At 44.1% G+C, this 63,049-nt stretch overlaps 1 protein-coding gene across 1 annotated transcript; it reads right to left on the bottom strand.

Annotated features, from left to right (window-relative positions):
* Positions 1–3,360: 3,360 nt before the first annotated feature.
* Positions 3,361–12,815, bottom strand: LOC119336596 (protein HESO1-like). The gene is made up of 10 exons (XM_037608645.1): positions 12,648–12,815; positions 12,241–12,272; positions 11,431–11,616; positions 10,531–10,710; positions 5,902–6,086; positions 5,695–5,790; positions 5,460–5,505; positions 5,226–5,332; positions 4,516–4,617; positions 3,361–4,429 (listed from the first exon to the last, which is right to left on the bottom strand). The coding sequence occupies exons 1-10, from the start codon at positions 12,719–12,721 to the stop codon at positions 3,746–3,748; spliced, it is 1,692 nt and encodes a 563-aa protein (XP_037464542.1). The 5' UTR covers positions 12,722–12,815; the 3' UTR covers positions 3,361–3,745.
* Positions 12,816–63,049: the final 50,234 nt, after the last annotated feature.

The following is a 63,049-nucleotide window of genomic DNA, read 5'->3' as shown; positions in this document are numbered from 1 at the left end:
ACCTCCCCCCCCCCTCCCCTCCTCTCCACCTATATATATGTGAGGAGGGATAGGGGCAACAGACATCACGATTCCCAAGCCGTGTGCGGCGCGCCTCTCCCTCTAGTTCGTCCTGGGTCATTATTTTCGTAGTGCTCGGCGAAGCCCTGCAGAGATAGCTGCACCACCACCATCACTACGTCGTCGTGATGCCGGAACTCATCTACTAATTCGCCCGTCTTGCTAGATCAAGAAGGCGAGGACGTCATCGAGCTGAACATGTGCCGAACACGGAGGTGCATACGTTCGATACTTGATTGGTTGGATCCTAAAGGTGTACGACTACATCAATTGTGTTGATAAATGCTTCCGCTAAACGGTCTACGAGGGTACGTAGACATACTCACCCCTCTCGTAGCTATGCATCTCCATGGATAGATCTTGCTTGTGCATAGAAAATTTTTGTTTTCCCTGCAACGTTCCCCAACACTTTTCTCCGCCACACGACGACAGATGCACAGGCCTTCCGGTCTACGGTGTCACCGACACGCAAGGTATATCCTGAACCATGAATCGGTCGTGCTATACTTTTTCCGATTTGGGAAACTTGGATTCACAAATCTACGCTATTGTTGTTTGGTGGCTTGCTTGCAATACGCGTGGGTACCTTTAGACAGGAACATATGCAGTTTCTTTGGTATCACATGAGGAAATTTAAAAACGCCTGATTCACTAATATGTGTGTGTTCCCAATGAGTATACTCTTGATGGAAAGTTATGTCTTTTAACCCTTTATTCGTCCTGCAGCTTTATCAATGCCAGGCCTTGAATTGGATTTTTTAGAACATGTTTCATTTGGCTTAAAAATATATCTGCAATGACATGCTATTGTTACTTTGTTAGCAATCATCTAAATGCTCCACATTTCCTGTGATAAATATATTAGTCTATAAAACATGCACTGCTTTATGTGTTGCCTGCCCCTCTTCGATTATGCCTTCTGTTGTACTGAATAAGTTTTCTCCTGTTCCAATGGTGTGTTTGAATATCACTTCCTAAGGTTAACTCATGTTAGTCTGCTTCGATTGATAGGAATATTATTTGACCAGCAATAACCAAGCAATGGTGTTTTTTAGCAGGTCGTATGACATTGTTTGATCGCTCAGGAAAAGGATCTCCAACCAGGATATGCATCAAGGCATATTCTAGCGTCGTGGGGAAGCAAATTGCGAAGCTTGGTGAACTGGCCACGGAGGAGGTCGCCCGGCAGTGGACGTTCAAAGACGATGTTGATGCCATGGTGGACGTTCAAAATATGGTATCCACGTCTAAAACCTATCTTAAATTTCATATCTTATTGGTTTGGTCATTTACTATGGTAAAAAAAGTGTTAATGATGGAGAAATGTGCTGAGTCTAAAATAATGCAAACCAGCAAACAGAAATTTTGGTGGTTTTCATACACAAAAAGAGGCTGTTTTTATAAATAAGATCCGGTCCTCTTCCCCCCTCCCCTCCCCGCGTCGCTCACGTGTGGCGACCGGGGGGAACCCTAGCCGCCGGCTTCGGGCCTCCCCTCGTCCCTTCCCTCCCTCGCCGCCGCCGGACCACGCTGCCGGGCAAAGCCCGCCGGCGCCGGTGGCGACGGGGCTCTTCTTCATCCCGCTCGAAGGCTGTTGGCGCAGGGCGGCGGCGGACGACGGTGCTTCGCGCTGGTGCGAGGCGCGGAGGCGCGGCGGCATGCCCTGGCGGCGGGGTAGAGAGGGCTTGGTGGCGGCGCGGTGGGCTGCACGGGGTGGCTCGCGCTCGTGGCTGCGGTGGCGGCCAGATCTGGCGGTCCGGCGGGCGCGGGCGATGCGCGGCGCCTTGCCGGCAGGTGCGGGCGCTTCTGCTGCTGCGTGCAGTGCGGTGGTTGGGCTCGCGGCGGGAGCGCATGCTGGTGGTGCGTGCTGGCCGAGCTCCATTCGGGCCTCCCCTGTTTCGGCCCCTGGACAACGGCGAGCGGCGCGAGATGGCTCTCCGGTGAGTGCTCTTGGCTGAGGGTGAGGGGTGGCTTCATGCTCCTTGTCGATGGCTGGGCAGGCTGTCTTTGGTGGCCTCACGTCGGCCGCCACGGTGAGGCGACACGGGGTGTGTCCGGTGGGGAGTTTTTAGGAGGGATGGGAGGCCCCGATGTCGGGCCACTCGTCGCCGGTGCGGGGGTGCACCGGTCCGGACGTGTCCGCTCCTCCTCCCCCTTTCCTCGGTCGTGTGCCCTCTGGCGATGTTCAAGGCAGGGCGGTTGTTGGCTGCTCCATTGGCGGATGCTGCGAGTCAGGCCAAAGCCAAGGCCTTTGGGCGTTCTCATAGTTGCTTGGATGCAGGGCGGCGGCCCTGGCGGCGGGAGACGCGGTGTTCATGGGCGGAGCGCGTGTCTTGGGTGCGGTCGGGCAGCCATGGTCATGCGGGTGGCATGGTTGGTGATGTTTGACGTAGCATGGTGGTTTGGCGGAGGGTTAACACCACAGTGCATAACTTGCCCGGTCTTCTCCGGCCGACGGTGGCGGCGGCCACGGGCGTCGTTTCTTTCATGAAAGCTCCGTCGTGGTGTTCTCTTCTCTCCACGTTGCTCCGGGTGAAAACTTGATCCTCAGGGTCGGGCGGTGGCGGCTACCGGTGTCGTGCCCTTCTTGAAGGCACCGCCTTGGACTCCATGCTTCGTCACTGTCCCGCTTCACTTCTCGGTGGCTAGGTCTCGGGAGGTCCTCGTCAGCCCCAAGTAGTTCCTTTTGGCCCATCTGTAGTATGCTTGGTGGTCGATTGGATAGTGTTGCGGTGCATCCGCACCCTTGTATATTGTCTTGGATGTGTGTGTTGTGTGGGGTGGTAGCGTGTTGTATCCGGATTTGTATCTCTGGTCGTGGCTTTATATATAAAGCGGAGCGAAAGCCTTTTTCGGTCATACACAAAAAAGACGCTTTGCATTAAACTTTTGCTTTGTGTATCTCCGGTGCTTGGATAGTTATGTGTGCATATAATTGATGTTTGTATATCGTGATGATCATCACTTCCAAGTGAAAATTGTCTATCACCAGTCAAATATACCTATCTCTTCGCTTTGCATTTTCACCCGCCTTTATATAATGTTTGCTACCGGGTTAGCTAAAACGGGGATGTATGGGGTGCGGCTGGATGCACTTCTTATCTGGCTGGGCGCACTTCCTATCTGGTCAGTTCATGGATAATGATTTTGTGTATGGCATTGTACTGAACCAATATCATTGTAATTTTTTGTACTTGCGATGGTCCAGTGACTATTACTGGGTTGGATACGACTGTACCCGGCAGAAGCCGCACTTCCTACCTAGTAGTAAGGATGATGACAGCAGAGAACCAATCAAGCTGATACAACTGCATTACAACAGTTGCTTCATACGAACTCATAGGTTCACTCATTCATTACAAAACAGACATGGGCAAACAGTTAGCAGCAGCTACTCTAGTTTGTTCTTTGCTGCAGCGCTATCTACCTGGCCATCTCAAATCTTCACCCAGGCTCCTAACCAAAAATATTTCAACGCTGAGCAATTACCAAGTGTAGAATAAACTTACAATCTGCTCACCGCAGACCAACATAGAAAAGCTTTCGGTTTCCCTTTCGCCGTCACTTTGGACAAAACAACAACTTGTTACATGAATGCTAATTCACATTTCATTCTACAACACATCAACATCACAATTCCCCACCAATTAGCTGGCTACACCGCCCCATCAAGCTGCTGCACCTGTCATACCCTCCTGTAATTCGGATTGATTCCGTAAGGTAACCAGCTATTGTCATCATACAGGACCTCATGTGCCCCGTTGAAACCATGGGGGTGGAACGACCTATTAATCGCTGGCTGGTGGACTGGCAAAGGAACAAACATATGCCGGGCTTGCTGCTGCAGTTGAATCCCAGGATCCGTCGAGTAGATGAAACTACCATGAGGTTGTCCTATCATATGAGGACCTGGATGAAAGTGTGCTTGTGGCAACCCATAGGAAAGCCGAGGAGGAATCGGAAGCTGAGATGGATGCACAATCTGATTAAATGGTTGGGTAGAACCTACTTGATGCACATGAGGCATAAATACAGTGGGAGTTGGTAAAATAGAATCAGTCCTGTTAGCAGCGCGGCCACGTTGTGCAGCGTGCTTCACTTTCTTTTGCTGCTTCTCACTGTTTCCGGGGTCATGTCGCAACTCCCTCTTCCTCTTGCTCTTAACATGTTTTGGACTGGGGTGACTGACTGGCACATCCTGATTTAACGCCCCAAAAATGAGGATCTTCAGTGTCGGTGCATCAATTTTACCCCTAAAGAAATCAGTCAATTTGGAAACAGTATCCTTTAGGCATTCACAGATGTTCTGCATCTCCACCTTCCCTACTGATCTGGCAAAATTCTGAGATCTGTCCAAGAAGTCTTCCACCTGCAAAAATGAACGTATCAAATCAAATAAACAATGCTCTGCAGGATTTATTGAGAAGTCACAATCCGAATTCACACAAAACTTACACTCAAGTTACCAATTCCTCTGTTCCAGGTCTTTGAGATCCAGAATCCATCAAAATTGCTGGCACAAAGCCCTTGCTCCCATAAATCCTTTACTGCTAGTAGCTGCACAAGAGAAGACAAGAGTATATTTGAGCATGTTGACCATTGAAAAGTCAAGATGAGGCCACGATGAAACTAGGATGCGAGCTATGTGGCATGAATGAACAATTGCATTTATTTTATTTATTTTTGCAAGGTGCCCATACGTAGCCACATGCACATAGCCAGAAAAAAGGAGCTAAAAACAGCTGTGCGTTAAACGAGGACAAGCTATACACTGCACAATGGAATCAGGTGGTTTAATCATGTTCTCTGAGGAAACAGGGTCACTATATTGAATAATCAGGTTACTTGATCACCATATTTCACAGGAAAATGTTCTGAAGGGCAAATGACAACAATGTCATAGCTCAACTGAACAATGTCATCCCATTCCCGCCCAAAAAAAAAATGTCATCCCATTCCAGCAGGGTCAGGTAGGCTGAACATGTGCTGAAGTTAAGATCAAGTGGAGATGTTTGCAGCAGGAGGCTAAGGCTACATTAACTGGAAGTGTAATAGGAACATTGTCAAAAGTACATTCATCGACAAAAAAACAAGGGTGCACCAAATTGTGCTTTTGCACCTGATATCTTCCTATCAAAAATTGAAGCAAACTATAAAGAACTCACTTTACTCATTAGTGATACAAAAAGTTCAGCAACGGATTCTTTATTAGTGCTCCCAAACCCCTTGAATAGCACAACGTTTCTCTGGACACTTGCAAAGTCTGCACCATCTATAAATGGGTATAAAATATCTTACTGTTAGTTTTTAATCAGTAATCAGATGATAAAAATATGACAACAGCAAATGTAGTTGCAAAGAGCCAAAAAGAATGACATGTACATCAATAGAGGAGGTACCTTTCAGTAAGCCGGAAAATGCAGGTAATATTGGAGGATGCCGGGTCTGCCCTCCACATTTACAATTCATAAGTGCACTCATTTATTTTTGTTCAAAAAGAAAAATAATTAAGCCTCAAGTCTCAGCCTGGGCCCCTCTAATGGAAAATTCTATACAACAGCTAAGCTATATCCAATGTACTCCGATCGTGAAGTTTGAACAGAAAATCAAATAAAGGTAACAATCTCAATTTACCTGTAAATGGAAAGCAACTAAGGAGATAATTGCCATCGAGCTCATCGTTCGATCTTTGGGACAATTAACATCATGTGTCTTAGCCCAGAACTTCATCTGCAGAATAAACAGAAAATAATTGTCATATCTTTTAGGTAGATAACTTCAAGGGGAGTATAATGCTAGTTATACTTTCCAAAAATAAACAACAAGACAGGATTGAAATACCAGATAACAAAGTATCTGAAATCTTTCATCAATTGAAGAAACAAGTTTAAATATCATCGATCTTGACATGCCATCTTTGTTTTCGACTGAAATATCACATTCAACCCCAGTTCCCTTATCAGTAACCTTCAGTACAGGAACTATAGCACTTAAAACAGGTAAAACCCCATAACAACGACCACGGCCTGAAATTGACAATACAAGAAAGATAAGAAGTAAGGAAGACATCGACAGTAGCAACAAAAGGCTTCTACTAAGCAGTTGGTTATATGCCCAACACGAAATGGACTACACAGTTTGCGGACATCTATCCAAGCAATGCTGATGCTATTGAATTGTAAATGACAGGCAGCCTTGCCTCGAATGAAACTTGTTCAATATAGCCAATTATAATTCTTCCGATTTTACATGTTTGGTACATGTCATATCTTGCAGTTTATACAAAGAGACAACACAAGAAATGGATAAAATTTTAAATCTTTGTTTTTTTACATAAACTGGACATTATAAAATAACTAGCACACATGTCCGTGCATTGCAACGGTAGAAAAAAATGATATATACTTATATTTAGTGAGACATGTATGTGTAAACACAACGCCTTATGCCACACTACAAAGAAAACGGTAGTTGCAACGGGAGAAAAAAATTGATGTATAACGGTAGTTGCAACGGGAGAAAAAAATGATGTATACTTGTATATACTTATATTTAGTGAGACACGTATGTGCAAACACAACGCCTTATGCCACACTACGAAGAAAACGGTAGTTGCGCAGTCCACCAAAACGGCCAACAACGCCACAGAACAACAACCAGATGGTGCCACTCGGTGGCAAGGAGGTTCACCTACCGAGGTTTATCAACCACTCATCATTCGTGAAATAGCGCCGACAGCAAAAATAAGATGCAATCCATTATAGAGGCTATATCTATATAAATATTTAACACATACTACCTCCGTCCGGAAATACTTGTCGCTCAACGGATGTATCTAGACGTGCTAGATACATCCGTTTGAGCGACAAGTGTTTCCAGACAGAGGGAGTATGATATAACCTAAGATGTAATGCACTGGGGAGCACTCTTAGGTCTACTCAAATTTAGTGATAATTGTATGTGAAAGCGCAACGCCAAAGGGACCCTCAATACAACCCTCAAGCTGTTTAATTCGCCAACATCATCATGCATGTGCATCGATCTCCTTTAATTATGTCGTTAATTAGTTAGCCATATCAGCCTAGTCACTCATACGAACCAATGTGATCCTTTAATTATGCATGTCTCCTGTTTATTTAGCACACAACCAGCACACATCATGCACGTGCATTGTGCTCAATTAATTGCATGTCTCATAGAATTCCGTTTAATTAGCCCACGAGCGCCGATGCATGACCGATTTATAGGTTCTCAGCACGACTCGTCGCCTAGCATGCACACGGCAAGCCACATCCTATCCATCGTCACAAGGTTGTGACTCTTTTTCTTTTGCTCATTCACGGTGGCCGCTATGATTGGCGCTGCTGGTTGTAACGCCTCATTATCTTTATCTCTCTCCCATTGGCCCATGCAAAGCCCATTATCCTTGTATTGCAGCGACTGCTTGTTGATGATTACGAATTAAGACGTATATAAATTGGTAGGAAAGGATGCAAGGAAGCGAGGTGGTATTTTTAATAAGCAAAAGAACCATTACTTGTACACATAGTATGGGGTAGCTCAGTTGGATGTACCCTTTGGGCTCCACACCCACGCCAATTTTTTTTGACTGGGCCGGCCGCCACCTCAAGCAAGAAAACAGGGCACCTCATGTGAGAGGATCGGGAGAACAACCCACGAAACGTTTTTTCACTTACAATGAACGTGGCCCAATAACGGCACTGATCAATTTATAAATCAAAAATAATAATATGGGTGAACGGATCAAAAATTCGGAGAAACGCACCTTGCTTTATTAGTAGAGAAGATATAGAGGTATAGATATAGATATAGATAGATAAATTATGACCCCAGGTATTGGTGGAACTAGATGATACCCGCCACATTGTTGGGGGAATTATTTGCTATATATTTGATCAAGTTGGAACAATATTTGATTATTGTATACATTTAAGATAGTTATGGAATATAATTAGTGTAATAATATTCACATGCATGGGTGCATGTTGTGGTGGATCATTCCTCATGGATGTTAGCATGTTGAGGTGGCCTTTTTTGCATGCACGGTTGGATGTTGAGGTGGCATAGTTGCATCTTGAGATAAATAGAAGAAATGGGGATCACTCTCTCAGGTATATAGGATTCTATGAAAAAAATGCCCCTCGAATTAGCAAAACTGTAGGCTTACTGCATATAACGATTTCGCATTTAGAACATTTTGGCTTTCAACGGGATGAATCCAGATTAACATTCTGCAGGGCTAAATATGAAACTCGCGTAGACACCAAACTAAGGTTGTCAATAATATGCATTACATGATACAGTTCTTGTTAAGAGTACGTAATGGGCCTAATGGGCCTGGGCTGGCAGTATAGCCCGTTAGTCTTAGGGTTTATTAGAGATAAGTATCGCTTGCTTAGGGGTCAAGTAAGCCTTGCTTGGGAGTCAAGTAAACCTCTCTATATAAAGAGAGGAGATGTATCAATCTAATCAAGCAAGAATTAAGAAGGAAATCCCTTCCCTCTTGCCCGGCCGTGGGCAAAAAGGCCCCCGGCCGGCCCTCTCGCGCCCTCCTTCTAGCAGCGCCATAACAGTTTGGTATCAGCTAGCTTCGGTTCGATCATGTCTTCACCGCCGCCCAAACCCGTCTCTTCCGCTGCCGGTCACCTCGCGCCCGCTCCCGCCGTCCTCACCCCGGAGGAGGTGTCCGGGGCGCTGCAGGACCTAACCCTGGCGGTCCAGGAGATCCGCATGTTCTTGGCCGGGTCCTACGGGCCGCACCCGGCTGCACCGCCGTGGCTGCCGTGGCAGCCGCCACACCCAGCGGCATCCGCCGCGCTCGCCAGGCCGCTGCAGCTGCCATCCACCGCCACCACCGCCCCGCCCTGGCTGCAGTGGCAGCCGCCGCTCCTAGCGGCCTCCGTCGCGCCCGGCGCTCTGCCGCTGCAGTTGCAGCAGCCACCGCCGGTCAGCTCCGTCCCCGCATCGACCGCGACCACGGCGCCGGTCATCTCGTACCAGTATGGGATGCCCTACGACGGGACTGCGACAACCTCGTTCCCATCAGCGCCGCCGCCGTCCCAGGGCGTCCCCATCCAACAGATCAAGTTCCCACCATCGCTGTCACCGCTTCCGTCTTGGATCGCTACCCACCACGTGTCGGCGGCGATGAGGCTGCAGGCTGCTGCGCGTGGCCTCCTAGCGCGTCGGCGTGTGCGGGAGATGCGTGGTCTGCAGCTGCCGCTCCTCCAAGTTGCCCTTCGCTGCGCAAAGGACCTCGATCTCGTCCACTGCGTCGGGGATCTTGGGCATGCGGTTTCCCCCATGGGCGGTGGGCATGCTGTTTTTCCGGCGGGGAGAAGCCAGGGTATCACCGACAGGAGCGCACCACGTAGCACCACTGCATTCCGCCGGCCGCCGCGAGGGCGCCTCTGCTGGTCGCTCTTGCGACCACTTCCAGGTGGCCATACACATGCACTCCTTTTGTCCAGATGGTGTCCATGGGATCCAGGTGGCTGTACGCGTGCACGTCCGACGTGCGGATGGTGTCCACTTTTTGTTAAGGGCTCCAAAATAAAGCATCCCTGTCCATTTCAGGTTGAGAGTAATAAAACAAGCCGAGATGTAAAAGGCTTGTTTTTAGGTGTTAGGTTTGTGTTGCGTCGAGTCATGGTTATAAGTTGGTTAGGCTGCAGCTCGAGGACAAGCTGCATGTCCAGGTGGGGTGTAGTGTTAGAGTACGTAATGGGCGTAATGGGTCTGGGCTGGCGGTATAGCCCGTTAGTCTTAGGGTTTATTAGAGATAAGGATCGCTTGCTTAGGGGTCAAGTAAGCCTTGCTTGGGAGTCAAGTAAACCTCTCTATATAAAGAGAGGAGATGTATCCCTTGCTTGGGAGTCAAGTAAACCTCTCTATATAAAGAGAGGAGATGTATCAATCTAATCAAGCAAGAATTAAGAAGGAAATCCCTTCCCTCTTGCCCGGCCGTGGGCAAAAAGGCCCCCGGCCAGCCCTCTCGCGCCCTCCTTCTAGCAGCGCCATAACAGTTCTGAACTTTTCTTTCAAAACGATTTTGGCATGCACCTAATAGTGTTTATGTGTCGGTGTTTTCAGCAAATGTTATATTGCAGTGCCATAACGCATCATAAAACTGTTGCCTACACATGCGGTGCAAGCTAAGTAGAAGATGAGCATCATTTTATTGCATGAGCAGTTTCTCTTACGGTTACTTCTGTAGCTATGTACTTTTAGAAAAAATTATGGTAACCTCAAGATCTTCACACATGATGTATGCAATCGCTATGCCAGTCTACGTCCCTTCTTTAAATCTATCAGGTCCAATATATAATTTTGTAAATAAGATGGAATGACAATTTATGAATGTGTGTTTAATGAACTTGAATCTCCAATGAAAGATGAGTGGACATACAAATGCTAGGAGAGATATGAAGATAAGACAGTAGTAATTACTCTGATGCTTATGTAGGACTTTTGCGAACTTTCTAATAACAGAAATCTTGTCCTTGCGAGCAAATTGACCATCCATATCATTGCTAAAGTTGACAGAGAGATCAAGATCACTTTTAGTAGTAAATAGATCCATTGTGAATGACCCAAACGGTTCCACAACTGGAAAATCATCTTTTTTACCTGAAATCAAACATCACAAGAAATAGGTCACACCATCACGCAAATTTCATATATTCATATGGGAGACAAAACCTTCCTAGTAAAAATAATATCAGGATAGTGATAGCCTGTTACATATAAAAATTTGGAGAACATGTACTGGCATTAACTAATCAACTACCTCAAAGAAGAGGTTGACTCCGTTGGAATTTAATACACTTAAAAAATCAAAACCAAATACCACTAACCCAACAGGCACAAAAGATGTATGCTCAGATTTCAGAATGTACTTTTTCCCTCATGCTCTATAATGTACTCCCTAAATGCTCTTATATTTCTTTACAGAATACAACAAAAGGACTCTTTATGTCCTACCAATATATTCCTAGTACATCAACTTATCAAGGCATAAGCTTCCATAAATGAAGTGCATGGTGAAATCTGCAGTTGTCACATATTCATCTTAGCTGGCAGGTATCTGAAATAGTGAGACACTGTTACTTAAGTATTTGCATCTTTGCTTGACTGCCAGTGAACTCACATACTTGAACATCTGCATGTAATCTATAAGATCACAGGTGTTCTAAAACCAGGCATGAATGTGATGATTTCAATCCGTATACATATCTATAAAATTTTACTGTACATGTTAACAACAATTAGGCATAATAATTGAAAATACAGAAAGTTCGATAGTATAATTTCTTGACCCAAATGGTAACAGACAGGAACATCTCTTACCAAAAATATCTTTGGCAATTTTGTTGAAGACGTCTATCATAGTACGTCGTTGCTCATACTCAACTGGCTTTGGGCGCAACATCGCATATGTTTCTAGAAGTAGACCTTCTAGAGTTGGAAGCAGAGCAGGATCAATCAGGAATGCCTCTGATCCCAACTCGCAGGTTTCCGCATGCTTGCATAGAGCTGCACGTAATCCAAAATTGAAATCAGACAGTACCACACCTAATGTAAATGGCAACAGCAAATCATGCAGCTGAAGCCCAATTGCAGGTCACAAGTATGCTAAAAGACACCACCCCAACTGTTTGGGAATTTCAAAGCTCAGCGAGGTTATATTTGTGCTTTAAACGGAAAGACGTTACATTTGTACACCTTTGGAAAGTCTACAGAAGCGACAAGGAAAATAACTTCGCCAAAGGAAAATAGAGAATTAAAATAAGTGCACAACGAACCTACTATGGCTCGTTAGATCCCACAAGATTTAATGAGCTACTTTAGTATACACTATTGGATCCAACACACAATTCAAAGGATATAGCATACGTCAACCCGCACTTTACCATCCAATAGAATTGGGGTTCATGACCGACCAACCGACTACCAGAACTTTCTACAGTAGCAGAAGGAAGGTCCTTCCAAACTGCATCACAGTTGGTACAGCTCCATGTAATAATTCTACACGATGGATTACATGCCCACATTGCTCTCCACCGCGGTCTACTCCATAAATAGAGAATAAAGGATGAACACTGAATAGAATCTTCCGTTTGCTAAGCTTCAGAGAGCCACCAGAAAGAGAGACGGTACCTTGGGTATCCCATGAAATTGCCACGCTGGGCCTGCAGGATTCCAGAGAAAAGGAAGTTCGCGTTACACATCACAGAACAGAAAATTTCTTCATCACCAGCCTAGTACATATTCATATATGAACAGTAACACGTGGCAGCAATTTCTCAAGCGCAAGCACACATCTTTTTTTCAACTAATAACAGACTGTATCTAAAGTCCACCCAAAATCTGACTTCGAATTTAATCGAACAAGTAAAAAAACATCTTTTCGACCAACCAAATAAAATCCTGCCTTCCTGTGGCTACAGTTTGGTCTCGGCTATAATTCAATCTAACAAACGGAAACCTCATCAGAATTCAATCTAGAATATGAACGGCAATAAAACAGCTCTAAGCAAGGGGAGGAAGAGGGGAGCGAAGCTGACCGGGGAAGGTTGTCGGGGCGAGCTGAGGGCTCGGGTTCGGGCGCGGAAAGAGGCGTAACGGTCACCAACGCCATGGAGTGGGACGGAGAGAGCCGGCGGCCGGAAGCCGGCGGGATCGGCGACGCTGGCGAGCCGGCAGGGTAAGGAGGTCACCGGTGGAAAGGTCAACAAAACCGCAAAGCCTACGAATAGCCAGCAAGTCGCTGACGGGTGGACCCCACGGCTCCGGTCACATAGGGTTTTTTTTTTCTTTTTTGTGGATTCATATGGTTTTTTTTTCTTGAGATGATTTTGAGGATTCATAGGGTTTTTTTTGAGACAATCTCGCGAAGCTTTTATTAAGCCTAACCAAACATGGCGGCCAACCCCTAGAGAAAGTGCATGCTTCGCTAAATTGTGAGCCTCATAATTTGAGCTCCTAAATTCATGGCTAAACTTACAAAAATCAAAAAACGACGAGTGATCTATTATTTCATGTATGGTTGCTCCATACCGAGATGCATTCTCCTTCGTAATGTCCTCAACCACCACTTTGCAGTCAGACGCCACATGGATCCTCCGCAAGTATAGATCATCTGATAGTGCAAGGGCTTCTCGAATGGCCAATGCTTCCAACGTCTCCGGTTCTGAAACATGTCTGAACACTAGGGTTGAGGCTCCCAGGAACGATCCATCCGCGCTCCTGCTTATCGCACCCACGGCTCCATATCTTCTGTTTTGAGATACTGCAGCATCCACATTTACTTTTGCACTATCCGCTACCGGCGGTTGCCAGATAGTCGATCTAACGGGCTTTGCTACCGCCGGCTTTGACGATACAGTATTCAACACTTGAAGCTCAGCCAGGTATCGCGTGATGAAACCATGTATAGATAATGGTGACTGGAATATGGCCTCGTGGATTGCTTTCCTTCTCGCTCCCCAAATTGCCCACAACGTGACAACAAGCCGAACAAAATCTCCCTTACTCAGTATATCATGTAGCACAAAAAGCCAGTCCTTTGGGCTCTCCTCTTGGCGATCAACAAGGTGTTGCACCAGATGTTCAGGGGCCAGCGCCCATACACTGCTGGACATCGGACATGTCAGTAACGCATGCTTCCATGTGTCTCTTGCCCCGCAGAGATTGCATGTATCTTCTGTCGACATATGGCGACGCATAAGCAACTCACCGCAGGGCATAGACTGTCTAGCTAACCTCCAAACGAACATCCTAAGCTTTGAAGGTACTTGGATGTGCCAGATGCTGCTCCAATCCTTGCTTTCATGCTGAACAAATGATGATCCTTCCGTTTCATGCAGCCATGCCTCTTGATTGATTTTTGTTCTCAAAATCATACGGTGTGCCGAGCCAACACTGAAAATACCACGTCGTTCCTCGTGCCATGCCCAGAAGTCTGAAACTGTACGCGTACACAGTGGTATCTTTAGGATTTCCTCAGAATCAAAGGGAGTGAAAATGGACCGGACTAGTCCTTCATCCCAAGACGCAGAAGATGCACTGATGAGTTGCGCCACTCTAGTAGGAGGATGCTGCACCAGAGAAGTTATAGGTCTTTTGAAACTCTCCCTCGGTATCCAGTTGTGTTCCCAAATGTCTGTGGTTTCTCCATCTCCAATCCTCCTAATCAAGCCTTGTGCCAAAATGTCTCGGCCATCCAAAATGGCCCTCCAAATCTGCGATGGGTGAGCCCCCAGCTCTGCGTCTAGCAATGAACAGTTTGGGAAATAAACTGATTTTAGGATCCTGGAGCTTAATGAGGACTCCAAAACCATTGTGCGCCAAGCCTGCCGTGCAAGAAGTGCTAGGTTAAATATCTCCATGTCTCTGAATCCGAGGCCCCCCATATTTTTCGGTCTCGTCATGACATCCCATGACACCCAACTGGGCTTCCTTCTGCCCTGCTTACTCTCCCACCAGAATTGCCTTATGATCGATGTGATGTTCTCGCAGAGCCCCCGCAGCAACCGGAAGCATGCCATGGAATAAACAGGTATCGCTTGTGCAACAGACTTAATCAAAACTTCTTTGCCCGCCGAGGACAGCAGCTTCTCCATCCACCCTTTGATCTTTTCCCATACTCTATCTCTCAGGTATTTAAACGTTCCATTCTTTGACTAACCCACATCAGTTGGCATTCCCAGATACCGTTCAGACAAGGACTCGTTTTGGACCTGCAAAGTATTCTTCACCTCTGTTCTGGTGGGACCCGGACACCCCTTGCTGAAAAATATGGAGGATTTATCATGGTTTATCCTTTGCCCCGAAGCATCACAATATTTCTCTAGCAGGTTTGACACTGCAACTGCTCCCTCTACACTCGCCTTGAAAAGCAACAGGCTGTCATCTGCAAATAGAAGGTGGTTAATGGTTGGAGCCGTGGGGGCCACCTTGATACCTGCTAGTGATGACTGAGAACTGGATTTCAGGAGGCACGAAAGGCCCTCTGCTGCAATCAAGAATAAGTAGGGGGAGATTGAGTCTCCCTGCCGGATTCCTCTGGTTGGTTTGAAAGGATCAAGCTTCTCACCATTGAAAAGAACTGAAAAAGAGACCGATGAAACCATAGCCATGACTGTGTTTATCCACTATTCTGCAAAACCAAGTTTAGTCATGATAGCTCTCAAATATGTCCACTCTAGCCTATCATAGGCCTTCATCATATCCAACTTCAGTGCATAAAAACTGTTTGACTTCGCCCTGGACCGCTTCATAAAATGCAAACATTCATACGCACAAATGATATTATCCGTAATTTGCCTCCCTGGCACAAATGCAGACTGCTCCTCTGAAATAATCTCAGGTAATATGACCTTCAACCTATTGGCGACCACCTTGGATGCGATTTTGTACAATACATTGCAAAGACTAATAGGTCGAAACTGAGACAAAGCAGTGGGATTTGTTACCTTCGGAATAAGAACCAACACTGTGGCATTGATGCATTCAGGACTTTCTTCCCCACGGACTATGCTTAGGACGACCTTGGTAACCTCGTCACCACATACATCCCAATGTCGCTGATAAAAGTGTGCGGGAAAGCCATCTGGGCCCGGCGCCTTGGTAGGAAACATTTGAAACAAAGCATTTTTTACCTCTTCGTTTGTGTATGGAGCACAAAGTGATGCGTTCATCGCCTCCTTCACCTTCTGCGGGACCTTATCCAGCACTTCTTCCATATTACTAACACCCTCCGTAGTGTACAGATTTTTGTAGAACATGTTTGCCATGTCCCGGAGTTCAGCCGGATCCGAGATAACAGCACCCAGGGAGTTTTGTAAGGCTTTCACCATATTTTTCTTTCTGCAGAGGCTAGCGCGAAGGTGAAAGAATTTGGTATTCTTGTCTCCCGCCGAAAGCCACTCGACCCTTGCCCGCTGTCTCCACATGATCTCCTCTCTGTGATACATCTCGATCAGCTGCTCGTTGATCTTTAGTTCAACATGAGAAGGTCCAGCTCTTAGTGGGTCGCCCCTGAGCTCCTCTAGCATTTGCTTAAGCTTCTTAATTTCCTTCCTAACACTTCTGAAAGTGTCCTTGCTCCATCTAATCAGCCCGCCTGCAAGGTTCCGCAGCTTGTCACGCATCTGTTCCACGCTACTGCATGGTGGTTCCCTGGCCCATCCTTCTGACAAGATCGTTTTGAGCCCCTCATGTGTCTCCCACATTAGCTCATATTTGAAAGATCTCTTCCCCCTTTCAGTTGTTCTGTTTCCATAATCAAGCAAGATTGGAGAGTGGTCTGATGTGGCACACGTAATGTGTGATACTGATGCCAAAGGGAACCTCGCTAGCCATTCCGCATTCGCCATTGCTCTGTCGAGACGACACCGTGTGTAGGTACCCCCCACAACCTTTTTTTCAAAAGTCCAAAAATTGCCCTTATAACCTAAGTCCAGCAGCATGCAAACATCCGTAGCGTCCCTGAAGGCTTGGATTTGAGCGTTACTACGCTGTCCAACCCCCTCATGTTCATTCAGACGTAAAACTTCGTTGAAATCGCCTATGCAGAGCCAAGGGAGTGTACTCAAAGTACTGATGTTCTTCAGAACCTGCCATGTTTGGTGACGAAGGTGTGTCTGAGCCTCACCGTACACACAAGTCATCCGCCATATTTCTTGTTCATCTTCCTCTACCGACACATCTAAATGATAGTCAGAATAGCCAAGAATCTCCACTTCTATTGAATCATTCCAAAACAGTCCAATACCACCGCTTCTACCGCGGCTATCAACAGCATATGATTTATCATATCCAAGAGTACTAGCTAAAGCTTCTACCCTAGATCCTTCGATTTGTGTCTCAACTATACACAGTAGGGTAGGGGCAAACTGCCTCGCGAAGTCGCGAAGCTCACGAACTGTCACAGCGTTGCCCGCGCCACGACAGTTCCAACATAAGGTACTCATTGGCCTCGGCGGCGCCCCTCGAGGCCCGCCAGTATTATGTCACCCTTGCCTTGCACTCCAGTTTTGTCCATGTTGTTCTTGCCATCATCTTTCTACATCTTTGTCCTCTTGGTCTCCTGCTTACTACTCGGGCTGGGAGGGACAGCGGGAGCTGGGAGTGCCAACGTAGCTTGCTGTCCATTGCTTATCGCTGCATGATTTCCTGCAGGCACCACAGTCTTCCCCACTGCTAGGTCTGACCCCCTCTTTCTGTTATTCTCAGCCTCCTTCATCACAACATCACTATCGTCCTCTAGATCCTCCTCCGAACCATCATTGCCATGGTAAGGCTGGTACTGAGCGCTTTTTCCTTGGCCATCAGATCGGCCACCCCTTTTGCCTCCTCTCCGGCCTCGTCCCTCACCAGGACCCCGGCCAGTACGCATAAACCAGCCTGCCCTCAGATCCTTAAAAACTAAAGCTGAAGGAGGGTGTATCCTATTGCCATGCTCCTTGTATTGGTGGCCAAGCATCCCGCAGACCGCACACCAATCCGGAAGCTTTTCATATCTGACCCTGTAAATCTACCTTTTGCCATCACGAATCATGGATACAGCATTCTTGAGAGGTTTAGAGACATTGACCCTCACCCAAACACGATGAAAGTTACCCTTGAAATCTTGCGACTGTGGCTCCGTGAACAGCACCTCTCCAAGCTTAGCGCCAAGTGACGGCACCACACTAGTAGAAAAAGGGTCAAACGTGAAGCACATTAGTGCCGGTTTGTATTTGAGCCGGCACAAATGTATACATAGTGCCGGTTCCAACGGCTAGCCGGGCCGCTCTCATTAGTACCGGTTCGTGGCTAACCTTTAGCACCGGTTCGTGCCACGAACCGGTACTAATGAGAGTGGTGGCAGGATGTTGTCAGTCTGGGCCCCCTCCAGCACCTTTAGTACCGGTTCTTGGCACGAACCGGTACTAAAGGTCGTCCTACATAAACCCTTCGTCCACCCGAGCTCGCTCTATTCTTCCCCTTTCCCCTCTCCTCTCTGTTCTTCCCCTCTTCCTCTCGAGCTCATCACACATTTTGCCCAAAATTTGTCAAGATTTGAAGGCCCCCATCCATTCAAATGATCACAAAGGTTAGCAACTTTGTCCTTTCATCTCTCATTGCTAGATTAGCTCTTGCAATGCTTTATATAGTTATTAATTTGTGAGTTTAGTAATTTGGGAGGAAATATATATATGTGCTAGTATTTGATTTATATGCAATTTGAGGTTAAAATAACACTTTGTTTGCATATGTAGGTGTGGTTTACTTAGTGCCTTCTAAATCTCCGTCGTAACCACCGTCGATCGCCCGCACCGTCCCGTCGCCGGCACCACCTTGTGGTGAGCCTCTTGTTCATGAATTTTTATATAAAAAAAATTGATGCTTGTGTGATTTGGATATATAGTTACTCGTATAATAATTATCTTACCCGTACGTTGTTTGTTATACATAGTGCCATGGTTTTGATATCCGTCCCCGTCGGCCCTCGTCCTTGTTATGATTCGGATGTGGTATATTCTCTTTTAAAACTATTTGTTGCATTTCGTGTTTATGATAAATTATGCCCATCAAGTTGACATAGATATTTTTATCTAGGAGGTATGTGAACCGGAAATTCCAACCGACCCTATTGTCGAGAGGTTAAATTTAGTTGAAAGAGAAAACGAGTACTTGAAAGAAAAATTGAAAAGAATTGAGGGGGAGAAGATGGAATTGGAGTTGCATGTTACCGATGTCGTCGATGATCACAAGATCAAGAAGGAAAAAATGCGCTTGAAGATTAGAAAGATTAGAAAGAACTCTTACAACTGTGGAATGGAACAGGTGTACGTGCATGGGATGAGCACAAACAGGAAGAATTTGACCTAAAGGCATTGTTGTTCGTGACCATCAATGATTGGCCTGCTCTCAGTAACCTTTCAGGATAGACAAACAAGGGATACCACGGATGCACGCACTGTTTGGATGATACCGACAGTATATATTTGAATAGTTGTAAGAAGAATGTGTACCTGGGACATCGTCGATTTCTTCCGAGCAGGCATCCCATAAGAAAGAAAGGCAAGCATTTCAAAGGTGAGGCGGATCACCGGACGAAGCCTCGTCACCGTACTGGTGCTGATGTACATGATATGGTCAAGGATTTGAAAGTGATATTTGGAAAGGGTCCTGGCGGACAATCTGTTCTAAAGGACGCTGACGGACGCGCACCCATGTGGAAGAAGAAATCTATATTTTGGGACCTGCCATATTGGAAAGACCTAGAGGTCCGCTCCGCAATCGACGTGATGCACGTGACGAAGAATCTTTGCGTGACCCTGCTTGGCTTCTTGGGCATGTATGGGAAGACAAAAGATACACCTGAGGCACGGGAGGACCAGCAACGTATGCACGGAGAAGACGACATACATCAGGGTCATGCAAGCTACGCTCTTACCAAAGAAGAGAAGGAAATCTTCTTTGAATGCCTGCTCAGTATTAAGGTACCGTCTGGCTTCTCGTCGAATATAAAGGGAATAATAAACATGGCAGAGAAAAAGTTCCAGAACCTAAAGTCTCATGACTGCCACGTGATTATGACGCAACTGCTTCCGATTGCATTGAGGGGGCTTCTACCGAAAAACGTTCGATTAGCCATTGTGAAGCTATGTGCATTTCTCAATGCAATCTCTCAGAAGGTAATCGATCCAGAAATCATACCAAGGTTACAGAATGATTTGATGCAATGTCTTGTCAGTTTCGAGTTGGTGTTCCCACCATCCTTCTTCAACATCATGACACACGTCCTAGTTCACCTGTGCCAAGAGATTAACGTTTTGGGTCCTGTATTTCTACACAATATGTTCCCCTTTGAGAGGTTCATGGGAGTCTTAAAGAAATATGTTCATAACCGTGCTAGGCCAGAAGGAAGCATCTCCAAGGGCCATCAAAATGAGGAGGTCATTGAGTTTTGTATTGACTTTATTCCTGACCTTAAGCCGATTGGTGTTCCTGAATCGCGGCATAAGGGCAGACTGGATGGAAAAGGCACGCTAGGAGGGGAACAAATAATATGTATGGACGGACATTCTCTCACTGAAGCACACTACACAGTTCTACAGAATTCCGCCTTGGTGGCTCCGTATATGGATGAACACAAGAATTTGCTACGCTCCAAACACCCGGAGCGGTCTGATGACTGGATTACACGTGAACAAACCAGGAGTTTCGCTAGCTGGTTGCAGACACGTACCATGCATGACACCTCTATTGAAGATGACATGTACTTGCTGTCCCAGTTACAATCTTCGAATATAATGACTTTCAAAGGGTACGAGATAAATGGTAATACATTTTACACGATCGCCCAAGATAAGAAGAGCACCAACCAAAACAGTGGTGTCTGCTTTGATGCAGAAACCAAGACGGGAAAGGAAACATATTATAGTTATATACAAGACATATGGGAACTTGACTATCGACGTGGTTTAAAGGTCCCTTTGTTTCGGTGCAAATGGGTCAATATGACACGAGGCGGGGTAACGGAAGACCCGCAGTACGGAATGACAACAGTGGATCTCAACAATCTTGCTATGCAGACGAACCATTCGTCCTAGCCAATGATGTGGCACAGGTTTTCCATGTGAAGGACATGTCTACCAAGCCAAGAAAAAGAAAAGATAAGGAAGCGAATGCATCGTACGATGAACCAAAGCGGCACATAGTTCTTTCTGGGAAGAGAAACATCGTGGGAGTGGATGACAAGACAGACAAGTCAGAAGATTATGAAAAGTTTGATGAAATTGCTCCATTCACAGTGAATATTGACCCGAGCATCCCGTTAAATGATGAAGATTTTCCATGGTTACGGCGCAAAGGGACACACGCGAAGAAAAAGTTTCACACCCAAAGATCTGGGATGTGATCGGCTTCACTAGCTATCATCACTTTCTTCTGTGTTTCGCACCGAGAGGGGAATCTCTGTAATAGTTAGGGTAGTTATGTGTTTTGGCATTTGAAACGCGAAGAAATTTTATGTGCAAACAAATTCTTTCATGCCTTTACTGATTTTTAAAGTTAAGTTATTCACAAACTAGTGATTCACACTAATTTCAAATAATTCAAAATTTAAACTATTCAAATTTGAAAACTATGGGCACTAACAGAAAGTTTGTAATTTTTTGTACCTAAAACAAAAATGTTCACAAAGAAACTCTAAATACACAAAAAAACAACAAAAAAATAAATAAAGCAAAAAAAATAAAAATAAAAAGCCCTAACAGAAAGTTTGTAATTTTTTGTACCTAAAACCAAAATGTTCACAAAGAAACTCTAAATACACAAAAAAACAACACAAAAATAAATAAAGCAAAAAATAAAATAAAAAAAGCCCGCCTAATAGGCCAGAGCGGCCTGCATACGACTAGAAACCCAATCTGTCGTTGGGCCAGGATGCTGGCCCGCAAAGGCCAAGTGGGCCCACAGGGCTGCAAAGAACACGTAGGCCCAGTAAGCCTGCTTTGTAGAGGAGCTCGAGAGAGCGACCGCACGGGGGTTTATAAACCAGTGCGGTCGCCCCTCGGCTAGCGAGGTGGGACTAAACTTACCGCACCGCACCTGCGCCAGCGCACCCCCTTTAGTATCGGGTCGTGGCACAAACCTGTACTAAAGGGGGGGCCTTTAGTACCGGTTTGTGCCACCACCCGGTACTAAAGGGGGTCGCTTCCCGCCGCTTGGCCTGGCCAAAGCAGGCCTTTAGTACCGGTTGGTGGCTCCAACCGGTACTAAAGGTGCCTTCTATATATACAACGGCTACGAAAATTTCAGTTTCCCTCTCTGTTCGTTCCTTTGTTTCCGTCTCCGTCGCCGTCGCCGCCGCCCTCGATCGTCTCCGTCGCCGCCCCCGTCCCCGTCGCCGCCCCCGTCCCCATCGCCGCCCTCATCTTCGTCGCCGCCCCGGGCCCGTCCCCGTAGCGCCGTCCCCGTCCCCGTCGCGCCGTCCCCGTCCCCGTCGCGCCGTCCCCACCGTCGCCGCCCCGGCCGTCGCCTCGCCGTCGCCTCGCCCGCTGTGAGCCCTCCCCGAGCCCGTACACACACACACAAGCATGTTTAATTAGTTTAGATAATTAGTCTTTAATTAGTTTGGATTATTTAGATTATTATTTTGTATGTTTAATTAATTTAGATAATTAGTTTAATTAGTACACACACACGTATTTTGTATGTTTAATTAGTTTAGATTATTTAGATTATTATTTTTTCACTATTATATATGTATGAATGCATGTTAGATGGATATAATTAGTGTTTAATCAGTTAGAAATTAGTGTTATATAGAAATGTTAGAAATTAGTGTTATATAGAAATGTTAGAAATGTTAGAAATTTTAGTGTTATTTAGATTATTTAGATTAGCATAATTAGTGTTATATAGAAATATTAGAAATTTTAGTTATCAAAATCCAATCATTAAAAAATGTTACTTTTTGCGGGCATATAGCTAGTATTTGTTCTCGACGATGCCCGGCCCGCATCCTCGCCGTCGACCCGTCCGCGACGACGTCCAGCCGACCCATGTCCGGGACTGGGCTCCGCCGGGCTGGCACTGGGAGGTGCTGCCTGGAGGGGCGCGCCGCTTGACGAAGAACCCGGCCCCGGGTCCCGTCGTCGACCCTAATCTTGTTTGGTGGCGTTCGCGTGGGCCAGTTTCGGTGCGGAGGGACCCGGCCCCGCCGGAGGTGGTACGTCGCCGTGTCAGGGAGGAGGACGAGCACGTCCATCGCTACATGGTTGCGTTAGAGGGCGCGCAGGTTCTCCAATACCTGGCAGTATCTTCGGGGATCTCACTTCAGCTATGATCCTGTGAGGGTTCCTTCTCTTTGGGTGTCCACCGCCCGCGCCGCAGGAACCGCGAGTGTCCTAGATTCTTCTGTAGTATTCGATCTTTAATTAGCTAGCCAGTGATGTACTATTCAATATTATATATTATTCGAGACGATGTATTCGAGATTATATCTATTATTCTAGACGAAGTATTCGAGATTATATCTATTATTCGAGACGATGTAATTTGAATACTAAATTGTTTTATATTTCTTTTGAATTAGTTAAATAAAAGCTATGGCAGACAATACCGACAGAGAGGGAGAACAGACCATGTTCGATATGATACGCGGGCCAGATGATGATCAGAATGAAGAAGATTATGACGGCTCCGAATTTCTAAACAACACCGAAGAGGGTGATATGATATTCGATCACGACGACCGAATTGATGAAGTCATGAACTACGATTATGACGATGACGAAGAACATGTTGATCTTGAAACAACAAAGACCGGTGAGGTATATATATTTATATAAGCAGGTATCTGGTGATCATCACATGTTTTAAATGACTTGAAGATATATTAACGAATCGATCTTTGTTCTTTCAGCCATTCGGATCGAGCAAATCTTCAGACAAAAGGACGAAACGAGGCCCGAACAAAAAGTTGAAGGAGGGCGTAAAGTACAATATCGAGGCAGTCAGACCTAATGGCGAACCATTAGCGCCTAAGAAGATTGCAGACAAGTTCATTCGTCAGTGCGGAGTTCTTGTGAAGGACCAACTCCCGATCTCCCTTCAAGAATGGAGAGAGCCAGCAAAAGACAAAAGACAAAAAGGCAAAGAGGACGCTGCTCCACGTCCAGATGTTACTTTTGTCGACAAGAATCAAAAAGATCTGCTTTGGGATACTCTCATGGAACATTTCACCCTACCAGATCATTTCACAGAAGCATATGTGCAGAAAGTCAAGGACGCTACTCTTAGGAAGATGGCGGTTGCATTCAAGAACCACAAGAATCGTGAATGGGACAAGTACGTAAAGGGAGGAAGGAAGACTCCAGTATTCGAGGGAACACTAGAGAACCAACGTGCTCATTGGGACGATTTCGTGAAATTCAAGGATTCAGAATTAGCTAAGGAACGGTCGAGAATAAACATGAAGAATGCCGGAAAAAAGGATAAGTTCCATAAGCCGGGGCCAGGTGGCTATGCGGTGGCAATGCCTAAGTGGGATAAGTCTGAGAAAGAGATGGAGGATGCAGGTGCCACTCCGGGTACTAAGAGCTGGCCCCCCAGGGTCAGGACTTGGTTCTATGCGCATGGGGGGGGAGTTGGACCCGAAGACAGGCAATGTTTCGACGAGGGAAAGTCTGAAGGGAGCCAACGATGCGATACTTGTTGCAATAGAAGAGGCACGATCGGGGGTGTTCCAGCCCAACAGAGAGAACGACGAGCTTACGCGTGCCCTGGGAAATCCTGAACACCCGGGAAGAACACGAGGCAAGGGCGCTATTCCGTGGTATGAGGGGTTTTCAGACTGGAACACCGACTACAGAACCCGTGCGAGAAAGAAGATTGCGGAGGAGAAGAAGAGGAAGATGGAGGAGGAGCAGAGGAAGCGGGACTATGAACGCCTTCAAGGCCTAGAAGCAAGTCAAGCGGAATTGGTAGTCAAATTCCAGCGGCAGCAGGAGCAGATCGACTCACTTACCCAGCAAAGGGGGTCTCAACAGCTGCAGCAACTAGCGAATGATCCAGCATTGGATAGCACCGCCCCATCCATGCCGAGAAGCAGCGTGGGTTCCGCCCCGGACGACGCAATGCTGGGTAGATACCCCGTGGATGACATCACGGAGAACACTAGCTACGAGCTACACGTCAAAATGAAGAACATATCCATGAAGGTGGCGGACGTCGTTGCTTTTACAAATCCCCCCGAGGCAACCTTCCATTGCAACCCGATTCCACCGGGCTATGCTCGTGTCTTGGTTGATGAGGTGGTGGACCCATATTCGAAGCTAGAGCTTGACTATCCTGGAGGTGACGACGAGCGCTTTCTCAGAGACGCCAAACATCGTATCATCCTATGGAAAAAGGATTGCATCATCTTTCGAAGGCCACCGACACCGCGTCAGCTGACTCCTCGTCGAAGTCCGCCACCGAGTCAGCAGTCTCCCGCTCCTGCAAGTCCACCAAGTCCGGCAAAGTGTCAGGCCACTCCTCCTCCAAGTCCAGCAAAGTGTCAGGCCACTCCTCCTCCTCTAAGTCCGCCACAACGTCAGACGTCCACTCCTCCTCCAAGTCCGGCACAACCTCAGACCACTCCTCCTCCAAGTCCGGCACAGCTTCAGGCGGCCACTCCTCCTCGTCCAACTCAGCCCCGTCAGCCGTCTCCGCCACCTCAGCAATCACAGAAGAGACACCCCGCAGCTATGGTGCGTAGCGGTACGAGTCGAGGTAGTACAGGAAGTACAGGCGGAGGCAAGCGATATAAATATGGTCCAAGCCTCACGCCTCTTCCGCAGAGGGCTTATGACAGGTCCGAGGAGGAAATTGCAGCCATATCGAAGTCCGAGGTGGAAGCCCATTTTGCACCGAAACCGCCACCGCCGCCAAGGGAGAAGTGCCTGAGAAAATGATTGACCACTTCATTCATATGGCTCAACCACCAGCTCCCAAGCCTGTTGACACAGACTATGAGCGCCACATCAGGAAGTTAAATCGAGCACGTCTACATAAGGAGGCGAGCTCGGGATCGAGCAAACAAGAAGCAGCTGTCAAAAAATGCGGTAAAACCATTCCCCAGCTGGGAGAACAGGCGGCGCAATCGATCCCCTCGCTTGTTGTGCCAACAACACGTGACAGTACGCGCGCCCAATATTATTGTGGGCAAACAGTTTACGTTCCTGAGGTGGGCAATGTGGTAATAACGGAGGAGCATATAATGCAGGCTGAAGTTCTCAAAATCACTGTTGGACAACTCCTCGAGATCGAGCCCATGCCTGTGCTTAGAGAGGATAAAATAAAACGGAAATATGTCCGGGGCCAACCTTTGGTCGAGCCAGACAAGGTCAAGAACCTCCCAATGAGAATGTATGAATTGCATCAATGGTACATGAACATTATCAAGATTTCCGATCGATTGTCCCTCATGGTGAATGTTAAGAAGGAACATTACTACCATGAGAAAGCTGTGTCCGTTGAGTATTCTGAACTGTTTCAGTTATACAATCAAGACGCACTCGACAAATCTATCGTCAGTTGCTATTGTATGTAAGTGATTTCTTTCTGTAATTTAAGTCTCAAGCTAGCTGTAGTGATCCTTTTGATCAATCATTACCTGTAATTATCCTCACTATATTCTTTTCTGTGGTATTATATGCAGGATGAAGATGTATGAAATGAGAAAAGGTGGACGCTATGACATTGGGTTCATTGACCCAAACACCGTTAATGAATACACATGGAAAATAGATGCACGTCATCAAAAGGCCGTAGAGGACAGCATGCTAGAGTTCTTGAAGCGCCTCAAATACAATGAAGATATACTACTTCCTTACAACTTCCAGTGAGTCACACTGTCTTGTACTACAAATTCTTTGTTTTTGCCTACTAGCTAGCTACATGTTTTTGCTTACATATGCCCGCTTAATTAAGACATGCAAACGTGTGTGCATGCAGATATCACTGGGTCTTGTGTATCATTAAAGTTGACGTCGGAACAGTTGAAATACTGGACTCACTACTCAAAGAAAAAACTGACTATAAAATCTTGTTTGGGATAGTCAACAGGTAATTTCAATCATTATTAACTATATATCTCGGCCTATTTAGTTCGTCATTTCATGATATGAACTATTTAATAACCCCTTTATTCATTTTCTTTGTCGGCGGGCAGGGCTTGGGCAAGGTTCATCAGCGTCACGGAAGGCGAATGGAAAAAAAAGCTTAAATGGGGAAGACCCAAGGTAAGTAATTAAGTAGTACTAGCTAGCTAGCTAGCTGCCATCTCTTTAATTATCATGCTTGATTAATTATTATCTAATCAAATTCCATTCTTGTAAAGGCCCTGAAGCAGGCGCAGGGGACTGATCTGTGTGCATTCTGCGTTTGCGAGAACATTCGCATGATGGCGTCCGAAAGGAGCAGATCTCAAAGATAGGAATGGGTACGCTTGTCAAAACACTATTCACAATTTTTACACCATTATCGATATCTAGTCACACAACTAATATACATGCATATTGATCTCCTTCTTAACAGTTCAGAGAGGTGCGGGAGAAGCTTCTAGAAACAGAGCGCGTAGAAGCACTTCAAGAGGAAATAGCAGGATTTTTGCTCGACCAGGTCATAAATCCGAAGGGAGAATACTATTACCCGCTACCGCCCTCATGAAAACCACTTCCAATTGTCATCGTGCTCCGAAGGCACCAATTAGGCTAATGCCACTGGCTCCGAAGGCAACATGCATATGTAGGAGAAATTGTATATAGCTATACATGTGTGTATGTGTGAATTAATTAATATGATGGTTTGTGAGACATTAATTGATGATATATATATGCATGATTGGTTCTACTAGAATTCTATTTATATATATATATATATATATGCATAACGTGTACAATGTGTAGTATCGTAAAATACCAGCAAACGAAAAAGAATTAAAATGGAAACACAAAATTAAATGAAAAAGAAATCATAAAACTAAAAAAAAACCAAACCTTATAGTACCGGTTGGTCTTACCAACCGGTACTAAAGGGCTCCAGGCCCCTGGAGCTGGCTCGTGCCACGTGGTTTCCCTTTAGCACCGGTTCGTGCTGAACCGGTACTAAAGGGGGGGGCTTTAGTGCCCACACTTTAGTGCCGGTTATGGAACCGGCACTAAAGGGCCTTACGAACCGGTGCTATTGCCCGGTTCTGCACTAGTGCCAGGTAAGCATATAGCTGTGGTACATCATGGATTTGTGCCCATATCTCTATGGTGTCTAGCTGAACTGTGGACGGCTTCGTGATCCCATCATAAGGCTTGATGATCACCGCATCCCCCCTGAAGTGCCAAGGTCCATCATGCATGACTCTCTCCCAATCCCCCAAGCACGAGAATTGGATGGTATACAGATTATCCTCTAGAGGTTTGAAATTTTCCTCCTGCGCCAGATCCCACGCTGATCTCATTGAAAAACCAGTATTGGCTATATGTCTTCTCGGAGTGCACCCTCGCTATGGCGATCCATCTGGCTGCTTCAGGCGGCACCTCCTCATCAACGATCACATCATCGAGGTCTTCCTCTCGAAGCCCCAATTCCTTCATCATCTTGTCCACATCATCTGTCCCCGATGAGCCTGCGGCAGTCGCATCCTGAGCCGCGCTCGAAGACATCTCCTCTGGAACCCTAACCCGATTGAAAACAGAATCGGGCCTTGTAGCAGCAGCCCCAACCCCCAATCTCCCCCCGCCTCGCGCAAAGCCCAGGAGAAGCTCCTGAAGCGATCGCAAAGTGCGGCGGCCGGTGATCGGGGCGGGGAAAACAAGATCTCGACGGCGGCGACTATAGTCGCCCCGGGAGGACTAAAACCCTAACGAGAGGGAAAAAACTATCTGCTTTGAGGATTCATAGGTGCACAGCCCAGTCCAACTCTACTCCCAACACGAGAGAAGGCAAGCCTGGAACGGTCCACTATAGGCGAAATGAAAAAACAAACAACACAATATTAGGACCAAATAGCCACGCATGAGCCGGCCCTAGTAGCCCTATTTGTTCTTTGAGGGAAGCATTCTTTTCTTGAAAGCAACTAGTCAAGGGGAAACCCCTATTTGCCGCACTTTGCGGGAAACAGTCTGGCTACCGCACAGGTATCGACCGAGAGCTGGTGGCTGTGGGCCGGCCTGTTAGCGTTCCAACCATACCGCTTTTGGGAACCTTCTATAGATGTTCCCAGCCGGTTTTTTCCGATTTTGGGAACCTTCTAGAAGGTTTCTGAACCGGTTTTTCTTTTCATATTTCTTTTTTCGTTTTTACTTTTGATTAATCTTTCCTTTTTAGTCTTTTCTCTATCTTTTCTTCTGTTCTTTTATTTCTGTCTGTTTTTTATTTTCTTTCTTCTTGCTCTTTTTTTTGAACTTTTTCTATTTTTAACGAATGTTTCAGAAATTTAGGAAAAATTGAAAATTTCAAATTTTGTTTGATTTTTCAGAAAATGTTCCTGCCTTCAAAGTTTTTGTTCAGAAATTTCGAAAAAGTTTAGAATTTCAAAATTGTTCTCTTATTTTCGAAAAATGTTCCAAATTTCAAAAGTGTTTGTCCTTTTAATTTTTTGTTCACAAACTAAAAAATGTTCAGTTTACGAAATATGTTTTTGTCTTCCATATTTGTTCAAAAATTCAGAAAATATTCATGTTATAAATTTGTTCATAAATGAAAAAACGTTCGCATTTTTTTTTCATGAATTAGATAATATTCTTGTTTTTGAAATTGTGTCCGTTTTCAAAAATTGTTCACAAAATCCAAAAAATGTTCCAGTTTTCAAAATTTGTTCGCAAATTCAGAAAACTTTCACATTTTTCAACTGTGTTCACATAATCAAAAAAATCTAGAAATTTAAGAAAATGTTCCTTTTTCCCATATGTTTTCACAAATTCAATTGTTGAAATTTATTCAGAAATTAAGATCTGTTTGGGAATTTCAGAAAATGTTCCGGTTTTCAAAATTTGTTCAAAAATTTAGAAAATGTTATGTTTTTGGAAATGTTTCTGTTTGTAAATAATTCTTTTTACAAAGTTGAAAAGTGTTTGTGTTACATAAACACTCAGGCTTTTTTCCAAAAAATGTTCTATATGTTCAAAAAATGTTCGTGTTTCTAATTTTGGTTTGGACTTTCAAAAAAATGTTCCTGTTTTGAAAAAAATGTTCATGTTTTCAAATTTTGTTCTAGATGTTTAAAAAATTTCGTGTTACAAGTTTTTATGGAGTTTTAAAAAAAATCGCATTTTGAATTTTTTTCGAGAGTTTAGGAAAAAAATCATTATCTTCGAAAAAACTTCGTTTTTTTTAAAATGCCTGATCTTTCTAAAATTTCTTCACAAATTTGGAATGTGTTTGTGTTTAGTAAAAATTCGTATTTTTTCAAACAAAATTGTTTTGCGTTTGAAATTTCAAAACAATAGTATCAACACTAGTTTTTTTTCTTTTTTGAGAAGGGTATCGGCGCTATTTACGGTTTGTAAGCATTTCGCGCAGCCAAATATACAACAGCTCAACTGGTACTGTAGCACCTCTTTGCGAGCATGAGATCCAGGGTTCAATTCTTACAAAAAAGCCTCGAAAACATTTTAGTACGACTGCTGTTCTCTAGTTTTTTTTGAGACAATTGCTGCTCGCTAGCTTGGGCTGGCCCAATCGCGTCGGCGCCCTGTTTTCTACTATTGTTCGCTAGTTTGGGCTGGCCCAGTCGCGTCACCCCCTGTGCGTCGACGTCCTGTTGGACGCAAAGAGCGTACAGTAGGAGCTCCCAGTCAAGGGTACCCCAGGAGCCCCGCAAGGTCATTTTTTGTAGGCTAAGGGCGTGCCAGGTGGTGCAGCCAGCGCCATCATGTGTCATGTGTTGGGTGCTCCTTCAGAAAAAAAAAATTCTATACACGTATTTAGGTTTTAGATAGTTTATTTTTATTTTTATGGGTTTTCAGTTTTCGTCCGGTTTTCCCTAGGTTTTGGAGAGAAGAAAATAAATTTTTTGCATGTTGTGCTTTTTGAAAAGGGAAAAAAATGCTTGCGGAAGATGCACAGATTTGCTTCTAATGAAGGTGCATGTTTGCTTTCACGAGCTGTGCTTCTCAGAAAATGAAAAAAAATCATGATTTTTTTTGCTTCCACCAGAAGCACAGTTAGAAAAGGGAAAAATATTTTGTGGTTTTTTTCACGAGAAACATAGACCTTCTCCAAAAGAAAAAAAATGTTTTGAGTTTTTTTTCACATATTAGCTTCCCCGAAAAAGCACAATTGTCCTTCTCCAAAAAGGAAAAAAAAGTGAAAACAAAAACCGTGCTTCTAACGAGTTTTTTTCTCTGATTTTTTTTGGGGGGGGGAGGGGGTTCGCTAAAAAATCGTCAAAACCTATTAAAATGGGATCAAATTTCAAAGATCTCGACGCGAGAAATGGAATGGTGAAAACGGTTTGGGGGTTGGACGCACGGTTCAGATATAAAACGTTCTGAATAAATGAATCTATGAAAAAAAAGGGAAACTCATAGGTTGCGACAAGTATCAGTGCCTGAGAAGGTGAGAGTGAACCTTTGCAAGGGGTGCCCTTTATTTAGGGATTTCATTTTTTTCTTGGATTGACAAATCAGCAGGTGCCTTGTGAGGCCTTCACGGTGGGTGCGTCGCGTGGTCCATCCAGCCGCCGCCGCCGCTTATCGCGTGTTGGACGCACTGGTGGATATAAGGTTTTTTTTTTGTTTTGGGGTTTTTTCTAGGTTTTCTGAGTTCTTGGATTTTACTTGGTTTTTTCTTGGCTTTCTAGAAAAGAAAATTGTTTCCTTTTTTCTCTGTGTGAAGCACATCATGTGAAAACATAGTTGTTCTTCATTGTGAGAGCACGGTTGTGCTTCCGCGTGAACCATGGTTGTGCTTCCTGAAAAATGAAAAACACAGTTGTTCTTCGCGGTGAAGCAAAGTTGTGTTGTGCTTCACAGAAAGTTAAAAGCACAGTTCTGGGTGCTGGGTTGGTTGAAAAATCCAACCTCTCCCGAGATTCCCAGATCTGCTCGTGTATCAAGACCTAGTTATCAGAGATTGTGAGCTTATGAATCCGATCTAACGTCTCATTCAGGAGTGACTTCTTGCACTTTTCTTCGACATGATCTAACTCTCAGACCAGAGGAGTTTTCTCCAATATCTGATCTAACCTGAATCTTGGCCGAAAATAAATGGAGGAATAGTGGGAGAATACATCAGCAACTTGGGGAGGCTTAGATCCATGGGTTTTGGCGGTCAAAAGAGTGGATTTGAGGAGGATTTGGTGGAGAGGGGAGAGAGGGCGCCTCCTCTTATCATCCTAGTCTCGCGCTGGAAGAAGATCTCGTGGTGGCTGTGAGTGGGTTGGGTCCCACTCGCGGCCACTTACCTCTTCAGGTAAGCAACCCCAGCAGCAGGGGCGTTCCTAGCAACACATGGCAGTTCGTCATTTCTGCCTGCCACGTAGGCAAAGAATGCCAACTCGGCTTGGTTGTGGGCTAGGCCAGAAACGCCCCGCGGTTCAGCGTTTCTATGTGGACCAGAAACGTCACAAGTGATGCCGTTGGATTAGACTCCCTTTCTTTTCAGGGTTTGTATTAAAAATGCAACACCCTGTTTTGACCATATTGCACTATGTATCATCATTCGATAAACCAAGAAATGCTTCTTCTTTCTGATTCAAGTAGAAATATAAATGGAAAATGAAGGGATATTCAGCAAAACATAATCCTCATCTACAATACTTCACGTAAGGACTCCGAGAATACCAGGTCCCCGCCTACACAAGGAGATTGTTGATAAAACTCCAAAATAGCTTTTTATTTTGACCAATCATCTACTTCTCCTTAGCATTCGGGAAAGACAAGAAAATTACAGGGTAGGAAACATTATCTAGAATTTCTCTTAGATTTGAACCCATAGTTGATGATGGAACTAGAATAGATGTGGAATCAACAAGAGAAAAACTTTTTTAGAAATTACCTCTTTCCTGATTGGTATCAGGGTTGTGAAGAATGGTTGGGATAACAAACAACCATCATGTTTGTAATTTGGATACCCCTATAACTAAAAAAATTATGTCAGGTCCTTATGTGCTAAAGTTTTCTGACAGGGTTAAAACAGTAAGTTTGGCCCAATCTTCGCAGAATGCCAACCTCAGTGGATATGTTGTCCATATTGTTCTCTGCTGCTAATCCAGTTGTGGGTCCCCCTTTCCAAAGCTTTCAAGTTCCATGCACCAAAAGGCTTTGCTACTTCCACTGAGGTGAAAAAAAAGGCTTTGCTACTTCCAGATTCACTATGCACGCATACAGAGGATCACTTTGCATCTGGAGTTTAAGGTGCTATGAAAGAGAGGCTCACGGGGACATAAATACATCCCTCGATCGACACTCTATCTCAGGATTTTCACAACAGCTATCTCAGTGGGGTTTAAGGTGTTGTGGAATGCACACTCTCCAGGGAAACAAGCACAACTCATAAGAATCAAGCCTTGACTCGACCGACGCGCTCTCAAGGTTATCATAGAGGTTGCTTAGTTTTTCAGGTCTCTAGAGCTATTTCTTTAGTCTTCATTCCAATAGTCTTTTGTTGCTTTGTTGTTCTACATGAACAGTTTTAGGTTCCTGCTTCTAGTGGCTAGGTTCATCTCCTGATGTTAGGCTCAGCTTATGCTCTTAGGGCATATCCAATGGCAACCCGCAAAAAACCTCCTGCATCCGTCCGTGGACAGGGGACGACCAGTCCGCAGACACAGATGCGGGAGGTCGACATCCAACGCCAGTCGCATACATTTTCACAACAACTCAAAATCAACTGAACGAAATTTGTGCAAACACAGTGAATTTTGATATAAACATGACGGATTTCATTGAAAGTAGGATAATTTGTACATAAAACCGGATGATATTTCATCTGGTGAACTAAAAACCTAAAACTAAAACCCTAACTAAAACGCTAAACTATCATATACTTCATGGTGACCTTGTAGCCAATGTCGGGCTGGCTGGTTGCTCCTCCTTTGTTATCATCGCCCGACCCGCCATCGGAGTCGGAGTCATCGGGCTTGGGACGACGGAAGGTGGTGTGTCGCGACAGGGTTTTTTGGCGGTTGCCTGACGCTCGCGGATGATCCTCTCCTCCTCCTCCTACGCCGTGCGTAGTGCGGCCACGACCATCGAGGACGTGGGCGGGGGGAGAGGCTGGCGGTCGTTGGAGGCGTCATTGATACATCTCCAACGTATCTACTTTTCCAAACACGTTTGCCCTTGTTTTGGACTCTAACTTGCATGATTTGAATGAAACTAACCCGGACTGACGCTGTTTTCAGCAGAACTGCCATGATGTTGTTTTATGTGTAGAAAAGAAAAGTTCTCGGAATGTCCTGAAAATCCACGGAGGCACTTTTTGGAATTAATAAGAATTTCTGGGCGAAAGAAATACGTCATGGGGCCCAGGGCCTGTCCACGAGACAGGGGGGCGCCCCGCCCCCCCACCCTAGGGCGCGCCCCCTATCTCGTGGGCCCCCTGGAGCTCCACCGACCTCAACTCCAACTCCATATATTCAGTCTCATGGAGAAAAAAATCAGAGAGAAAGTTTCATCACGTTTTACGACACGGAGCCGCCGCCAAGCCCTAATCTCTCTCGGGAGGGCTTATCTGGAGTCCGTTCGGGGCTCCGGAGAGGGGGGCTCGTCGCCGTCGTCATCATCAACCATCCTCCATCACCAATTTCATGATGCTCACCGCCGTGCGTGAGTAATTCCATCGTAGGCTTACTGGACGGTGATGGGTTGGATGAGATTTACCATGTAATCAAGTTAGTTTTGTTAGGGTTTGATCCCTAGTATCCACTATGTTCTGAGATTGATGTTGCTGTGACTTTGTTATGCTTAATGCTTGTCACTAGGGCCCGAGTGCCATGATTTCAGATCTGAACCTATTATGTTTTCATGAATATATGTGTGTTCTTGATCCTATCTTGCAAGTCTATAGTCATCTATTATGTGTTATGATCCGACAACCCTGAAGTGACAATAATCGGGATACTTCTCGGTGATGACCGTAGTTTGAGGAGTTCATGTATTCACTATGTGTTAATGCTTTGGTCCGGTCTCTATTAAAAGGAGGCCTTAATATCCCTTAGTTTCCACTAGGACTCCGCTGCCACGGGAGGGTAGGACAAAAGATGACATGCAAGTTCTTTTCCATATGCATGTATGACTATTTACGGAATACATGCCTACATTACATTGATGAATTGGAGCTAGTTCTGTGTTACCCTATATTATAGCTATTACATGAGGAATCGCATCCGGCATAATTATCCATCACTGATCCATTGCCTACGAGCTTTCCATATATTGTTCTTCGCTTATTTACTTTTCCATTGCTACTGTTACAACTACTACAAAAAAAACCAAAAAGATTTATCTTTACTTTTGCTATTGTTACCATTACTATCATACTACTTTGCTACTAAATACTTTGCTGCAGATACTAAGTTATCCAGGTGTGGTTGAATTGACAACTCAACTACTAATACTCAAGAATATTCTTTGGCTCCCCTTGTGTCGAATCAATAAATTTGGGTTGTACTTCACCCTCGAAAGCTGTTGCGATCCCCTACACTTGTGGGTTATCAAGACTAATTTCTGGCGCTGTTGCCGGGGAGCATAGCTCTATTCTCTGAGTCACTTGGGATTTATATCTATTGATCACTATGAAGAACTTGAAAGACGCTAAAACCAAGATCTATCCCTCAACTACGAGGGGAGGTAAGGAACTGCCATCTAACTCTGCACTAGATTCTCCTTCCGTTATTAGTAGGCTTGCGACACCTAAACCTGCTACTACTATGAATTCTGATATGTCGCATGTTATTGATGACACCACTTCTGCTATGCATGATGAAACTACTTCTGTGCGTGATACTACTTTGCCATTAGGTGAACTTCTTGATGAACAACTTGCTAGAGTTAGGGGAATGAAAATATTGAAGATGCTATTATTGATGATAGTGATGATGAAGGTTCTCCCAATGATTATGTATTGCCTGTTGTTCCTAAGGGTTATGTTATGAATGAAGAAGCTACTAGGGAAATTTTTGCTTGCAATGATAGATCTGATCTTAAGAAATTATTAGCTAAATGGAAGCAGCAGTCTCTTAATACTAGAATGAAACCTGACCCTGCTTTTGCTACTTCACCTACCTGTGTTACTGATAAGGATTATGAATTCTTTGTTGATCCTGAAATTATTACTTTAGCTGAATCTGATCCCTTTTATGGCCTTGAATCTGAAACTGTTGTGGCACATCTTACCAACTTGAATGATATAGCTACCCTGTTTACTAATGATGAGAAGTCTCACTATTTTTATATCCTTAAGATATTTCCGTTCTCATTAAAGGGTGATGCTAAGACTTGGTATAATTCTCTTGCTCTTGGTTGTGTGCGTAATCCCCAGGATATGATTTATTACTTCTCTGCTAAATATTTCCCTGCTCATAAGAAACAAGCTGCCTTGTGGGAAATATATAATTTTGTGCAAATCAAAGAAGAGAGTCTCCCACAAGCTTGGGGGAGGCTTCTCCGGTTGCTTAATGCTTTGCCTGATCATCCTCTTAATAAAAATGAAATACTTGATATCTTTTATAGTGGACTAACCGATGCTTCCAAGGACCACTTGGATAGTTGTGCTGGTTGTGTTTTCAGGGAAAGAATAGTCGACGAAGCTGAAATATTATTGAATAATATGTTGACCAATGAAAATAATTAGACTCTTCCTGAGCCAATTCCTGAAGCAATTCTTGAACCAATTGAGCCAACTCTTAAGCCTATTCCTAAACCCACTCCGAAGAAGAGAGGTGTTTTATTTCTCAGTCCTGAAGATATGCAAGAGGCAAAGAAATCAATGAAAGAAAAAGGTATTAAAGCTGAAGATGTTAAGAATTTACCACCTATTGAAGAAATACATGGTCTTAATATACCGCCTCTTGAAGAACCATATTGTCTTGATAACCCGACACAGGTAGTAAAGGTAAATTCTCTCTATAGATATGATAAAGTTGAAATCCCCTCTACTAAATTTCATAGCCCATGCTTAGATGAATTTGATGACTTTATGGCTAGACAAGAAAGTTTTAATGCTTATGTTGGTAGAGAGTTAAAGAATAATGCTTTCGAGATAGGACGTGTAAGTGATAATCTGGCTAGAGTTAAATATGAACTTCACCTCGTTAGCAAATATGCTTCTATGGTTGCTACTCAAGCTGAGCAAGTACTTAAAGCTCAAAATGATTTGCTTGATGAATTAAATAATAAAAATGACTTTGCTGTTAGAGTGGCTACTAGAACTGGTAGAATGACTCGGGAACCTTTGTATCCTGAAGGCCACCCTAAGAGAGTCGAGCAAGATTCTCAGAGAAATAATTTAGAGGCACCTAGTTGTTCCAAAAAGAAGAAAAAGAAAAATGATAGGACTTTGCATGCTTCTAGTGAACCTACTGTAGACACACCTGAGAATCCCAATGATATTTCTATTTCTGATGCTGAAACTCAATCAGGTGATGAACATGAACCTAATGATAATGTTCATGTTGATGCTCAACCTAGCAAAAACAATGATGTAGAGATTGAACCTGCTGTTGATCTTGATAACCCACAATCAAAGAATCAACATTATGATAAGAGAGATTTTGTTGCTAGGAAGCACGGTAAAGAAAGAGAACCATGGGTTCAGAAACCCATGCCCTTTCCTCCTAAACCATCCAAGTCAAAGGATGATGAGGATTTTGAGCGCTTTGCTGAAATGATTAGACCTATTTTCTTACGTATGCGCTTAACTGATATGCTCAAGGCAAACCCTTATGCTAAGTTTATGAAGGATATCATTACAAACAAAAGAAAGATACCGGAAGCTGAAATTTCCACCATGCTGGCTAATTACACATTTAAGGGTGGAATACCAAAGAAACTTGGAGATTCGGGTGTACCAACTATACCATGCTCCATTAAAAGAAATTATGTTAGAACTGCTTTATGTGATCTTGGAGCCGGTGTTAGTGTTATGCCTCTCTCTTTATATTGTAGACTTGAATTGAATAAGTTGACACCTACTGAAATATCTTTGCAAATGGCTGATAAATCAACTGCTATACCTGTCGGTGTTTGTGAGGATGTGCATGTTGTGGTTGTAAATGTCAATATCTTAACGGGCTTTGTTATTCTTGATATTCCCGAGGACGATAGTGTTGGGGAACGTTGCAGAAAATAAAAAAATTCCTACGGTTTCACCAAGATCCATCTATGAGTTCATCTAAGAAACGACTGAAAGGGGAGATGCGTCTACATACCACTTTGTAGATCGCGAGCGAAAGCGTTCAAAAGAACGGGGTTGAAGTAGTCGTTCTCGTCGTGATCCTATCACCGGAGATCCTAGCGCCGAACGGACGGCACCTCCGCGTTCAACACACGTACGGTCAGCGTGACGTCTCCTCTGTCTTGATCCAGCAAGGGGGAAGGAGAGGTTGATGATGATCCAGCAGCACGACGGCGTGGTGGTGGATGCAACAGAACTCCGGCAGGGCTTCGCCAAGCTGCTGCGGGAGGAGGACGAGGTGTAGCAGGGGGAGGGAGGCGCCAAGACTTGGGTGCGGCTGCCCTCCCCCTTGACCTCCTTTATATAGGCCCCCAGGGGGGGCCGGCCCTGGGAGATCAATCTCCCAAGGGGGGCGACAGCCAAGGGGGGTGGAGTGCCCCCCAAGGCAAGTGGTGCGCCCCCCACCTAGGGTTTCCAACCCTAGGCGCAGGGGGGCAAGGGGGGCGCACCAGCCCACTAGGGGCTGGTTCCCCTCCCACTTTAGCCCACGAGGCCCTCCGGGATAGGTGCCCCCACCCGGTGGACCCCCGGGACCCTTCCGGTGGTCCCGGTACAATACCGGGTGACCCCGAAACTTTCCCGATGGCCGAAACAGCACTTCCTATATAGTTTTCTTTACCTCCGGACCATTCCAGAACTCCTCGTGACATCCGGGATCTCATCCGGGACTTCGAACAACATTCGGTTTGCTGCATACTCATATTCATACAACCCTAGCGTCACCGAACCTTAAGTGTGTAGACCCTACGGGTTCGGGAGACATGCAGACATGACCGAGATGACTCTCCGGTCAATAACCAACAGCGGGATCTGGATACCCATGTTGGCTCCCACATACTCCTCGATGATCTCATTGGATGAAGCACGATGTTGAGGGTTCAAGCAACCCCGTATACTATTCCCTTTGTCAGACGGTATGTTACTTGCCCGAGACTCGATCGTCGGTATCCCAATACCTTGTTCAGTCTCGTTACCGGCAAGTCACTTTACTCGTACCGTAATGCATGATCCCGTGACCAGACACTTGGTCACTTTGAGCTCATTATGATGATGCACTACTGAGTGGGCCCAGTGATACCTCTCCGTCATACGGAGTGACAAATCCCAGTCTCGATCCGTGTCAACCCAACAGACACTTTCGGAGATACCTGTAGTGCACCTTTATAGTCACCCAGTTACGTTGTGACGTTTGGTACACCCAAAGCACTCCTACGGTATCCGGGAGTTACACGATCTCATGGTCTAAGGAAGAGATACTTGACATTGGAAAAGCTCTAGCAAAACGAACTACACGATTTTGTGCTATGCTTAGGAATGGGTCTTGTCCATCACATCATTCTCCTAATGATGGGATCCCGTTGTCAATGACATCTAATGTCCATAGTCAGGAAACCATGACTATCTGTTGACCAACGAGCTAGTCAACTAGAGGCTTACTAGGGACGTATTGTGGTCTATGTATTCACACGTGTATTATGATTTCCGGATAATACAATTATAGCATGAATAAAAGACAATTATCATGAACAAGGAAATATAATAATAACACTTTTATTATTGCCTCTAGGGCATATTTCCAACAGTCTCCCACTTGCACTAGAGTCAATAATCTAGTTACATTGTGATGAATCGAACACCCATAAGTTCTGGTGTTGACCATGTTTTGCTCGCGAGAGAGGTTTAGTCAACGGATCTGCGACATTCAGATCCGTATGTACTTTGCAAATATCTATGTCTCCATCTTGAACATTTTCACGGATGGAGTTGAAGCGACGCTTGATGTGCCTAGTCTTCTTGTGAAACCTGGGCTCCTTGTCAAGGGCAATAGCTCCAGTGTTGTCACAGAAGAGTTTGATCGGCCCCGACGCATTGGGTATGACTCCTAGGTCGGTGATGAACTCCTTCACCCAAATTGCTTCATGCGCTGCCTCCGAGGCTGCCATGTACTCCGCTTCACATGTAGATCCCGCCACGATGCTCTGCTTGCAGCTGCACCAGCTTACTGCTCCACCATTCAACATATACACGTATCCGGTTTGTGACTTAGAGTCATCCAGATCTGTGTGGAAGCTAGCGTCGACGTAACCCTTTATGACGAGCTCTTCGTCACCTCCATAGACGAGAAACATGTCCTTTGTCCTTTTCAGGTACTTCAGGATATTCTTGACCGCTGTCTAGTGTTCCTTGCCGGGATTACTTTGGTACCTTCCTACCAAACTTACGGCAAGGTTTACATCAGGTCTGGTACACATCATGGCATACATAATAGATCCTATGGCTGAGGCATAGGGGATGACGCTCATCTCTTCTTTATCTTTTGCCATGGTCGGGCATTGAGCCGAGCTCAATCTCACACCTTGCAGTACAGGCAAGAACCCTTTCTTGGACTGATCCATTTTGAACTTCTTCAAAATCTTATCAAGGTATGTGCTTTGTGAAAGACCTATGAGGCGTCTCGATCTATCCCTATAGATCTTGATGCCTAATATGTAAGCAGCTTCTCCAAGGTCCTTCATTGAAAAACACTTATTCAAGTAGGCCTTAATGCTATCCAAGAATTCTATATCATTTCCCATCAAAAGTATGTCATCTACATATAATATGAGAAATGCTACAGAGCTCCCACTCACTTTCTTGTAAACGCAGGCTTCTCCATAAGTCTGCATAAACCCAAACGCTTTGATCATCTCATCAAAGCGAATGTTCCAACTCCGAGATGCTTGCACCAACCCATAAATGGATCGCTGGAGCTTGCACACTTTGTTAGCATTCTTAGGATCGACAAAACCTTCCGGCTGCATCATATACAGCTCTTCCTTAAGATAACCGTTAAGGAATGCCGTTTTGACGTCCATCTGCCATATCTCATAATCATAGTATGCGACAATTGCTAACATGATTCAGACGGACTTAAGCTTCTCTACGGGAGAGAAAGTCTCATCGTAGTCAATCCCTTGAACTTGCCGATAACCCTTAGCGACAAGTCGAGCTTTATAGATGGTGACATTACCATCCGCGTCCACCTTCTTCTTATAGATCCATTTGTTTTCTATCGCCCGCCGATCATCGGGCAAGTCAGTCAAAGTCCATACTTTGTTTTCATACATGGATTCTATCTCGGATTGCATGGCTTCTAGCCATTTGTTGGAATCTGGGCCCGCCATCGCTTCTTCATAGTTCGAAGGTTCACCGTTGTCTAACAACATGATTTCCAGGACAGGGTTGCCATACCACTCTGGTGTGGAACGTGTCCTTGTGGACCTACGAAGTTTAGTAGCAACTTGATCAGAAGTACCTTGATCATCATCATTAATTTCCTCTCCAGTCGGTGTAGGCACCACAAGAACATTTTCCTGAGCTGCACTACTTTCCGGTTCAAGAGGTAGTACTTCGTCGAGTTCTACTTTCCTCCCACTTACTCCTTTCGAGAGAAACTCTTTTTCCAGAAAGGATCCGTTCTTGGCAACAAAGATCTTGCCCTCGGATCTTAAGTAGAAGGTATACCCAATGGTTCCCTTAGGGTATCCTATGAAGACGCATTTTTCCGACTTGGGTTCGAGCTTTTCAGGTTGAAGTTTCTTGACATAAGCATCGCATCCCCAAACTTTTAGAAACAACAGCTTAGGTTTCTTCCCAAACCATAATTCATACGGTGTCGTCTCAACGGATTTAGACGGTGCCCTATTTAAAGTGAATGTAGCTGTCTCTAGAGCGTATCCCCAAAATGATAGCGGTAAATCGGTAAGAGACATCATAGATCGCACCATATCCAATAGAGTGCGATTACGACGTTCGGACACACCGTTACGCTGAGGTGTTCCAGGTGGCGTGAGTTGTGAAACGATTCCACATTTTCTTAAGTGTGTACCAAATTCGTGACTTAAATATTCTCCTCCACGATCCGATCGTAAGAATTTTATCTTTCGGTCACGTTGATTCTCTACTTCATTCTGAAATTCCTTGAACTTTTCAAAGGTCTCAGACTTGTGTTTCATCAAGTAGACATACCCATATCTACTCAAGTCATCAGTGAGAGTGAGAACATAACGATATCCTCCGCGAGCCTCAACGCTCATTGGACCGCACACATCGGTATGTATGATTTCCAACAAGTTGGTTGCTCGCTCCATTGTTCCGAAGAACGGAGTCTTGGTCATTTTTCCCATGAGGCATGGTTCGCATGTGTCAAATGATTCATAATCGAGAGACTCTAAAAGTCCATCAGCATGGAGCTTCTTCATGCGCTTGACACCAATGTGACCAAGGCGGCAGTGCCACAAGTATGTGGGACTATCATTATGAACTTTACATCTTTTGGTATTCACGCTATGAATATGTGTAACATTACGTTCGAGATTCATTAAGAATAAACCATTGACCATCGTGGCATGACCATAAAACATATCTCTCATATAAATAGAACAACCATTATTCTCGGATTTAAATGAGTAGCCATCTCGTATCAAACGAGATCCAGATACAATGTTCATGCTCAAACTTGGCACTAAATAACAATTATTGAGGTTCATAACTAATCCCGTGGGTAAATGTAGAGGTAGCGTGCCGACGGCGATCACATCGACCTTGGAACCATTCCCGACGTGCATTGTCACCTCGTCCTTCGCCAGTCTCCGCTTATTCCGCAGCTCCTGCTGTGAGTTACAAATGTGAGCAACGGTACCGGTATCAAATACCCAGGAGTTACTACGAGTACTGGTAAGGTACACATCAATTACATGTATATCACATATACCTTTAGTGTTGCCGGCCTTCTTGTCCGCTAAGTATTTGGGGCAGTTCCGCTTCCACTGACCCTTCCCCTTGCAATAAAAGCACTCAGTCTCAGGCTTGGGTCCATTCTTTGACTTCTTCCCGGCAACTGGCTTACCGGGCGCGACAACATCTTTGCCGTCCTTCTTGAAGTTCTTCTTACCCTTGCCCTTCTTGAACTTAGTGGTCTTATTGACCATCAACACTTGATGTTCTTTCTTGATTTCAACCTCTGCTGACTTCAGCATTGAGAATACTTCAGGAATGGTCTTTACCATCCCCTGCATATTTTAGTTCAACACAAAGCTCTTGTAGCTCGGTGGGAGCGACTGAAGGATTCTGTCAATGACCGCCTCTTCCAGGAGGTTGATCTCCAACTGGGACAGGCGGTTGTGCAACCCAGACATTTTGAGTATGTGCTCACTGACATAACTGTTTTCCTCCATCTTACAACTATAGAACTTGTCGGAGACTTCATATCTCTCGACCCGGGCATGAGCTTGGAAAACCATTTTCAGCTCCTCGAACATCTCGTATGCTCCGTGCTTCTCAAAACGCATTTGGAGCCCCGGTTCTAAGCTGTAAAGCATGCCGCACTGAATGAGGGAGTAATCATCAGCACGTGATTGCCAAGTGTTCATAACGTCTTGGTTCTCTGGGATGGGTGCTTCACCTAGCGGTGCATCTAGGACATAATCTTTCTTGGCTGCTATGAGGATGATCCTCAGGTTCCGGACCCAGTCCGGATAGTTGCTGCCATCATCTTTCAGCTTGGTTTTCTCTAGGAACGCGTTGAAGTTCATGTTGACATGAGCGTTGGCCATTTGATCTACAAGACATATTTTGCAAAAGTTTTAGACTAAGTTCATGATAATTAAGTTCATCTAATAAAATTATTTAATGAACTCCCACTCAGATTAGACATCCCTCTAGTCATCTAAGTGTTACACGATCCGAGTCGACTAGGCCGTGTCCGATCATCACGTGAGACAGACTAGTCATCATCGGTGAACATCTCCATGTTGATCATATCTTCCATACGACTCATGTTCGACCTTTCGGTCTCTGTGTTCCGAGGCCATGTCTGTACATGCTATGCTCGTCAAGTTAACCCTAAGTGTTCTGCATGTGTAAATCTGTCTTACACCCGTTGTATGTGAACGTAAGGATCTATCACACCCGATCATCACGTGGTGCTTCGAAACGACGAACTTTAGCAACGGTGCACAGTTAGGGGGAACACTTTCTTGAAATTATTATAAGGGATCATCTTATTTACTACCGCCGTTCTAAGTAAACAAGATGCATAAAACATAATAAACATCACATGCAATTATATAGCAGTGACATGATATGGACAATATCATATAGCTCCTTCGATCTCCATCTTCGGGCATCCATGATCATCTTCGTCACCGGCATGACACCATGATCTCCATCATTGTGTCTTCATGAAGTTGTCACGCCAATGACTACTTCTACTTCTATGGCTAACGCGTTTAGCAATAAAGTAAAGTAATTTACATGGCATTCTTCAATGACACACAGGTCATACAAAAATAAAGACAACTCCTATGGCTCCTGCCGGTTGTCATACTCATCGACATGCAAGTCGTGATTCCTATTACAAGAACATGATCCCATACATCACAATATATCATTCATCATTCATCACAACTTCTGGCCATATCACATCACATGACAATTGCTGCAAAAACAAGTTAGACGTCCTCTAATTGTTGTTGCATCTTTTACGTGGCTGCAATTGGGTTCTAGCAAGAACGTTTTCTTACCTACGAATAACCACAACGTGATTTTGTCAACTTCTATTTACCCTTCATAAGGACCCTTTTCATCTAATCCGCTCCAACTAAAGTAGGAGAGACAGACACCTGCTAGCCACCTTATGCAACTAGTGCATGTCAGTCGGTGGAACCTGTCTCACGTAAGCGTACGTGTAAGGTCGGTCCGGGCTGCTTCATCCCACAATACCGCTGAAGCAAGAAAATACTAGTAGCGGCAAGCAAGTTGACAAGATCTACGCCCACAACAAAATTGTGTTCTACTCGTGCAATAGAGAACTACGCATAGACCTAGCTCATGATGCCACTGTTGGGGAACGTTGCAGAAAATAAAAAAATTCCTACGGTTTCACCAAGATCCATATATGAGTTCATCTAAGCAATGAGTGAAAGGGGAGATGCATCTACATACCACTTTGTAGATCGCGAGTGGAAGCGTTCAAAAGAACGGGGTTGAAGTAGTCATTCTCGTCGTGATCCTATCACCGGAGATCCTAGCGCCGAACGGACGGCACCTCCGCGTTCAACACACGTACGGTCAGTGTGACGTCTCCTCCGTCTTGATCCAGCAAGGGGGAAGGAGAGGTTGATGATGATCCAGCAGCACGACGGCGTGGTGGTGGATGCAGCAGAACTCCTGCAGGGCTTCGCCAAGCTGCTGCGGGAGGAGGACGAGGTGTAGCAGGGGGAGGGAGGTGCCAAGACTTGGGTGCGGCTGCCCTCCCCCTTGCCCTCCTTTATATAGGCCCCCAGGGGGGGCGCCGGCCCTGGGAGATCAATCTCCCAAGGGGGGGCGGTGGCCAAGGGGGGTGGAGTGCCCCCCAAGGCAAGTGGTGCGCCCCCCACCTAGGGTTTCCAACCCTAGGTGCAGGGGGGCCCCAAGGGGGGCGCACCAGCCCACTAGGGGCTGGTTCCCCTCCCACTTCATCCCACGGGGCCCTCCGGGATAGGTGGCCCCACCCGATGGACCCCCGGGACCCTTCCGGTGGTCCCGGTATAATACCGGGTGACCCCGAAACTTTCCCGATGGCCGAAACAGCACTTCCTATATAGTTTTCTTTACCTCCGGACCATTCCGGAACTCCTCGTGACGTCCGGGATCTCATCCGGGACTTCAAACAACATTCGGTTTGCTGCATACTCATATTCATACAACCCTAGCGTCACCGAACCTTAAGTGTGTAGACCCTACGGGTTCGGGAGACATGCAGACATGACCGAGACGGCTCTCCGGTCAATAACCAACAACGGGATCTGGATACCCATGTTGGCTCCCACATACTCCTCGATGATCTCATCGGATGAACCACGATGTCGAGGGTTCAAGCAACCCCGTATACTATTCCCTTTGTCAGACGGTATGTTACTTGCCCGAGACTCGATCGTCGGTATCCCAATACCTCGTTCAGTCTCATTACCGGAAAGTCACTTTACTCGTACCGTAATGCATGATCCCGTGACCAGACACTTGGTCACTTTGAGCTCATTATGATGATGCACTACCGAGTGGGCCCAGTGATACCTCTCCGTCATACGGAGTGACAAATCCCAGTCTCGATCCGTGTCAACCCAACAGACACTTTCGGAGATACCTGTAGTGCACCTTTATAGTCACTCAGTTACGTTGTGACATTTGGTACACCCAAAGCACTCCTACGGTATCCGGGAGTTACACGATCTCATGGTCTAAGGAAGAGATACTTGACATTGGAAAAGCTCTAGCAAAACGAACTACCTACACGATTTTGTGCTAGGATTAGGAATGGGTCTTGTCCATCACATCATTCTCCTAATGATGTGATCCCGTTGTCAACGACATCTAATGTCCATAGTCAGGAAACCATGACTATCTGTTGACCAACGAGCTAGTCAACTAGAGGCTTACTAGGGACGTATTGTGGTCTATGTATTCACACGTGTATTACGATTTCCGGATAATACAATTATAGCATGAATAAAAGACAATTATCATGAACAAGGAAATATAATAATAACACTTTTATTATTGCCTCTAGGGCATATTTCCAACAGATAGTATGTCTATTATCCTTGGTAGACCTTTTCTTAATACTGCAGGGGCTGTTATTGATTGCAACAAAGGCAATGTCACTTTTCATGTTAATGGTAATGAGCATACGGTACACTTTTTGAGGAAACAATCTCAAGTTCATAGCATCAATTCTATCGAAAAAGTTCCAACTATTATTTTTGGAGGTTTTGAATTTCCTCTCCCTACTGTCAAGAAAAAGTATAATATTCTTATTGTTGGGGATTTTCATATCCCCGTTGAGTTAACTTAGTGTTATTCAAAATTTCTCCGGTTCCGTGTTATTCGGAATGAGTTTGTTAACAAGACTTGATCAACCTTGTTAGTGGGTTCATTTTGATGATCACGAGATGGATGAAACTAGAAGGCACAACCTTCTGTACCCTCTTTTTACTTCCTGTTATTTAGATTAAATAAAGCAAAAATAGTATTATCCATCTGTTTTCTGATTTATCCGTGCATTAAAAAAATAGTCCAAAAATAAAAGTGCTCCAAATGCCTTGCAAATTTAGTATGATTTTTTCTGGAATATCTGAGGATTTTAGGCACTGAAATCACTGCAGGAGGGGCAAGCACCAGGCCACGAGAGTGGAGGGCGCGCCCCCCCTATAGGGCGCGCCCCCTGTCTCGTGGGCCCCTGGTGACCCCCCCTCCACTTATGTCAGCACCCACACACTTCATCTTCTACCCAAAAAAATCCCCATCTAGCTCAAGCACGAGTTCTAGCTTGTTTTGCTGCGATTTTCGATCTCCTTGCTCAAAGCTCCATTCACAAAACTGCTTTGGGAGATTCTTGCTTGGTATGTGACTCCTCCATTGGTCCAATTAGTTTTTGTTCTAGTGCTTTATTCATTGCAAATTTTTGCTGCATAGGTGACCATGTTCTTGAGCTTGCATGTTAAATTTCTGAGGTCCCAAGCAATTCCAATGCATGATATAGGCTCTAGGCACTTGTAGGAGTAGTTGCTATCAATCTTGTTTAGTTTTATGCACTTTTATTTTGAAGTTACTAAAATTTCAGAAATTTTCAGAAAATGTTGAGGAAACTTTTGAGGGGCTCTTCTAGCCAAGGCTCTCAGGAAAAACAGGCCAAAGAGAAGGAAAAGGCCAAGTATAATCTTCCTCGCTTAGCGGAAGTACGGTCGTGTGAATGGCCATGCGAGGATTTCTTGAAAGAAGCTGGAATTCATGAAGATTTTTATTCTTTGATCGAGACTGCAGGCCTCGCCGATTTCATCAACGACCGAATCGATCAGTATCTCTTACTCACAAATACTTTCGTGCAAAACTTTTATTATTATCCTAAGAAGTCACCGCCTGCAGTATCATTTCATTTATATGATGAATTCGGAGAAATGTCTTTAAGTAATTTTTGCGCGGTGTGTAGGATACCTTATGAGGGAGAATTAGAGGAACCCCATCGTGAAGATGTGGGTGGCTTTGTTAATACCATCGCTGTAGAGGAGCCAAAGAAGGGCTCTGAGGCAAAAGTCTCTAGCATACACTTTCCTGTTTTACGCTACTTTGCCATATTTGCTAGTAGATGCTTGATTGGTCGTGGAAATAGTGGAAACTTGAGCGTTCCTGATATTATCATTATTCAACATGCCTTGCTTGGAGACAATACTTTTAGTATGGGTGCCGTCATTGCTAAACGGCTAGCCCTGAATCGTACAAAAGGCCCCATATTTGGAGGTATCTATGCTGCACGTCTTGCTAGACATTTTCAGATACCCATTAGGCACCTTGAGAAGGGGGAGATAAAATTGCCTCCTCACATTTTAGATTACAAGAGCATGGTAGCAGACAAGTTTATTGTTGACAACGAAGATATAATGCTCTTGTATAAACTTAGATTCAATAAGAAACATTTTGAGATTATTATTTTGCCTGCGCCTCTGTTGTTTGATTTGCTTGCAGAAAATTTTCTCGTCACACCGGAAGCGGTGAACAACCATCGAGCCCAAGCTTTTACTCCAGAACCTGAACCTGAGCTGGAACCTGAGCTGGACCCTTACCGTGCATCATCTGTTCAGTGGGATCCGGAGATGACCAGCCAGCATTATCCTGATTACACCTCTCATTACACCAGAGAGAGTAGCGGCGATCCTTGGTACTAGACCAACTTAGGCCAAAAGCCTAAGCTTGGGGGAGTACGTATTTCTCACCGACTTTACATTCATGTTCACACACTAGTCGTCGGTGCTCATACTCTTTCATTGTATTATCCATGCTAGTCTAAATTCCTTTTTCTAGTTTTCTTCTTGTGTGTTTGATAAACCTTGAGAAAAATCAAAAAAATTAGTTAGTTTAATTTCCATGCTTGTCGTAGAATTAAAATGGAAACCCAAAAAAGATTTCTGGTTCTTCTTCTTTCTTGTTGGGAGCTTTCCCGTGTAAATAGTTTTATTTTATTTTCTTTCCTTTGGGGGTCGAGAAGACCATATTGAAAATGCTTAGTGGCTCTCATATGCAGATTGTTTATTTAACTTAGAGCCCATATTACTTGTCTTCTCTCTTGAGTTGAATGCTTGCAGATTCCAACTTAGTTCAATGCACGTGCACTCTTATTATTATACACATCGTTCGGTCGTGCAAGTGAAAGGCAATAATGACGATATATGATGGACTTATTGGGATGAGAAAAGCTGGTATGAACTCGACCTCTCTTGTTTTTGTAAATATGATGAGTTCATCGTTCCTGATTCAGCTATTATGAGGTAAACATATTTGCAATGACATTTAGAGATTATAGTTGCTTGTGCCATGCTTGATTAGCTATGAGTTATAATGGTTTACCTTGTGTGCCAACATGCTATTAGAATAATTATGATGTGGTATGAGGGATGGTATCCTCCTTTAAATGAATTGAGTGACTCGACTTGGCACATGTTCACGCATGTAGTTGAAACAAATCAACATAGCCTTCATGATATTTATGTTCATGGTGGATTATATCCTACTCATGCTTGTATTCGGTGTGAATTAATTTTAATGCATGTTTATGACTGTTGTCTCTCTCTCAGTTGGTCGCTTCCCAGTCTTTTGCTAGCCTTCACCTGTACTAAGCGGGAATACTGCTTGTGCATCCAAACTCCTTAAACCCCAAAGTTGTTTCATATGAGTCCACTATACCTTCATATATGCGGTATCTACCTGCCGTTCCAAGTAAATTTGTATGTGCCAAACTCCAAACCTTCAAATGAAATTCTGTTTTGTATGCTCGAGCAGCTCATGTTACAACTAGGGCTGCCTATATCTTCCATGCTAGGTGGGTTATTCTCACGAGGAGTGGACTCCGCTCCTCATTCATGAGAAAGGGCCGGTAACCGGGATGCCCAGTCCCATGATCCAAAAAGATCAAGGCAAATCAAAATAATTGAACAAAACTCCCTCAGGGTTGTTGTTAGTTGGAGGCACTCATTGTTTCGAGCAAGCCATGGATTGATGCTTGTTGGTGGTTGGGGGAGTATAAACCTTTACCATTCTGTTTGGGAACTGCCTATAATGCATGTAGTATGGAAGATACAGCCACCTCATAGATGTTGCATTGACAGTGAAAGTATGCCGCTCAAAATGTTATTCAATCTCTATTTTAAAATCGAGCTCTGGCACCTCTACAAATCACTGCTTCCCTCTGCGAAGGGCCTATCTATTTACTTTTATGTTGAGTCATCACCCTTCTTATTAAAAAGCACCCGCTGGAGAGCACACTGTCATTTGCATTCATTATTGTTAGTTTATATTGGGTATGACTTGACTGGATCTCTTTTACCATGAATTACAATGTTTAGTCAGTCCTTGATCTTTAAAGGTGCTCTGCATTTATGTTTTGCGGTCTCAGAAAGGGCTAGCGAGATACCATTTTGTTATATCATGTTATAATTATTTTGAGAAAGTGTTGTCATCCGAGTTTTATTATTATGGCTCGCTAGCTGATTATGCTATTGATATGAGTAATTGTGAGACCTAAGTGTTATTGTGAGTATGGTTAGTTCATAATATTTGCTGAAACTTGAATGCTGGCTTTTCATGTTTACAACAACAAGAGCAAACAGAGTTTGTAAAAGTTTTTCTTTATCACTTTCAGTTTATCAACTGAATTGCTTGAGGACAAGCAAAGGTTTAAGCTTGGGGGGGTTGATATGTCTCCAACGTATCTACTTTTCCAAACACTTTTGCCCTTGTTTTGGACTATAACATGCATGATTTGAATGAAACTAACCCGGACTGACACTGTTTTCAGCAGAACTGCCATGATGTTGTTTTATGTGTAGAAAAGAAAAGTTCTCGGAATGTCCTGGAAATCCACGGAGGCACTTTTTGGAATTAATAAGAATTTCTGGGCGAAAGAAATACGTCAGGGGGCCCAGGGCCTGTCCACGAGACAGGCCCCCCCCTAGGGCGCGCCCCCCTATCTCGGTTGCCCCCTGGAGCTCCACCGACCTCAACTCCAACTCCATATATTCCGTCTCGCAGAGAAAAAAACAGAGAGAAAGTTTCATCGCGTTTTACGACATGGAGCCGCCGCCAAGCCCTAATCTCTCTTGGGAGGGCTGATCTGGAGTCCGTTCGGGGCTCCGGAGAGGGGGATTCATCGCCGTCGTCATCATCAACCATCCTCCATTGCCAATTTCATGATGCTCACCGCCATGCGTGAGTAATTCCATCATAGGCTTGCTGGACAATGATGGGTTGGATGAGATTTACCATGTAATCAAGTTAGTTTTGTTAGGGTTTGATCCCTAGTATCCACTATGTTTTGAGATTGATGTTGCTATGACTTTGCTATGCTTAATGCTTGTCACTAGGGCCCGAGTGCCATGATTTCAGATCTGAACCTATTGTGTTTTCATGAATATATGTGTGTTCTTGATCCTATCTTGCAAGTCTACAGTCATCTATTATGTGTTATGATCCGACAACCCCGAAGTGACAATAATCGGGATACTTCTCGGTGATGACCGTAGTTTGTGGAGTTCATGTATTCACTATGTGTTAATGCTTCGGTCCGGTTCTCTATTAAAAAGAGGCCTTAATATCCCTTAGTTTCCACTAGGACCCCGCTGCCACGGGAGGTTAGGACAAAAGATGTCATGCAAGTTCTTTTCCATAAGCACGTATGACTATTTACGGAATACATGTCTACATTACATTGATGAACTGGAGCTAGTTCTGTGTCAACCTATGTTATAGCTATTACATGAGGAATCGCATCCGTCATAATTATCCATCACTGATCCATTGCCTACTAGCTTTTCATATATTGTTCTTCGCTTATTTACTTTTCCGTTGCTACTGTTACAACTACTACAAAAAACCCAAAAACATTTATCTCTACTTTTGCTACTGTTACCATTACTATCATACTACTTTTCTACTAAATACTTTGCTGCAGATACTAAGTTATCCAGGTGTGGTTGAATTGACAACTCAACTACTAATACTCAAGAATATTCTTTGGCTCCCCTTGTGTCGAATCAATAAATTTGGGTTGTACTTCACCCTCGAAAGATGTTGCGATCCCCTACACTTGTGGGTTATCAGTCGTCCTCAGCGGCGGTGACGATCTCGGCGAGGGACCATTCCTCATTGTACCTGGCCATCTCCCTGTCGAGGTGGTAGAGACAGTGCTGGCCGTCCCCCACATCGTCAGGGAGCGGTCCAGGGCCCAGGCGTATGCTAAGTCTGGGTCCGCCATGATTTGTGGCAACGGGACGTCGGATTCCGCGAACTAGGATCGGCGCGCGGTGTTGCGCCTGTCTCGCTGGCGTTGCTCCTAGTCGGCGTACTCCTGCGCTGTCATGGCGCTTCAAGACAACGACGACGAGCAGCCACCGCGGAGGTAGTGCAGAATGTGCTCACGTGCCTTGGGCAGGAGGGCGGCGTCCACCCGGTGGCGGAGTTGGCCTGTTGTTATGGACGATGGCGCGACTGTCAATGCATCAAGTGTCCCCTTAGTGGTTTAGGAGTATTGTAGACAAATGGGTTGAGGGACTAATGTATTTGTGAGTATACACGGGAGTTATAGTCCCTGAAGATTTGGTTTAACCCATGGAAGACGACCCCTAAAATGTATTTCTTCAAGTGAAGAAACTGGTACGGCCTTTGAAGAAATTGATGTGAAGACTTTGAAGCTTGAAGACTTTTGTTTTCGTAGTTTGTTTCTTCTTATTTTTGAGTCATATCATACTGTTAAAGATGGTCTAGGTGAATCATAGTTTACATTTCCAAAGCAATGCTCACACCTATACATACACAAGCCGCTTCGAGCACCGGAACAGCTGATAAGTTTGCTAGCAACGGTGATGAAGTTCATTTGGTCGCTGACGAATTTGGTCAGGCTGAGGAGTTAGGATTTCGCTAATGCGATCTGCCTATCATGAGGAAATTGAGTGCCCCGGCGAAATTGAGAGTTAAATTTCCGACCGTTGCTATGTCGCGTGCTAGCTGTCGAATGGATCCTTTATCCTCACAACTATCATGTCTAAGAAGGGTATTTATGACATTTCATGTCGGGTTGCCCCCTTGTTATAAATAGCCGCCCCCATAACCACTTGTTGGTTGGTTACTCTAGAGAGAACTTGAACTTGTCATTTGAGAGCAACCCATCCTCTGACGACTTTGAGAGAATCCTAAGTGAGAAAAAACGCAACCAGAGCCAAAGTGATTGAGCATCACTGAAGAGGTTGATATGTGTGATCCAAGGCATGTTACCTTTGAAGATTGTCATTCTTCCAGAAGGTTAGGCGTCAAGTTCTGAGCACCCAAGAGTCATTGTGTTGTGCTGGTGAAAAGTCTGTGAAGGTTTTAGAAGTCTATCTTGAAGACTTACCATGAGTGTATGGGCGAGGTCGAAGTGAACTTGGCTCAAGAGGAATATGGTGAGGACTAAGTGTCCTCTGAGTTCATCTCAACCGCCTCAACCAGTTGTAAAGTTGATACAGCAACTGGAACTGTTCTACCAAATCGTTGTGTCTTCACCGAGCCTATGTGGTTTCAAATTCCTCACCCTTACCTTTACGTTATTCCGCTGCTGAAGAATTTGTGATCTATCATCTTAAGAATTTGAACTAAAGAATTTCTTCATGCTGCTTTTCATTTCTTCAGTTCATCTTCCTCATGCTTGTATGCTTGTATGATTGCATGTTCTTCACCTATATGTATCATGTATGCATGCTTTCAGCTACTTTGATGAATTAGTTGCCTTGTGTTTCTATTTCTTCACTCTGATCTTCATCAAATTCACAAGGGTTTGACAAAATTCTAAAATTCTCCCATTCACCCCCCCTCTGAGAGTAAACCCGCACTTTTAGCGACAGAGCATCAGCTCCATCTGCTCCTCGAACTCCACGTCGGAGCTGGCATAGACCTGGCCCGACACCGCTGACGCGAACTACGGCGGTGGCTGCTAGTCCTCCTCGTCGCCGGAGGAGATGACAATCTCCGCCCGCATCGAGTCGCCATTAGCCGACGAGGATGACAGCCCCAGAATCCGAGGGCGGCTGATACATCTCTGTCGTTCCTCTAATTTTTGATTGTTTCATGCCAATATTATACAACTTTCACATACTTTTGGCAACATTTTATATGATTTATAGGAATAACCTATTGATCTAGTGCCCAGTGCTAGTTCGTGTTTGTTGCATTTTTTTGTTTCGCGGAATATCCATATCAAACAAAGTCCAAACACGATAAAAACTTACGGAGAATTATTTTGGAATATTGATACGTCTCCGTCGTATCTATAATTTTGCTTTTTCCATGCCAATATTACACAACTTTCACATATTTTTAGCAACATTTTATATGATTTATTGGACTATCTTATTGATCCAGTGCCCAGTGACAGTTCCTATTTTTTGCATGTTTTTTATATCGTAGAAAATCCATATCAAACAAAGTCCAAATGCAATAAAATTTTACGGAGAATTATTTTGGAATAAATGTGATTTTTGGGAGTTGGAATCACTGCAAATGGAGGCCCACACAGCCCACAAGACACTAGGGCGCGCCAGAGGCCCCTAACGCGTGGTGGTGGGTTGTGCTCACCTCGTACGTCGGTTGGAGCTCTAATTCAGGCGCAAGGAAGCTTATATCCGAAAAAATCGTGTTAAAATCTCAGCACAATCAGAGTTACGGATCTCCCACAATATAAGAAATGGTTTTCGACCAGATCAGGGGAACACGAAACAGAAGAGAACAGAGAGGGAGATCCAATCTCGGAGGGGCTCCCGCCCCTACACCGCCATGGAGACTAAGGACTAGAGGGAGAACTCTCATCCCATCTAGGTGGGAGGCCAAGGAAGAAGAAGAAGGAGGGGGCTCTCTCCCCCTCGCTTCCGGTGGAGCCAGAGTGCCGCCGGGGCAACGATCGGGATGGTGATCTACATCAACAATCTTGCTACTGTCAACACCAACTCTCTCCCCTCTATGCAGCGGTGTAACACCCCTTCTTCCCGCTGTAATCTCTACTTAAACATGGTGCTCAACTCCATATATTATTTCCCAATGATATTTGGCTATCCTATGATGTTTGAGTAGATCCGTTTTGTCATGTGGGTTAATCGTGATCTTGGTTCGTATGATTGTATATTTTATTTATGGTGTTGTCCTATGGTGCCCTCCGTTCTCGCGCAAATGTGAGGGCCCCCCGCTGTAGGGTGTTGCAATATGTTCATGGTTCGCTTATGGTGGGTTGCGAGAGTGACAGAAGCTTAAACCCGAGTAAGTGGGGTATGACGTATGGGAGTAAAGAGGACTTGATACTTAATGGTATGGGTGGGTTTTACGACCTTAATGATCTTTAGTAGTTGTGGATGCTTGCTAGGGGTCCAATCATAAGTGCATATGATCCAAGTAGAGAAAGTATGTTAGCTCATGCCTCTCCCTCATATAAGATTACAAGAATGATTACCGATACTTGTTATCGATTGCCTAGGGACAAATAACTTTCTTGTTGACACAAACCCTTTTACTAAACACCTAACTTTTATTATCGTGCAAAGTACTTCTCGTTTTATTCTTGCAAAGTAGTTGTAGCATCACACCTACAAAATAGTTTCATTCTTGTTCTAGGTAAAGTAAAGGTCAAGTGTGCGTAGAGTTGTATCGGTGGTCGATAGAACTTGAGGGAATATTTGTTCTACCTTTAGCTCCTCGTTGGGTTCAACACTCTTATTTGTCCAAAAAGGCTACAAATGATACCCTATACTTGTGGGTTATCAAGACCTTTTTCTGGTGCCGTTGCAGGGAGTTATAGCGTGGGGTGAATATTCTTGTGTGTGCTTGTTTGCTTTATGACCAAGTAGTTTTTATTTCCTGTTCTAAGTTTTTCTCTATCTTTAGTTATGGATATGGAACATGAAACACCAAAAAAAATAGTTTTACCTGCTACTCATGGAGATGGGGAACCTCCTAAAACCCTCGATACTTGTTATGTGAAAGATATTATGCACTACTTTGATACTCTTGAGAAAACCCCATTCAACTATATAATGGGAGTAACGTTGGATCAACGTGAATACTTTAGGGATTATCGCTTGACTCATAAAGGGAAATTGTTATGGGACCAAATTCATATATTGAAGTGGTATGCTTGGAATCTATGTTATAGATATAATTATACTTGTTGCTCTAGGATGAATGCTCCACATCTTCCCTTTTCATGCAAAGTTAATGATAATGAAACCTTAGCTTCTTATGCTAATGGTATATATGATTATTATGATGTGGAACGAATAGAAGGATTTGTTGCTTTTAAGGGTGCACGTGAAATTGAATCTTTGTTTGAAAAGTTTGAAGATTTTGATGATTCAGTTTATAGAACTGAAAATTTTGCTATCCTTAAATATTGCTATGATAATTATAAATACAATTATTATATTGATGTATTTATTGAGAATAACTCTGTTGTCCAAGAAGAGACTAATATTTTGCAGGAGTCTATGGAAGAAGAAATTGATGAAACTGCGAGCTCATTGGATGAAAAAACATGATGAGGAGAGCGAAGAACAAAGGGAGGAAGAGCGGATTAGCCACCCGTGCCCACCTTCTAATGAGAGTAACTATTCAACTCATACATTATTTAATGCCCCTTCGTTCTTACCGAAGGATGAATGCTATGATAATTGCTATGATTCCGTTGATTCATTTGAAATATCCCTTTTTGATGAACTTGATGCTTGTTATGCTTGTGGCCAAGATGCCAATATGAATTATGCTTATGGAGATGAACTTGCTATAGTTCCTTATGTTAAGAATGACATTGTTGCTTTTGCACCCACACATGATAGTCCTATTATCTTTTTGAATTCTCCCAACTACACTATATCGGAGAAGTTTGCACTTATTAAGGATTATATTGATGGGTTGCCTTTTACCGTTGCACATGATGATTTTGATGAATATAATATGCATGTGCTTGCTGATCCTACTTGCAATTATTATGAGAGAGGAACTATATCTCCACCTCTCTATGTTTCCAACATGATAAAAATTGCAAGAAATTTCTTATGCTATGTATTGCCTTTACTTGATGTGCATGAATTTTTCTTGTATGACATCCCGATGCATAGTAAGAGAGTTAGACTTCGTCATTGCATGATATATGTTGCTTTGTGTTCACTACTAAATGCCAAATCATTGCTAATTAAAATTGGCTTTGATATACCTTGGGATCCGGGTGGATCCATTACTTGAGCACTTTATGCCTAGCTTAATGGCTTTAAGGAAAGCGCTGCCAGGGAGACAACCCAGAAGTTTTAGAGAGTCATTTTTTTATGTTGAGTGCTTTTATAAAGTTTAAAAACAAAAAAAATATAGAGGGGAACACAAAACTTTTCAACAAGGAAAGTGAAAGTGAGAGAGACACGCATTGTTGAAGTGGGGGTGCTCCTTGAACTTTGTTTATGATAGCGGAAACTTTGTGAATCTTAATTACATAAACTTTTCAACAAAAATAATCATCCCCTTGTAAAAGTCCATTGTATTGTAAAATTATTGTGCCAAGATTTGCCTTTAGGATGAGTAGATTGCTTGTTGGTACGTGCGGTGCAAAAACAGAAACTTTGGCTGTAGTGCGTGATTTTACATTTTTTACTGGAACGTCAAAAGTTTCTGCAAATTTTTGCACAGTCTTGATATATAAATTGTTTATTTTTTCCTCATTTTTCAGAATTTTTGGAGTACCATAAGTATGGTGAATGTTCAAATTACTATAGACTGTCTTGTTTAAGACAGATTCTATTTTTTATGCATTGTTTTGCTTGTTTTGATGAAACTATCAATTCTATCAGTGGATTAAGCCATGAAAAAGTTATATTACAGTAGCTAAAATGCAAAAAAAATATGAATTGGTTTGCAACAGTACTTAGAGTATTGATTTGTTTTATTATACTAACGGATCTTACCGAGCTTTCTGTTGAGTTTTGTGTGGATGAAGTGATCAAAGATCGAGGAGGTCTCGATATGAGGAGAAGGAGGAGAGGCAAGAGATCAAGCTTGGGGATGCCCAAGGCACCCAAAGTAAATATTCAAGGAGACTCAAGCTTCTAAGCTTGGGGATGCCCCGGAAGGCATCCTATCTTTCTTCAACAAGTATCGGTATGTTTTCGTTCTCGTTTCGTTCGCGTGATATGTGCAAACCTTGGAGTGTCTTTTGCTTTTAGTTTTAATTTTTATTTTATGCACCATGCTGGTATGAGATAGTCCATGGTTTATTTGTAGAATGCTCATTGCACTTCACTTATATCTTTTGAGTATGGCCTTGTAGAATGTTCATGTGCTTCACTTATATCATTTGAAGTTTGGATTGCCTGTTTCTCTTCACATAGAAAACTGTTATTTGAAGAATGTTCTTTTGCTTCACTTATATTTGTTAGAGCATGATCTTTTATAGAAAGAAAACTCTCTTGCTTCACTTATATCTATTTAGAGAGTCAAAAGGAATCGGTCAATTGCATGGTTAGTCATAAAATCCTACATATAACTTATGGATCACTGAATATGATATGTTTGATTCCTTACAATAGTTTTTTGTGATATAGAGATGGAATATGTGGGAGGTACTAGTAAACGGTTGTGGTTACTAAGAATATTGGTGTTAAGGTTTGTGATTCCAGAAGCATGCACGTATAGTCTCTCGTTATGCTATGATGTTGGAGCATGATTTATTATTGATTGTCTTCCTTATGAGTGGCGGCGGGGGACGAGCGATGGTCTTTTCCTACCAATCTATCCCCCTAGGGGAATGCATAGTAGTACTTTGCTTCAAGGGCTAATAAACTTTTGCAATAATTATATGAGTTTTATATGACTAATGTGAGTCCATGGATTATACGCACTCTTACCTTTTCGTAATTTGCTAGCCTCTATGGTACCATGCATTGCCCTTCTCACATTGAGACGTGGTGCAAACTTCGCCGGTGCATCCAAACCCCGTGATATGATACGCTCTATCACACATAAGCCTTATTATATCTTCCTCAAAACAGCCACCATACCTACCTATTATGGCTTTTCCATGTCCATTCCGAGATATATTGCCATGCAACTTCCACCGCTTTCGTTTGATGACTTGAGCATTCATTGTCATATTGCTTTGCATGATCATATAGCTGACATATTAGTTGTGGATCAGCCACCGTTCATCATTTTCATACATGTTACACTAGATCATTGCACATCCTGGTACATTGCCAGAGGCATTCATATAGAGTCATACTTTGTCATAGGTATCGAGTTGTAATTTTTATTTCTTTCGAGTTATAAGTAAATAGAAGTGTGATGATCATCATTATTCATTTTTAGAGCCAGTGAGGAAAGGATGATGGAGACTATGATTCCCCCACAAGTCGGGATGAGACTCCGGACAATGAGAGAAAAAGAAAGAAAAGGAAAAAAGGAAAAAAAAAGGGGGGAGAAAAGAAAAGAAAAAGAAAAAGGAAAAGGAAAAATAAACAAAGAGAGAAGGGGCACTGTTAGTATCCTTTACCATACTTGTGCTTCAAAGTAGCACCATGTTTTTCATATGGAGAGTCACCTATGTTGTAACTATCATATACTAGTGGGAATTTTTCATTGTAGGATTAGATGCACACCCACTTAGTTTTCATATTGAGCTTTCATACACTTATAGCTCTTAGTGCATTTGTTGCATGGCAATCCTCACGTTGATATCAATTGATGGGCATCTCCATAGCCCGTTGGTTAGCCGCGTCGGTGTGAGACTTTCTTACTTTTTTGTCTTCTTTATATTTACCCCTATCATCATACTCTATTCCACTGTTGTGCTATATCCATGGCTTGCGCTCATGTATTGCATGAGGGTTGAAAAAGCTGAAGCGCGTTAAAAAGTATGAACCAATTGCTCGGCTTGTCATCGGGGTTGTGCATGATAAATACTTTGTGTTAAGAAGACAGAGCATGACAAGACTATATGATTTTGTAGGGATAAATTTCTTTGGCCTTGATATTTTGAAAGACATGATTGTTTGTTGGGATGCCTGAGTATTGATGTCTTTATGTCAAATTATAGACTATTGTTTTGAATCACTTATGTCTTAATATTCATGCCATGACTAGACATATGATCAAGTTTATGTTAGGTAGCATTCCACATCAAAAATTATCTTTTTTATCATTTAACTGCTCGAGCATGAGCAGGAATTAAGCTTCGGGATGCTCATACGTCTCCGTCGTATCTATAGTTTTTGATTGTTTCATGCCAATATTATACAACTTTCACGTATTTTTGGCAACATCTTATATGATTTATTGGACTAACTTATTGATCTAGTGCCCAATGCCAGTTCCTGTTTTTGCATGTTTTTTGTATCGTAGAAAATCCATATCAAACGAAGTCCAAATGCAATAAAATTTTATAGAGAATAATCTTGGAATATATGTGATTTTTGGGAGTTGGAATCACTACAAATGGAGGCCCACATAGCCCACAAGACACCAGGGCACGCCAGAGGCCCCTGGCGCATCGTGGTGGGTTGTGCTCACCTCGTATGTCGGTTGGAGCTCTACTTCGGGCGCAAGGAAGCTTACATCCGGAAAAAATCGTGTTAAAATCTCAGCGCAATCGGAATTACGGATCTCCCGGAATATAAGAAATAGTTTTCGGCCAGATCATGGGAATGCGAAACAGAAGAGAACAGAGAGGGAGGTCCAATCTCAGAGGGGCTCCCACCCCTCCGCCGCCATGGAGACCAAGGACCATTGGGGTAACTCCTCCAATCTAGAGGGGAGGCCAAGGAATAAGAAGAAGGAGGGGGCTCTCTCCTCCTCGCTTCCGGTGGAGCCGGAGTGCCGCCGGGGCAACAATCGGGACGACGATCTACATCAACAATCTTGATACCATCAACACCAACTCTCCCACCCCCCCTCTATGCAGCGGTGTAACACCCCTTCTCCCTGCTGCAATCTCTACTAAAACATGGTGCTCAACTCCATATATTATTTCTGAATGATATTTGGCTATCCTATGATGTTTGAGTAGATCCGTTTTGTCCCGTGGGTTAATCGTGATCTTGGTTGGTATGATTGTATATTTTATTTATGGTGTTGTCCTATGGTGCCCTCCGTTCTCGCGCAGACGTGAGGGCCCCCCACTGTAGGGTGTTGCAATATGTTCATGGTTCGCTTATGGTGGGTTGCGAGAGTGACAGAAGCTTAAACCTGAGTAAGTGGGGTATGACGTATGGGAGTAAAGAGGACTTGATACTTAATGCTATGGTTGGGTTTCACGACCTTAACGATCTTTAGTAGCTGCGGATGCTTGCTAGGGGTCCAATCATAAGTGCATATGATCCAAGTAGAGAAAGTATGTTAGTTCATGCCTCTCCCTCATATAAAATTACAAGAATGACTACCGGTACTTGTTATCGATTGCCTAGGGACAAATAACTTTCTTGTTGACACAAACCCTTTTACTAAACACCTAACTTTTATTATCTTGCAAAGTACTTCTAGTTTTATTCTTGCAAAGTAGTTCTAGCATCACACCTACAAAATAGTTTCATACTTGTTCTAGGTAAAGTAAACGTCAAGTGTGCGTAGAGTTGTATCGATGGTCGATAGAACTTGAGGGAATATTTGTTCTACCTTTAACTCCTCGTTGGGTTTGACACTCTTATTTATCAAAAAAGGCTACAAACCATCCCCTATACTTGTGGGTTATCAAATATATGTGATTTTTGGGACTTGGAATCAAAGCAAATGGGGGCCCACAGCCCCCAAGATACACCAGGGCGCACCCAAGGGGCCAGGCACGTGGTGGTGGGTTGTGCTCATCTCTTATGTCAGTTGGAGCTCTACTTTGGGCGCAAGGAAGATTTTATCCTGAAAAATCGTGTTAAAAAGCGCAATCGGAGTTACGGATCTCCGGGAATATAAGAAACGGTTTTCGGCCAGAAAACAGGAACGTAAAACGGAAGAGAACAGAGGGATAGATCCGCCATGGAGGCCATGGACCAGAGAGGGAAATCTCCTCCGATCAAGGGGGGAGGCCAAGGAAGAAGAAGAAGGAGGGGGTCTCTCTCCCCCTCTCTCCCGGTGGCGTCGGAGTGTCGCCGGGGCTAGGATCGTGACGGCGATCTACATCAACAACCTGGCTACCGTCAACACCAACTTTCTCCCCCTCTATGAACCGGTGTAACACCCTAAACGTGGTGCTCAACACTATATTTCCCAATGATATGTGGTTATCCTATGATGTTTGAGTAGATCCGTTTTGTCCTATGGGTTGATAGATGATCATGATTGGTTTGAGTTGTATATTTTATTTTGGTGTTGTCCTACGGTGCACTCCATGTCGCACAAACGGAGGGATCCTCGTTGTAGGGTGTTGCAATACGTTCATGGTTTGCTTATGGTGGCTAGCATGAGTGACAGGAGCACATTTCCGAGTTTGGGGGTCATTGCGTATGGGATAAAGAGGACTTGATACTTAATGCTATGTTTGGATTTCACGACCTTAATGATCTTTAGTAGTTGCAGATGCTTTCTAGAGTTCCAATCATAAGTGCATATGATCCAAGTAGAGAAAGTATGTTAGCTCATGCCTCTCCCTCATATAAAATTGCAACAATGATCACCGGTTTAGTTATCGATCACCTAGGGACAAATGACTTTCTTGTTGACAAAAGTTGTCTACTTTAATTACCTTGCAATATATTCGTACTTTTATTCTCACAAAGTACTCGTAGTTTTATTCTTGCAAAATAGTTTCATACTTGTTTTAGGTAAAGCAAATGTCAAAGTGTGCCTAGAGTTGTATTGGTGGTCGATAGAACTTGAGGGAATATTTGTTCTACCTTTAGCTCTTCATTGGGTTCGACACTCTTATTTACTGAAGAAGGCAACAAACGATCCCCTATACTTGTGGGTTAGTAAGACCTTTTTC

This window comes from Triticum dicoccoides, chromosome 7B (assembly GCF_002162155.2).
Source record: "Triticum dicoccoides isolate Atlit2015 ecotype Zavitan chromosome 7B, WEW_v2.0, whole genome shotgun sequence".
Lineage (NCBI taxonomy): Eukaryota > Viridiplantae > Streptophyta > Magnoliopsida > Poales > Poaceae > Triticum > Triticum dicoccoides.
This window is presented reverse-complemented; position numbering and strand designations above follow the sequence as displayed.

Coding starts and splice junctions, on each gene's coding strand:
- LOC119336596 (XM_037608645.1), bottom strand. CDS start 12,721: ATGGCGTTGGTGACCGTTACGCCTCTTTCCGCGCCCGAACCCGAGCCC. Junction 4,618..5,225: donor TTGTATCACTAATGAGTAAA/GTGAGTTCTTTA, acceptor TCTCTTGTGCAG/CTACTAGCAGTAAAGGATTT. Junction 4,430..4,515: donor GAGGAATTGGTAACTTGAGT/GTAAGTTTTGTG, acceptor TCATTTTTGCAG/GTGGAAGACTTCTTGGACAG.